Source organism: Salmo trutta, unplaced genomic scaffold, assembly GCF_901001165.1.
Source record: "Salmo trutta unplaced genomic scaffold, fSalTru1.1, whole genome shotgun sequence".
NCBI lineage: Eukaryota > Metazoa > Chordata > Actinopteri > Salmoniformes > Salmonidae > Salmo > Salmo trutta.
The window spans coordinates 2,240,671-2,312,759 of NW_021823043.1; the positions used below are offsets into that span (position 1 = coordinate 2,240,671).

Here is a 72,089-nt window from a genome sequence, read left to right on the forward strand (position 1 = left end):
CACCCCTCCACCCACCTCTACCACCTCTCATCCCATCACCCCTCCACCCACCTCTACCACCTCTCTCATCCCATCACCCCTCCACCCACCTCTACCACCTCTCATCCCATCTCCCCTCCACCCAACTCTACCACCTCTCTCATCCCATCACCCCTCCACCCACCTCTACCACCTCTCTCATCCCATCACCCCTCCACACACCTCTACCATCTCTCTCATCCCATCACCCCTCCACCCACCTCTACCACCTCTCTCATCCCATCACCCCTCCACCCACCTCTACCACCTCTCTCATCCCATCACCCCTCCACACACCTCTACCACCTCTCTCATCCCATCACCCCTCCACCCACCTCTACCATCTCTCTCATCCCATCACCCCTCCACTCACCTCTACCACCTCTCTCATCCCATCACCCCTCCACCCACCTCTACCATCTCTCTCATCCCATCACCCCTCCACCCACCTCTACCACCTCTCTCATCCCATCACCCCTCCACCCACCTCTACCACCTCTCTCATCCCATCACCCCTCCACTCACCTCTACCACCTCTCTCATCCCATCACCCCCTCCACCCACCTCTACCATCTCTCATCCCATCACCCCTCCACCCACCTCTACCACCTCTCTCATCCCATCACCCCTCCACTCACCTCTACCACCTCTCTCATCCCATCACCTCTCCACCCACCTCTACCACCTCTCTCATCCCATCACCCCTCCACACACCTCTACCACCTCTCATCCCATCACCCCTCCACACACCTCTACCACCTCTCTCATCCCATCACCCCTCCACTCACCTCTACCACCTCTCTCATCCCATCACCCCTCCACTCACCTCTACCACCTCTCTCATCCCATCTCCCCTCCACCCACCTCTACCACCTCTCTCATCCCATCACCCCTCCACCCACCTCTACCATCTCTCTCATCCCATCACCCCTTCACCCACCTCTACCACCTCTCTCATTCCATCACCCCTCCACCCACCTCTACCACCTCTCACATCCCATCACCCCTCCACTCACCTCTACCACCTCTCTCATCCCATCACCCCTCCACCCACCTCTACCACCTCTCATCCCATCACCCCTCCACCCACCTCTACCACCTCTCATCCCATCACCCCTCCACCCACCTCTACCACCTCTCATCCCATCACCCCTCCACCCACCTCTACCCTCTCTCTCATCCCACCACCCCTCCCCCCACCTCTACCACCTCTCTCATCCCATCACCCCTCCACCCACCTCTCTCACCTCTCTCATCCCATCACCCCTCCACCCACCTCTACCACCTCTCTCATCACATCACCCCTCCACCCACCTCTTCCACCTCTCATCCCATCACCCCTCCACACACCTCTACCACCTCTCTCATCCCATCACCCCTCCACTCACCTCTACCACCTCTCTCATCCCATCACCCCTCCACCCACCTCTACCACCTCTCTCATCCCATCACCCCTCCACCCACCTCTCTCACCTCTCTCATCCCATCACCCCTCCACCCACCTCTACCACCTCTCTCATCCCATCACCCCTCCACCCACCTCTACCACCTCTCTCATCCCATCACCCCTCCACTCACCTCTACCACCTCTCTCATCCCATCACCCCTCCACACACCTCTACCACCTCTCTCATCCCATCACCCCTCCACCCACCTCTACCACCTCTCTCATCCCATCACCCCTCCACCCACCTCTACCACCTCTCTCATCCCATCACCCCTCCACCCACCTCTACCACCTCTCATCCCATCTCCCCTCCACCCACCTCTACCACCTCTCTCATCCCATCACCCCTCCACCCACCTCTACCACCTCTCATCCCATCACCCCTCCACCCACCTCTACCACCTCTCTCATCCCATCACCCCTCCACCCACCTCTACCACCTCTCATCCCATCTCCCCTCCACCCAACTCTACCACCTCTCTCATCCCATCACCCCTCCACCCACCTCTACCACCTCTCTCATCCCATCACCCCTCCACACACCTCTACCATCTCTCTCATCCCATCACCCCTCCACCCACCTCTACCACCTCTCTCATCCCATCACCCCTCCACCCACCTCTACCACCTCTCTCATCCCATCACCCCTCCACACACCTCTACCACCTCTCTCATCCCATCACCCCTCCACCCACCTCTACCATCTCTCTCATCCCATCACCCCTCCACTCACCTCTACCACCTCTCTCATCCCATCACCCCTCCACCCACCTCTACCATCTCTCTCATCCCATCACCCCCCTCCACCCACCTCTACCACCTCTCTCATCCCATCACCCCTCCACCCACCTCTACCACCTCTCTCATCCCATCACCCCTCCACTCCCTCTACAACCTCTCTCATCCCATCACCCCTCCACCCACCTCTACCATCTCTCATCCATCCACCCCTCCACCCACCTCTACCACCTCTCTCATCCCATCACCCCTCCACTCACCTATACCACCTCTCTCATCCCATCACCCTCTCCACCCACCTCTACCACCTCTCTCATCCCATACCCCTCCACACACCTCTACCACCTCTCATATCCCATCACCCCCCACACACTCTACCACCTCTCTCATCCCATCACCCCTCCACCCACCTCTACCACCTCTCTCATCCATCACCCCTCCACCCACCTCTACCACCTCTCTCATCCCATCACCCCTCCACACACCTCTACCACCTCTCTCATCCCATCACCCCTCCACCCACCTCTACCACCTCTCTCATCCCATCACCCCTCCACACACCCGTACCACCTCTCTCATCCCATCACCCCGCCACACACCTCTACCACCTCCTCATCCCATCACCCCTCCACCCACCTCTACCACCTCTCTCATCCCATCACCCCCACACACCTCTACCACCTCTCATCATCCCATCACCCCTCCACCCACCTCTACCCTCTCTCTCATCCCACCACCCCTCCCCCCACCTCTACCACCTCTCTCTCATCCCATCACCCCCCCACCCACCTCTCTCACCTCTCTCATCCCATCACCCCTCCACCCACCTCTACCAACTCTCTCATCACATCACCCCCTCCACCCACCTCTTCCACCTCTCATCCCATCACCCCTCCACACACCTCTACCACCTCTCTCATCCCATCACCCTCCACTCACCTCTACCACCTCTCTCATCCCATCACCCCCCCCCCCCCTCTACCACCTCTCTCATCCCATCACCCCTCCACCCACCTCTACCACCTCTCTCATCCCATCACCCCTCCACCCACCTCTACCACCTCTCTCATCGCATCACCCCCCTCCACCCACCTCTACCACCTCTCTCATCCATCACCCCGCCACCCACCTCTACCACCTCATCCATCACCCCTCCACCCACCTCTACCACCTCTCTCATCCCATCACCCCTCCACCCACCTCTACCACCTCTCTCATCCCATCACCCCTCCACCCACCTCTACCACCTCTCTCATCCCATCACCCCTCCACACACCTCTACCACCTCTCTCATCGCATCACCCCCTCCACCCACCTCTACCACCTCTCTCATCCCATCACCCCTCCACCCACCTCTACCACCTTCTCTCATCCCATCACCCCTCCACCCACCTCTACCACCTCTCTCATCCCATCACCCCTCCACACACCTCTACCACCTCTCTCATCCCATCACCCCTCCACCCACCTCTACCACCTCTCATCCCATCACCCCTCCACCCACCTCTACCACCTCTCTCATCCCATCACCCCTCCACCCACCTCTACCACCTCTCTCATCCCATCACCCCTCCACTCACCTCTACCACCTCTCTCATCCCATCACCCCTCCACTCACCTCTACCACCTCTCTCATCCCATCACCCCTCCACTCACCTCTACCACCTCTCTCATCCCATCACCACTCCACCCACCTCTACCACCTCTCTCATCCCATCACCCCTCCACCCACCTCTACCACCTCTCTCATCCCATCACCCCTCCACTCACCTGTACCACCTCTCTCATCCCATCACCCCTCCACTCACCTCTACCACCTCTCTCATCCCATCACCCCTCCACTCACCTCTACCACCTCTCTCATCCCATCACCCCTCCACCCACCTCTACCATCTCTCTCATCCCATCACCCCTCCACCCACCTCTACCACCTCTCTCATCCCATCACCCCTCCACTCACCTCTACCACCTCTCTCATCCCATCACCCCTCCACCCACCTCTACCACCTCTCTCATCCCATCACCCCTCCACCCACCTCTACCACCTCTCTCATCCCATCACCCCTCCACTCACCTCTACCACCTCTCTCATCCCATCACCCCTCCACTCACCTCTACCACCTCTCTCATCCCATCACCCCTCCACCCACCTCTACCACCTCTCTCATCCCATCATCCCTCCACCCACCTCTACCACCTCTCTCATCCCATCACCCCTCCACCCACCTCTACCACCTCTCTCATCCCATCACCCCTCCACCCACCTCTACCACCTCTCTCATCCCATCACCCCTCCACCCACCTCTACCACCTCTCTCATCCCATCACCCCTCCACCCCACCTCTACCACCTCTCTCATCCCATCACCCCTCCACTCACCTCTACCACCTCTCTCATCCCATCACCCCTCCACTCACCTCTACCACCTCTCTCATCCCATCACCCCTCCACCCACCTCTACCACCTCTCTCATCCCATCACCCCTCCACCCACCTCTACCACCTCTCTCATCCCATCACCCCTCCACTCACCTCTACCACCTCTATCATCTCATCACCCCTCCATCCACCTCTACCACCTCTCATCCCATCACCCCTCCACTCACCTCTACCACCTCTCTCATCCCATCTCCCCTCCACCCACCTCTACCACCTCTCTCATCCCATCACCCCTCCACACACCTCTACCACCTCTCTCATCCCATCACCCCTCCACTCACCTCTACCACCCTCTCTCATCCCATCACCCCTCCACCCACCTCTACCACCTCTCTCATCCCATCACCCCTCCACCCACCTCTACCACCTCTCTCATCCCATCACCCCTCCCCCCAGCTCTACCACCTCTCTCATCCCATCACCCCTCCACCCACCTCTACCACCTCTCTCATCCCATCACCCCTCCACCCACCTCTACCATCTCTCTCATCCCATCACCCCTCCACCCACCTCTACCACCTCTCTCATCCCATCACCCCTCCACTCACCTCTACCACCTCTCTCATCCCATCACCCCGCCACTCACCTCTACCACCTCTCATCCCATCACCCCTCCACTCACCTCTACCACCTCTCTCATCCCATCACCCCTCCACCCACCTCTACCATCTCTCTCATCCCATCACCCCTCCACCCACCTCTACCACCTCTCTCATCCCATCACCCCTCCACTCACCTCTACCACCTCTCTCATCCCATCACCCCGCCACTCACCTCTACCACCTCTCATCCCATCACCCCTCCACTCACCTCTACCACCTCTCTCATCCCATCACCCCTCCACTCACCTCTACCACCTCTCTCATCCCATCACCCCTCCACCCAACTCTACCACCTCTCTCATCCCATCACCCCTCCACCCACCTCTACCACCTCTCTCATCCCATCACCCCTCCACTCACCTCTACCACCTCTCTCATCCCATCACCCCTCCACACACCTCTACCACCTCTCTCATCCCATCACCCCTCCACACACCTTCCACATATGTTACTGGACATCCTCTTTGTTCAATTAAAGGCCCTGCTGCTGTTGTTTTAGAAAATGGGTATCATGCTCTGTTTAAAAAAGTTAACCATTTGTTATTAATGCATCATTTAAAATGCATGGCACATGGCAGCACATTGAGACAATAAATGTCCAATATATATCAACATAACTGTTATTATTACAATGTAGCCAGAGAACATGTTTAAGATCTTTACAAATATAAACATTTTCCCGAAATTGTAGGCTACTGATCATGTAGGCTACTGCTCGTGTAGGTCTACAGTAGAATGCTGATGTGATTACTTTGTCGGTTTGCTTTGCAGGGACAGATACCGCCGCCGGTGCGCAATGCTGGCTTCCTCCCTGCCTCCTCCTCTTCCAATAGCGATCAGATATGCGCTTCCTCGTCCTTCCGACGACCACCGCCAGTCATAGGCTCTCCTCCAATAGAAAAGTTGAAACGCACGCGCTGCTCCTCGCGCTTGGTTGTGGGACAATGCGGTTTTGATCCAGGTGTTCATGCTATGCGGATAATTTGAAATACCGTTTCATTCTATTTCACAGGTAAGGCTGAAACGGCATGAGCATAATGCATGTAGAATAGGGACTGTAGATTTAGTCGGTTTTAGGGGATTGAGGGATTTTAAAACGGACCAGGACAGGGATAATTCTGCAATGCTTCGGAGTATGCTACCGCAATGCAGAACAGTCAGTTACCAGTGCTGGCCTTGTACTGCAGGTCCGTCCGTACTCATCATAGTCGAAGGGAGGTGCGTGTGAGGGTAATGTGCAGTCACTTTTCGACCTGTGAACGCCTTCATTTTTTCCGGGTTATTTACACATCTGCACTTTGCTACATTTAATAGGCTTCTGAAAAATGAATGTAGGCAAGTTACTCGTCTAAGTTGTTTGTGAAAGTGTCATTTTGGGAGGGTACCCTGCAGCTCAGCATTGAGGAGAGGCAAGGTGACATTGAAGGAGGATGCGTCAAGGGCTCATTGGGCAGGGCTGTCCTGTAACCCGTTATTTAACCAAACTCCTGCAGTATGTAATAATCATATATGTGACTGTCCTACGGTGGGCTGGCTTGGGCCGTACCTTCTAGGCTGTTCTTCATTGATGTAGCACAGCCTAATTAGAGGCAATGACAGTGAACACACCACTTAACTCTGGCCGTATTGGTTGTTGTCAATTCAGTTGCACATAAGCAGATGGGAAAACAAGCAGCAAACTGCCATGCACAATATTAGAACCACAGGTATTATAGGATGTTTATAGCTTTCATTTAATATTATTGGTGTTCGAGAAACAAAAATGTCATTATTGAAGATATTTTATATCGGGGGAAAGGACATTTTGGTGATTACTTTTCATGCGCTCCAGGCCTATATATTTCTCTGGATAATTCAGAAGTCAGAACACAAATCTGAAAAGAAATGAAGCAGACATATATTAAGGTCAGTATTATTACTGTGGTGTTTCTCTGCATTCAGCCAGGAAAAACAGACACCCACTCAGTCAGTGGGCCAGGCAGGCAGTTTAATACTAGGCTGACCTAAATACGGCTGTCCTGTTGATCAGATTACAGAATGACAGAGAAAACCAACTCTCAGGACTTGATCAGAGATAGTAGACGAGAGTAGAAGATGCTTACAGTCTTGTCTTCATCATATTCACTATGCCTCTGGATCCACTAGAACAATATCAGTGGTGCTCTGAGGAAGATTTACATTCCATTCTATTCCATTCTCTTCTATAGCATTCCATTCTATTCTATTCCATTCTATTCTATTCCATTCTATTCTATTCCATTCTATTCTATTCCATTCTATTCTATTCCATTCTCTTCTATAGCATTCTATTCTATTCTATTCTATTCTATTCCATTCTTTTCTATTCCAGTCTCTTCTATAGCATTCCATTCTATTCTATTCCATTCTATTCTATTCCATTCTATTCTATTCCATTCTATTCTATTCCATTCTATTCCATTCTATTCTATTCCATTCCATTCTATTCCATTCCATTCTATTCTATTCCATTCTATTCTATTCCATTCTATTCTATTCCATTCTATTCTATTCCATTCTATTCTATTCCATTCTATTCCATTCTATTCTATTCCATTCTCTTCTATAGCATTCTATTCTATTCTATTCCATTCTTTTCTATTCCAGTCTCTTCTATAGCATTCTATTCTATTCTATTCCATTCTTTTCTATTCCATTCCATTCTATTCTATTGCATTGCATTCCATTCCATTCTATTCTATTCTATTGCATTCCAATGTATTCTATTGCATTCTATTCTGTGTGGATTATAGAGGAGGGACTTCATGACACATTAGGTTAGGAAGATAATACAGCCTCCAAGCAGCCTCATAAATTGGACCTCTTACATTTGCAAAGTACAGTAGCTGTTGATAAGTGAGATTATGCAGTGGTCAAGTGCCAGGGCTGGGTCTGACGTACTGCTAGGCTACAGTACAAAAGCTGTTGTCTAAGTCTTTATGAATCACTGAGTCATTCCTAGAGCTCCTGCTAGCCTAACAGGCAGAACATGCTAATATTGTCAGCCAGCCAGAAGAGAGTGTGAGGAGGACTGCAGCAGCAGCAGGGTATCAGATGATATATGCTGGAAGCTGCTCAGCTGGAGAATCCTGAGTTATTCCTCATTTATACTGAAATGCACCCTCCTCTGTTAGTCATCACTCATCCCCTATTTCAGCTTCCAGGAATTGTGTACAGATCCTTGCGACATGGGGCCGTGCATTATCATGCTGAATCATGAGGAGATGGAGGCAGATGAATGGCACGGCAATGGGCCTCAGGATCTCATCACTATATCTCTGTGCATTGAAATCGCCATTGTGTTTGTTGTCCGTAGCTTATGCCTGCCCATACCATAACCCACCATGGGGCACTCAGTTCACAATGTTGACATCAGCAAACTGCTCACCCACACAACACATGGTCTGCAGTTATTTTTTTTTTATTTTTATTTTTTTGTCATTTAGCAGATGCTCTTATCCAGAGCGACTTTCAGTAGTGAATGCATACATTTCATACATTTTTTCCCCCGTACTGGTCCCCCGTGGGAATCAAACCCACAACCCTGGCGTTGCAAACACCATGCTCTACCAACTGAGCCACACGGGTTATGAGGATGGTTGGACGTACTGCCAAATTCTCTCAAATTAAGTTGAAGGCAGCTTATGGTAGAGAAATGAACATACAATTCTCTGGCAACAGCTCTGGTGGACATTCCTGCAGCCAGCATGCTAATTACATACTCCCTCAAAACTTGAGACATCTGTGGCATTGTGTTGTGTCACAAAACAGCACATTTTAGAGTGGCCTTTTATTGTCCCCAGGACAAGGTGCACCAATATAATGATCATGCTGTTTAATCAGCTTCTGGATATGCCACACCTGTCAGATGGATGGATTATCTTGGCAAAGGAGAAATGCTCACTAAGAGGGATGTAAACAAATTTGTGCAAAAAAATTGAGAGAATAAGCTTTTTGTGCATATGGAACATTTCGGGGATCTTTTATTTCAACTCATGGAACATGGAATCAACGCTTTACATGTTGTGTTTCTATTTTTGTTCAGTGTAGATAGTACCTCTCTCTTCTCTCACTGTGGGCTCAGACAGAGGGCGGATACAGGCACATCAGAAGGACGTGGTGGGCACTGTGTCTCCTGCTCTCTGCCTTCTCTCTGCCTCCTCTCAATTTTCATTTACATTTAAGGGGCTTTATTGACATGGGAAACATATGTTTACATTGCCAAAGCAAGTGAAATATATAATAAACAAAAGTGAAATAAACAATAAAAACATTTACATTAAACATTACACTCACAAAAGTTTCAAAAGAATAAAGACATTTCAAATGTCATATTATGTACAAATAGTTAAAGTGCAAAAGGGAAAAGAAATAAATATAAATATGGGTTGTATTTATAATGGTGTTTGTTCTTCACTGGTTGACCTTTTCTTGTGGCAACAGGTCACACATCTTGCTGCTGTGATGTCACACTGTGGTATTTCACCCAGTAGATATGGGAGTTTATCAAAATTTGTTTTGTTTTAATATTCTTTGTGGGTCTCTGTAATCTGAGGGAAATATGTGTCTCTAATATGGTCATACATTTGGCAGAAGGTTAGGAAGTGCAGCTCAGTTTCCACCTTATTTTGTGGGCAGTGTGCACATAGCCTGTCTTCTCTTGAGATCCAGGTCTGACTACGGTGGCCTTTCTCAATAGCAAGGCTATGCTCATTGAGTCTGTACATAGTCAAATCTTTCCTTAATTTTGGGTCAGTCACAGTGGTCAGGTATTCTGCCACTGTGTACTCTCTGTTTAGGGCCAAATAGCATTCTAGTTTGCTCTGTTTTTTTGGTAAATTCTTTCCAATGTGTCAAGTAATTATCTTTTTGTTTTCTCATGATTTGGTTGGGTCTAATTGTGTTGCTGTCCTGAGGCTCTGTGGGGTCTGTTTGTGTTTGTGAACAGAGCTCCAGGACCAGCTTGCTTAGGGGACTCTTCAAATTGTATTGGTCACATACACATGGTTAGCAGATGTTACTGTGTAGCAAAATGTGTAGTGTAGCAAAATGCTTGTGATTCTAGTTCCGAAAGTGCAGTAATATCTAACAATTAATCTAACAATTCCACAACAAATACCTGATACACACAAATCTAAGTAAAGGAATGGAATAGGAATATATAAATATATGGATGAGCAATGACAGAGCGGCATAGACTGAGCTACAGTAGATAGTATAGAATACAACTGGACCTTTTTTGGAACACCATTATTTTTGTCTTACTGAGATTTACTGTCAGGCCCCATGTCTGACAGAATGTGTGCAGAAGATCTAGGTGCTGCTGTAGGCCCTCCTTGGTTGGGAACAGAAGCACCTCCCTCTCTCTGTCTCTTAGGTCACAATCTGACTCTGAAGGGCTCTGGGACTGCATAGTGACTTTAGGACAGACAGGGTTCAGTATAGTAGCTGGACAGACAGGGTTCAGTATAGTAGCTGGACAGACAGGGTTCAGTATAGTAGCTGGGACAGACAGGGTTCAGTATAGTAGCTGGACAGACAGGGTGCAGTATAGTAGTTGGACAGACAAGGTTCAGTATAGTAGTTGGACAGACAGGGTGCAGTATAGTAGCTGGACAGACAGAGTTCAGTATAGTAGCTGAACAGACAGGGTGCAGTATAGTAGTTGGACAGACAGGGTTCAGTATAGTAATTGGACAGACAAGGTTCAGTATAGTAGCTGGACAGACAGGGTTCAGTAGAGTAGCTGAACAGACAGGGTTCAGTATAGTAGCTGGGACAGATAGGGTTCAGTAGAGTAGCTGAACAGACAGGGTTCAGTAGAGTAGCTGGGACAGACAGGGTTCAGTATAGTAGTTGGACAGACAGAGTTCAGTATAGTAGCTGGACAGACAGGGTTCAGTATAGTAGCTGAACAGACAGGGTTCAGTAGATTAGCTGAACAGACAGGGTTCAGTAGAGTAGCTGAACAGACAGGGTTCAGTATAGTAGCTGGGACAGATAGGGTTCAGTAGAGTAGCTGAACAGACAGGGTTCAGTAGAGTAGCTGGGACAGACAGGGTTCAGTAGAGTAGCTGAACAGACAGGGTTCAGTATAGTAGCTGAACAGACAGGGTTCAGTATAGTAGCTGGACAGACAGGGTTCAGTATAGTAGCTGGACAGACAGGGTTCAGTAGAGTAGCTGGGACAGACAGGGTTCAGTAGAGTAGCTGGACAGACAGCGTTCAGTATAGTAGCTGGGACAGACAGGGTTCAGTAGAGTAGCTGAACAGACAGGGTTCAGTATAGTAGCTGGACAGACAGGGTTCAGTATAGTAGCTGGACAGACAGGGTTCAGTATAGTAGCTGGACAGACAGGGTTCAGTATAGTAGCTGGACAGACAGGGTTCAGTATAGTAGCTGGGACAGACAGGATTCAGTATAGTAGCTGAACAAACAGGGTTCAGTAGAGTAGCTGGACAGACAGGGTTCAGTATAGTAGCTGAACAAACAGGGTTCAGTAGAGTAGCTGGACAGACAGGGTTCAGTATAGTAGCTGAACAGACAGGGTTCAGTATAGTAGCTGGGACAGACAGGGTTCAGTAGATTAGCTGAATAGACAGGGTTCAGTAGAGTAGCTGGACAGACAGCGTTCAGTATAGTAGCTGGGAAAGACAGGGTTCAGTGTAGTAGCTGGGACAGACAGGGTTCAGTATAATAGCTGAACAGACAGGGTTCAGTATAGTAGCTGGACAGACAGGGTTCAGTATAGTAGCTGGACAGACAGGGTTCAGTATAGTAGCTGGGTCAGACAGGGTTCAGTATAGTAGCTGAACAGACAGTAGAGTAGCTGGGACAGACAGGGTTCAGTATAGTAGCTGAACAGACAGGGTTCAGTAGAGTAGCTGGACAGACAGCGTTCAGTATAGTAGCTGGGACAGATAGGGTTCAGTATAGTAGCTGAACAGACAGGGTTCAGTATAGTAGCTGAACAGACAGGGTTCAGTAGAGTAGCTGAACAGACAGGGTTCAGTATAGTAGCTGGGACTGACAGGGTTCAGTAGAGTAGCTGGACAGACAGGGTTCAGTATAGTAGCTGGGACTGACAGGGTTCAGTAGAGTAGCTGAACAAACAGGGTTCAGTAGAGTAGCTGAACAGACAGGGTTCAGTATAGTAGCTGGGACAGACAAGGTTCAGTAGAGTAGCTGGACAGACAGGGTTCAGTATAGTAGCTGGGACAGACAGGGTTCAGTAGAGTAGCTGGACAGACAGGGTTCAGTATAGTAGCTGAACAGACAGGGTTCAGTATAGTAGCTGGACAGACAGGGTTCAGTATAGTAGCTGGGTCAGACAGGGTTCAGTATAGTAGCTGAACAGACAGTAGAGTAGCTGAACAGACAGGGTTCAGTAGAGTAGCTGGGACAGACAGGGTTCAGTATAGTAGCTGAACAGACAGGGTTCAGTAGAGTAGCTGGACAGACAGCGTTCAGTAGAGTAGCTGGGACAGACAGGGTTCAGTATAGTAGCTGAACAGACAGGGTTCAGTATAATAGCTGAACAGACAGGGTTCAGTATAATAGCTGAACAGATAGGGTTCAGTATAGTAGCTGAACAGACAGGGTTCAGTATAATAGCTGAACAGATAGGGTTCAGTATAGTAGATGAACAGACAGGGTTCAGTATAGTAGCTGGGACAGATAGGGTTCAGTATAGTAGCTGAACAGACAGGGTTCAGTATAGTAGCTGAACAGACAGGGTTCAGTATAATAGCTGAACAGATAGGGTTCAGTATAGTAGATGAACAGATAGGGTTCAGTATAGTAGCTGGGACAGACAGGGTTCAGTATAGTAGATGAACAGACAGGGTTCAGTATAGTAGCTGAACAGACAGGGTTCAGTATAGTAGCTGAACAGACAGGGTTCAGTATAATAGCTGAACAGACAGGATTCAGTATAGTAGCTGGGACAGACAGGGTTCAGTATAGTAGCTGGGACAGACAGGGTTCAGTATAGTAGCTGAACAGACAGGGTTCAGTATAGTAGCTGGGACAGACAGGGTTCCTCACTCTCTCACTCTCTCTTTCCCTCCCTCTCCTCTCTGTATTCAGAAGGTGTGTCTTGCTGCAGGATGACTCTCATATGCTGCTGCAGAACTGATGTGTGAGCATGTGTGACGCCAGACAGGACCCGTCTGAGCGCTGCAGTGTGTGTGAGTGTGTGTGTGTGTGTGTGTGTGTGTGTGTGTGTGTGTGTGTGTGTGTGTGTGTGTGTGTGTGTGTGTGTGTGTGTGTGTGAATGCATATATTAACGGAAAAAGCCCTTCACAGAGAAAATCCTGCATGACTACAGTATATCTGGAGAATATTGTTGACTCATGAGTGTTATAAATCATTTAAACATCCAAAGTGAATTGATATGGAGATTGCACATTGGGGGGTCTATCTAATAGAATCCTGTTTTATTTATACAGCTAAAAGCTGAATTGTGTATATACCAGAATATTCAACAATAAAACAAACCAAATGAATAGATGAATCCATAGATCTGTGGCTGCTGCCACACTGAGGGTACTGTCAAACTGATAGAGATAGTGGACGGGAGTGTATGAATAGAATCCATAGATCTGTGTGTGTGACATTGTGGTTGTTTTGGATATGAGGAAACACAATCAGCAATGATGAGCACAAGATCAAGCCATCTTGTTATCTGAGTGGCTATTTAATTGTATTAGATACAACTCAGGTTCAGGGTTATTTCATTCAGCAAAGAAGATAAACAATAATTGTATTTCCTCTCTAGCTGATGTCATTTCCTCTCTCCTCTCTAGCTGATGTCATTTCTCTCTCTCCTCTCTAGCTGATGTCATTTCCTCTCTCCTCTCTAACTGATGTCATTTCTCTCTCTCCTCTCTAACTGATGTCATTTCCTCTCTCCTCTCTAACTGATGTCATTTCCTCTCTCTCCTCTCTAACTGATGTCATTTCCTCTCTCTCCTCTCTAACTGATGTCATTTCTCTCTCTCCTCTCTAACTGATGTCATTTCCTCTCTCCTCTCTAACTGATGTAATTTCTCTCTCTCCTCTCTAACTGATGTCATTTCCTCTCTCTCCTCTCTAGCTGATGTCATTTCCTCTCTCCTCTCTAACTGATGTCATTTCTCTCTCTCCTCTCTAACTGTCATTTCTCTCTCTCCTCTCTAACTGATGTCATTTCCTCTCTCTCCTCTCTAGCTGATGTCATTTCTCTCTCTCCTCTCTAACTGATGTCATTTCCTCTCTCCTCTCTAGCTGATGTCATTTCTCTCTCTCTCCTCTCTAGCTGATGTAATTTCTCTCTCTCCTCTCTAACTGTCATTTCTCTCTCTCCTCTCTAACTGTCATTTCTCTCTCTCCTCTCTAGCTGATGTCATTTCTCTCTCTCCTCTCTAGCTGATGTCATTTCCTCTCTCCTCTCTAGCTGATGTAATTTCTCTCTCTCCTCTCTAGCTGATGTCATTTCCTCTCTCTCCTCTCTAGCTGATGTCATTTCCTCTCTCTCCTCTCTAGCTGATGTAATTTCTCTCTCTCCTCTCTAACTGATGTCATTTCTCTCTCTCCTCTCTAACTGATGTCATTTCCTCTCTCTCCTCTCTAACTGTCATTTCTCTCTCTCCTCTCTAGCTGATGTCATTTCTCTCTCTCCTCTCTAACTGATGTCATTTCCTCTCTCCTCTCTAGCTGATGTCATTTCCTCTCTCTCCTCTCTAACTGATGTCATTTCCTCTCTCCTCTCTAACTGATGTCATTTCTCTCTCTCCTCTCTAACTGTCATTTCTCTCTCTCCTCTCTAGCTGATGTCATTTCCTCTCTCTCCTCTCTAGCTGATGTCATTTCCTCTCTCTCCTCTCTAACTGATGTAATTTCTCTCTCTCCTCTCTAACTGATGTCATTTCTCTCTCTCCTCTCTAACTGATGTCATTTCCTCTCTCTCCTCTCTAGCTGATGTCATTTCTCTCTCTCCTCTCTAACTGTCATTTCCTCTCTCTCCTCTCTAGCTGATGTCATTTCCTCTCTCCTCTCTAACTGATGTCATTTCTCTCTCTCCTCTCTAGCTGATGTCATTTCCTCTCTCCTCTCTAACTGATGTCATTTCTCTCTCTCCTCTCTAACTGTCATTTCCTCTCTCTCCTCTCTAGCTGATGTCATTTCCTCTCTCCTCTCTAACTGATGTCATTTCTCTCTCTCCTCTCTAACTGTCATTTCTCTCTCTCCTCTCTAACTGATGTCATTTCCTCTCTCCTCTCTAACTGATGTCATTTCCTCTCTCTCCTCTCTAGCTGATGTCATTTCCTCTCTCTCCTCTCTAACTGATGTAATTTCTCTCTCTCCTCTCTAGCTGATGTCATTTCCTCTCTCTCCTCTCTAGCTGATGTCATTTCCTCTCTCTCCTCTCTAACTGATGTAATTTCTCTCTCTCCTCTCTAACTGATGTCATTTCCTCTCTCCTCTCTAACTGTCATTTCCTCTCTCTCCTCTCTAGCTGATGTCATTTCCTCTCTCTCCTCTCTAGCTGATGTCATTTCCTCTCTCTCCTCTCTAACTGATGTAATTTCTCTCTCTCCTCTCTAACTGATGTCATTTCTCTCTCTCCTCTCTAACTGATGTCATTTCCTCTCTCTCCTCTCTAGCTGATGTCATTTCTCTCTCTCCTCTCTAACTGATGTCATTTCTCTCTCTCCTCTCTAACTGTCATTTCCTCTCTCTCCTCTCTAGCTGATGTCATTTCCTCTCTCCTCTCTAGCTGATGTCATTTCTCTCTCTCCTCTCTAGCTGATGTCATTTCCTCTCTCTCCTCTCTAACTGATGTCATTTCCTCTCTCTCCTCTCTAGCTGATGTAATTTCTCTCTCTCCTCTCTAACTGATGTCATTTCTCTCTCTCCTCTCTAACTGATGTAATTTCTCTCTCTCCTCTCTAACTGATGTCATTTCTCTCTCTCCTCTCTAGCTGATGTCATTTCCTCTCTCCTCTCTAGCTGATGTAATTTCTCTCTCTCCTCTCTAGCTGATGTCATTTCCTCTCTCCTCTCTAGCTGATGTCATTTCCCTCTCTCCTCTCTAACTGATGTAATTTCTCTCTCTCCTCTCTAACTGATGTCATTTCCTCTCTCTCCTCTCTAGCTGATGTAATTTCTCTCTCTCCTCTCTAACTGATGTCATTTCCTCTCTCCTCTCTAACTGATGTCATTTCTCTCTCTCCTCTCTAACTGATGTCATTTCTCTCTCTCCTCTCTAACTGTCATTTCTCTCTCTCCTCTCTAGCTGATGTCATTTCTCTCTCTCCTCTCTAGCTGATGTCATTTCTCTCTCTCCTCTCTAGCTGATGTCATTTCCTCTCTCTCCTCTCTAACTGATGTCATTTCCTCTCTCCTCTCTAGCTGATGTCATTTCCTCTCTCCTCTCTAGCTGATGTCATTTCCTCTCTCTCCTCTCTAGCTGATGTAATTTCTCTCTCTCCTCTCTAGCTGATGTAATTTCTCTCTCTCCTCTCTAGCTGATGTCATTTCCTCTCTCCTCTCTAGCTGTCATTTCTCTCTCTCCTCTCTAACTGATGTCATTTCCTCTCTCCTCTCTAGCTGATGTCATTTCCCTCTCTCCTCTCTAGCTGATGTCATTTCCTCTCTCTCCTCTCTAGCTGATGTCATTTCCTCTCTCCTCTCTAGCTGTCATTTCTCTCTCTCCTCTCTAACTGATGTCATTTCCTCTCTCCTCTCTAGCTGATGTCATTTCCCTCTCTCCTCTCTAACTGATGTCATTTCCTCTCTCCTCTCTAGCTGATGTCATTTCTCTCTCTCCTCTCTAGCTGATGTCATTTCTCTCTCTCCTCTCTAACTGATGTCATTTCCTCTCTCTCCTCTCTAGCTGATGTCATTTCTCTCTCTCCTCTCTAGCTGATGTAATTTCTCTCCTCTCTAACTGATGTAATTTCTCTCTCTCCTCTCTAGCTGATGTAATTTCTCTCCTCTCTAACTGATGTAATTTCTCTCTCTCCTCTCTAGCTGATGTCATTTCCTCTCTCTCCTCTCTAGCTGATGTAATTTCTCTCTCTCCTCTCTAGCTGATGTCATTTCCTCTCTCCTCTCTAACTGATGTAATTTCTCTCTCTCCTCTCTAACTGATGTCATTTCCTCTCTCCTCTCTAACTGATGTCATTTCTCTCTCTCCTCTCTAGCTGATGTCATTTCCTCTCTCCTCTCTAACTGATGTAATTTCTCTCTCTCCTCTCTAGCTGTCATTTCTCTCTCTCCTCTCTAGCTGATGTCATTTCCTCTCTCCTCTCTAGCTGATGTAATTTCTCTCTCTCCTCTCTAGCTGATGTAATTTCTCTCTCTCCTCTCTAACTGATGTCATTTCCTCTCTCTCCTCTCCAGCTGATGTCATTTCCTCTCTCTCCTCTCTAACTGATGTCATTTCCTCTCTCTCCTCTCCAGCTGATGTCATTTCCTCTCTCTCCTCTCTAACTGATGTCATTTCTCTCTCTCCTCTCTAGCTGATGTCATTTCCTCTCTCTCCTCTCCAGCTGATGTCATTTCCTCTCTCTCCTCTCTAACTGATGTCATTTCTCTCTCTCCTCTCTAGCTGATGTAATTTCTCTCTCTCCTCTCTAACTGATGTAATTTCCTCTCTCCTCTCTAACTGATGTAATTTCTCTCTCCTCTCTAGCTGATGTCATTTCCTCTCTCCTCTCTAGCTGATGTCATTTCTCTCTCTCCTCTCTAACTGATGTAATTTCCTCTCTCTCCTCTCTAACTGATGTAATTTCTCTCTCTCCTCTCTAACTGATGTAATTTCTCTCTCTCCTCTCTAACTGATGTAATTCCTCTCTCTCCTCTCTAACTGATGTCATTTCTCTCTCTCCTCTCTAACTGATGTCATTTCTCTCTCTCCTCTCTAACTGATGTCATTTCCTCTCTCTCCTCTCTAGCTGATGTCATTTCCTCTCTCCTCTCTAACTGATGTCATTTCTCTCTCTCCTCTCTAACTGTCATTTCTCTCTCTCCTCTCTAACTGATGTCATTTCTCTCTCTCCTCTCTAACTGTCATTTCTCTCTCTCCTCTCTAACTGTCATTTCCCTCTCTCCTCTCTAGCTGATGTCATTTCCTCTCTCCTCTCTAACTGATGTCATTTCCTCTCTCCTCTCTAGCTGATGTCATTTCTCTCTCTCCTCTCTAGCTGATGTCATTTCCTCTCTCCTCTCTAGCTGATGTAATTTCTCTCTCTCCTCTCTAACTGTCATTTCTCTCTCTCCTCTCTAGCTGATGTCATTTCCTCTCTCCTCTCTAACTGATGTCATTTCTCTCTCTCCTCTCTAGCTGATGTCATTTCCTCTCTCCTCTCTAGCTGATGTAATTTCTCTCTCTCCTCTCTAGCTGATGTCATTTCTCTCTCTCCTCTCTAACTGATGTAATTTCTCTCTCTCCTCTCTAACTGTCATTTCTCTCTCTCCTCTCTAGCTGATGTCATTTCCTCTCTCCTCTCTAGCTGATGTAATTTCTCTCTCTCCTCTCTAGCTGATGTAATTTCTCTCTCTCCTCTCTAACTGTCATTTCTCTCTCTCCTCTCTAGCTGATGTGATTTCCTCTCTCTCCTCTCTAGCTGATGTCATTTCCTCTCTCCTCTCTAGCTGATGTCATTTCCTCTCTCTCCTCTCTAACTGATGTCATTTCCTCTCTCTCCTCTCTAGCTGATGTAATTTCTCTCTCTCCTCTCTAACTGATGTCATTTCCTCTCTCCTCTCTAACTGATGTCATTTCTCTCTCTCCTCTCTAACTGATGTAATTTCTCTCTCTCCTCTCTAGCTGATGTAATTTCTCTCTCTCCTCTCTAGCTGATGTCATTTCCTCTCTCTCCTCTCTAGCTGATGTCATTTCCTCTCTCTCCTCTCTAGCTGATGTAATTTCTCTCTCTCCTCTCTAGCTGATTTAATTTCTCTCTCTCCTCTCTAGCTGATGTCATTTCCTCTCTCTCCTCTCTAGCTGATGTCATTTCCTCTCTCCTCTCTAACTGATGTCATTTCTCTCTCTTCTCTCTAGCTGATGTCATTTCCTCTCTCTCCTCTCTAGCTGATGTAATTTCTCTCTCTCCTCTCTAGCTGATGTAATTTCTCTCTCTCCTCTCTAGCTGATGTCATTTCCTCTCTCTCCTCTCTAGCTGATGTCATTTCCTCTCTCTCCTCTCTAGCTGATGTAATTTCTCTCTCTCCTCTCTAGCTGATGTAATTTCTCTCTCTCCTCTCTAGCTGATGTCATTTCCTCTCTCTCCTCTCTAGCTGATGTCATTTCCTCTCTCCTCTCTAGCTGATGTCATTTCTCTCTCTTCTCTCTAGCTGATGTCATTTCCTCTCTCTCCTCTCTAGCTGATGTCATTTCCTCTCTCCTCTCTAACTGATGTCATTTCCTCTCTCTCCTCTCTAGCTGATGTAATTTCTCTCTCTCCTCTCTAGCTGATGTCATTTCCTCTCTCTCCTCTCTAGCTGATGTCATTTCCTCTCTCTCCTCTCTAGCTGATGTAATTTCTCTCTCTCCTCTCTAGCTGATGTAATTTCTCTCTCTCCTCTCTAACTGTCATTTCTCTCTCTCCTCTCTAGCTGATGTGATTTCCTCTCTCTCCTCTCTAGCTGATGTCATTTCCTCTCTCCTCTCTAGCTGATGTCATTTCCTCTCTCTCCTCTCTAACTGATGTCATTTCTCTCTCTCCTCTCTAGCTGATGTAATTTCTCTCTCTCCTCTCTAACTGTCATTTCTCTCTCTCCTCTCTAACTGATGTAATTTCTCTCTCTCCTCTCTAACTGATGTCATTTCCTCTCTCCTCTCTAGCTGATGTCATTTCTCTCTCTCCTCTCTAACTGATGTCATTTCTCTCTCTCCTCTCTAACTGATGTCATTTCCTCTCTCCTCTCTAACTGATGTCATTTCTCTCTCTCCTCTCTAGCTGATGTAATTTCTCTCTCTCCTCTCTAGCTGATGTCATTTCCTCTCTCTCCTCTCTAGCTGATGTCATTTCCTCTCTCTCCTCTCTAGCTGATGTAATTTCTCTCTCTCCTCTCTAGCTGATGTAATTTCTCTCTCTCCTCTCTAGCTGATGTCATTTCCTCTCTCTCCTCTCTAGCTGATGTCATTTCCTCTCTCCTCTCTAACTGATGTCATTTCTCTCTCTTCTCTCTAGCTGATGTCATTTCCTCTCTCTCCTCTCTAGCTGATGTAATTTCTCTCTCTCCTCTCTAGCTGATGTAATTTCTCTCTCTCCTCTCTAGCTGATGTCATTTCCTCTCTCTCCTCTCTAGCTGATGTCATTTCCTCTCTCTCCTCTCTAGCTGATGTAATTTCTCTCTCTCCTCTCTAGCTGATGTAATTTCTCTCTCTCCTCTCTAGCTGATGTCATTTCCCTCTCTCCTCTCTAGCTGATGTCATTTCCTCTCTCCTCTCTAGCTGATGTCATTTCTCTCTCTTCTCTCTAGCTGATGTCATTTCCTCTCTCTCCTCTCTAGCTGATGTCATTTCCTCTCTCCTCTCTAACTGATGTCATTTCCTCTCTCTCCTCTCTAGCTGATGTAATTTCTCTCTCTCCTCTCTAGCTGATGTCATTTCCTCTCTCTCCTCTCTAGCTGATGTCATTTCCTCTCTCTCCTCTCTAGCTGATGTAATTTCTCTCTCTCCTCTCTAGCTGATGTAATTTCTCTCTCTCCTCTCTAACTGTCATTTCTCTCTCTCCTCTCTAGCTGATGTGATTTCCTCTCTCTCCTCTCTAGCTGATGTCATTTCCTCTCTCCTCTCTAGCTGATGTCATTTCCTCTCTCTCCTCTCTAACTGATGTCATTTCTCTCTCTCCTCTCTAGCTGATGTAATTTCTCTCTCTCCTCTCTAACTGTCATTTCTCTCTCTCCTCTCTAACTGATGTAATTTCTCTCTCTCCTCTCTAACTGATGTCATTTCCTCTCTCCTCTCTAGCTGATGTCATTTCTCTCTCTCCTCTCTAACTGATGTAATTTCTCTCTCTCCTCTCTAACTGATGTCATTTCCTCTCTCCTCTCTAACTGATGTCATTTCTCTCTCTCCTCTCTAGCTGATGTAATTTCTCTCTCTCCTCTCTAGCTGATGTAATTTCTCTCTCTCCTCTCTAGCTGATGTCATTTCCTCTCTCTCCTCTCTAGCTGATGTCATTTCCTCTCTCTCCTCTCTAGCTGATGTAATTTCTCTCTCTCCTCTCTAGCTGATGTAATTTCTCTCTCTCCTCTCTAGCTGATGTCATTTCCTCTCTCTCCTCTCTAGCTGATGTCATTTCCTCTCTCCTCTCTAACTGATGTCATTTCCTCTCTCCTCTCTAGCTGATGTCATTTCTCTCTCTTCTCTCTAGCTGATGTCATTTCCTCTCTCTCCTCTCTAGCTGATGTCATTTCCTCTCTCCTCTCTAACTGATGTCATTTCCTCTCTCTCCTCTCTAGCTGATGTAATTTCTCTCTCTCCTCTCTAGCTGATGTCATTTCCTCTCTCTCCTCTCTAGCTGATGTCATTTCCTCTCTCTCCTCTCTAGCTGATGTAATTTCTCTCTCTCCTCTCTAGCTGATGTCATTTCCTCTCTCTCCTCTCTAGCTGATGTCATTTCCTCTCTCTCCTCTCTAGCTGATGTAATTTCTCTCTCTCCTCTCTAGCTGATGTGATTTCCTCTCTCTCCTCTCTAGCTGATGTCATTTCTCTCTCTCTTCTCTAGCTCATGTCCTGTCCGTTACAGACCTCTGTCGGTCTGTGTGTCAGTCAGTAGACAGTCATGGCTGTCACAGCCCTGGTCCTGCTCGTTCTCTCCTCCTCACTGTCACACACTGGTGAGTAGCTCTCAACAGACTGCTTCTGTCTTCTATACATGTCTTAGAATGAACTACATTACACATCATATGAGAAGGACTACTGTTAACCTGCTTGTTGGTCCTTTCTTTGGTGTGCTCCCCTTACCCTTTAATACTTAAGCTCATTTTACAAAGCAGCATCTGAGCTATCAAGCTCATTACCTTAGTAAAACTAAGTCCAAGTTGCTCTGTTCCACCTCATGTGTGACTGGAACATTGTGATACAGTTTAATTCATGTTGCTCTGTTCCTCCTCATGTGTGACTGGAACATTGTGATACAGTTTAATCCATGTTGCTCTGTTCCTCCTCATGTGTGACTGGAACATTGTGATACAGTTTAATCCATGTTGCACTGTTCCACCTCATGTGTGTTTGGAATGTTCTGATACAGTTTAAGCCATGTTCTAGCCATGAGAAACTAAACAAAGTGCCCTTTTTTTCTCCCGTCATTTTGCAGTGGCAGTCTTGTTTGGTGAGCCCAGGATCTTTGGAGGTAAGCGGAGTCTGGTTTTGATTCTCATGACCATTTCCTCTGTAAAAGCTTGTAATGCACTGACGTACAGCATTAACTCCTAAACGCTGAATCGCAGTAAAATGGGTCTGGCTTTATGTGTGTTTATCGACCATTCAGTCATTAAGTTATATTGACATAATGTTGCTGTAACGTTGTTGTAACGTCACTGTGATGTTGTGTCCTGTCAGATGATGCTACTGGCTACGGTCCAATATTTGAAGAGGAGCCTCTGGACATCGTCTACACAAAGGAGTCACCTGACAGACATATCTCCATGAACTGTAGAGCACGGGCCAACCCTGCACCCACATACAGGTAACCCCACACACACACACACACACGCATGCACGCACACACACCCAAATCAACCCGTACAATACATTAAGGTAACACACATTACGTCACATATCATTGGAAAACCAAAGTTAACAGGAATTTAAACAACATTTTAAAGATCTACTGCCATGTAGTCACAGACATTCACAAGGTGTTTTGAATGGTTTTGATTGGTTCTAGAGTCGTACAACTTTCAGAGGACATGGAGAGGAATGACTCATTCCAATTTATACAAAAAACAGCAATTTCTGGGTAAAAAGGGAGATCCATTTTCCCCCCCAGATGGAGGCGTGATAACTGGGAGATCAAGCTGATGGAGCTGCCTAATGAACACTACAGTCTGGTGGGAGGGAACCTCATCATAAACAACCCTGAAGAGAAGAAACATGCAGGGATCTACGTCTGTGTTGCCAAGAACATGTACGGCACCGTCATCAGCAAGGAGGCCAAGGTCAAGTTTGGATGTGAGTATTGTCGCGAGCCATGACCAAATTTCATGTTGAGAGAGACTAGTACTGGATGTGAGTGAAACTGGTTGACTCTGGTCAACAGCTTCTATTTCTCTCTCACAGTAGATGTGCTTATTCACATCCCCATGGTTTCTGAAACTGAATTGACTAACAAACACAGGAAGTATTATGTCGTGTGTGTAGTCCCTAAGTCATGGTTTCTGTCTGTGGTATACAGCTGTGTTGTCTGTGGACACCTGGAATCAAAACTATATGCTAGAGTTAAACTGACCATTGCGTTATCTTTCTGTCTCCAGACCTGGAGGAGTTCCCAGATGAAGAGAGGGACCCTGTGACCGTGAAGGAGGGCCAGGGGGCCGTGCTGCTCTGTGTTCCTCCCAAGCGATGGCCAGGTTAGTGCCTCAGACTTACTAGAATACACATGATGGCCATGTTAGTGCCTCAGACTTACTAGAATACACATGATGGCCAAGTTAGTGCCTCAGACTTACTAGAATACACATGATGGCCAAGTTAGTACCTCAGACTTACTGAATACACATGATGGCCAAGTTAGTGCCTCAGACTTACTAGAATACACATGATGGCCAAGTTAGTACCTCAGACTTACTAGAATACACATGATGGCCAAGTTAGTGCCTCAGACTTACTAGAATACACATGATGGCCAAGTTAGTGCCTCAGACTTACTAGAATACACATGATGGCCAAGTTAGTGCCTCAGACTTACTAGAATACACATGATGGCCAAGTTAGTGCCTCAGACTTACTGAATACACATGATGGCCAAGTTAGTGCCTCAGACTTACTAGAATACACATGATGGCCAAGTTTGTACCTCAGACTTACTAGAATACACATGATGGCCAAGTTAGTACCTCAGACTTACTAGAATACACATGATGGCCATGTTAGTGCCTCAGACTTACTAGAATACACATGATGGCCAAGTTAGTGCCTCAGACTTACTGAATACACATGATGGCCAAGTTAGTACCTCAGACTTACTAGAATACACATGATGGCCAAGTTAGTACCTCAGACTTACTAGAATACACATGATGGCCAAGTTAGTGCCTCAGACTTACTAGAATACACATGATGGCCAAGTTAGTGCCTCAGACTTACTGAATACACATGATGGCCAAGTTAGTGCCTCAGACTTACTAGAATACACATGATGGCCAAGTTAGTGCCTCAGACTTACTAGAATACACATGATGGCCAAGTTAGTGCCTCAGACTTACTAGAATACACATGATGGCCAAGTTAGTGCCTCAGACTTACTGAATACACATGATGGCCAGGTTAGTGCCTCAGACTTACTAGAATACACATGATGGCCAAGTTAGTACCTCAGACTTACTAGAATACACATGATGGCCAAGTTAGTGCCTCAGACTTACTAGAATACACATGATGGCCAAGTTAGTAGCTCAGACTTACTAGAATACACATGATGGCCAAGTTATTGCCTCAGACTTACTAGAATACACATGATGGCCAAGTTAGTACCTCAGACTTACTGAATACACATGATGGCCAAGTTAGTGCCTCAGACTTACTAGAATACACATGATGGCCAAGTTAGTGCCTCAGACTTACTAGAATACACATGATGGCCAAGTTAGTGCCTCAGACTTACTAGAATACACATGATGGCCAAGTTAGTACCTCAGACTTACTAGAATACACATGATGGCCAAGTTTGTACCTCAGACTTACTAGAATACACATGATGGCCAAGTTAGTGCCTCAGACTTACTGGAATACAGATGATCACTCAAACTAACAGTCACACTTGTCTTTTCCTACTAGCTCTGACTCTGCTGATTGCTACTTTATTGAAGAAAAATGTACTTACTAGGACTGTGATATGTGGTTGACCCACCTAGCTATCTTAAAGGCCCAGTGCATTCAAAAACATGATTTTCCTGTGTTTTATACGTTTCCACACTATGAGGTTGGAATAATACTGTGAAATGTTCTGCCAATAACAGCAAATTTTCAGTTTTCACCTCCCCACTCAGACCACTCCCAGACAGTCCTAGAAAAAGTATTGCTTGAGAAATTGCTTTTTGCAAAAAAATATTTTAATTGAAAACAATCACAGTAAGGTACTTAATTGTTATCCAGAAATGATTTGATAGTGAGATAAAAATGGCTACATTGGACCTTTAAGATCAATGCACTATCTTCAAGTGGCTCTGGATAATAGCATCTGTTAAAGGACTCAAATTTAAAGGTAAACATTCTGACTTGTAATCTATTCAGTGCCGAATCATAGAACTTCATGAAGAAAGAGCTGTTCAGAACACCGTTGTTCACAGTACCTCAGAGTTACACAGTACACAAAAATAAACAAATTGATTGGTTGATTGATTGACATCTGAGTTTGATATTCATCCCTGCAACTGTAGGAAAATCTTGTCAGACCATTGAAAGAAATCCAATACTGTATGGTTGTGAATGACGTGTTTGAAGAAAGAGCTGTTCAGAACACCGTTGTTCACAGTACCTCAGAATTACACAGTACACAAACTAAACCCCCATAGAGACTCAGAGGTGATTCCGGTGAAACCGACCAACACATTCTTACTATTTGTGTTTTTTGTTCTTCCCATGTATCCCAGCTGAGGTGACGTTCCGTTGGATATACAACGAGTTTCCGGTCTTCCTCCACCCGGATAAGCGTCGCTTCGTCTCTCAGAGCACCGGGAATCTGTACATCTCTAAGGTGGAGGCGTCAGACGCAGGAAACTACTCCTGCTATGTGTTCAACCCACAGATTGGCAAGGGAGTCTACTCCAAGTTTATCCCTCTTATATCTACAGAAGAGAGTGAGTAGCCTATAGCTGTGATACCGATATAGTGCACTAGTTTATAGCTGTGTTACCTATATAGTGCTTTATAGCTGTGTTACCTATATAGTACACTAGTTTATAGCTGTGTTACCTACAGTATATAGTACTAGTTTATAGCTGTGTTACCTACAGTATATAGTACACTAGTTTATAGCTGTGTTACCTACAGTATATATGCTAGTTTATAGCTGTGTTACCTATATAGTAGACTAGTTTATAGCTGTGTTACCTACAGTATATAGTACACTAGTTTATAGCTATGTTACCTATATAGTACACTAGTTTATAGCTGTGTTACCTATATAGTACACTCGTTTACAGCTGTGTTACCTAGAGTATATAGTACACTAGTTTATAGCTATGTTACCTATATAGTTCACTAGTTTACAGCTGTGTTACCTACAGTATATAGTAAACTCGTTTATAGCTGTGTTACCTATATTGTACACTAGTTTATAGCTGTGTTACCTACAGTATATAGTACACTCGTTTATAGCTGTGTTACCTATACAGTGTACTAGTTTATAGCTGTGTTAGCTACAGTATATAGTACACTAGTTTATAGCTGTGTTACCTACAGTATATAGTACGCTAGTTTATAGCTGTGTTACCTATACAGTGTACTAGTTTAAAGCTGTGTTACCTATATTGTACACTAGTTTATAGCTGTGTTACCTACAGTATATAGTACACTTGTTTATAGCTGTGTTACCTATATAATGCACTACTTTTGACCATTGTCTTTGCTTTGTCTTCAGCTCCGGGTAGATGTTATGCCTAGGCTCAGATCTAGGATCAGTGTAAACCCTCCCCAAAATCTAAGATGTTTCTTTAGATGGAAAGACACAAAACTGACCTTAGATCAGTGTCTAGGTAGAAGTGCATCCTAACCACAGATCTGGGATCATGTTACACTGCGAAATCTATCCCTAGACATTAGGCTGGAAAAAAACACAAAAACTGACCATAGATCAATGTCTTTTGGGCAACTCCATAGTGTTGACCTATGACCCTTTCATCCCTTCAGCCCCAGAGAAGAGGTACAAGGCCGACCTCGTAGTGAAGTTCCCTGACACCACAGCTATGCTCAACTACAACGTCACACTGGAGTGCTTCGCTCTGGGAAAGTGAGTCAGAATATGGAAATGACAGATATTTAGCTACTGATGAAACAAAAACCAAGACTTTGGGGACTTTTGTTCACTTGTCAAACTGTAACTAGAGAAGATGGCATCCATTTGCTTATACATATTTTGTGAAACAGTTATGTATGCCTTATAAAGGGCTTATGGAGGATTCATTAAGCCTTCATAAGACACAAGGCCTGCCATTTGGGACATAACCGTGCTTAGATAGTTCCTTCTTCTCTTGTTGTCATTGCATCCAGTCCGGCCCCTCATATCGTCTGGAGGAAGATAGGTGCTACCGACCTGCCTGCTAGCGCTCAGGTCAGCATGTCTGGAGCGCTGCTCCACCTCTACAACGTCCAGTATGAAGACTCAGCAGGGTACGAGTGTGAGGCCATCAACCAGAAATGGCAGGACTGGCATCAGGCATGGCTCTATGTAGAGGGTAAGATACCAAACTCCATCTCTACAATAACAGATCTGATATACAGTACATAGCACTGGCTTATAGCACTTTACATTACAATGTTAGTACCACTAACACTAAGATATGATTTACTGTAAACCACAACATATACATGCTTTCATTGTAGTATGTATGTGTTTCAACATTTAAATGATGTTTTAATTGACAGCTGCTCCTGAGTGGGCTGTGACCATCAACAACACCCAGAAGGACATAGGGTCAGAACACACCATGTCCTGTGTAGCTAACGGGAAGCCTGTCCCATACATCCGATGGCTCAAGGATGGATACTCGGTAAAGATGCCTGTCCTCTCCCTGCTGGCTGTCATTCTTTAACCTCTCTGGGGTATGTGGGACGTGACCGTCCCACCTGCGGGACACACTATTCAACAGCCAGTGAAATAGCAGGGCGCCAAATTCAAAACAACAAAAATCTCATAATTCAAATTTCTCAAACATACAACTATTATATCCCATTTTAAAGATACACTCCTCCTTAATCCAACCACATTGTCCGATTTCAAAAAGGCTTTACGGCGAAAGCATAGCATTAGATTATGTTAGCACATCACCTTGACAAGAAAAACCACACAGCCATTTTCCAAGCAAGGAGAGGTGTCACAAAAAACAGAAATACAGCTAAAATTAAGCACTAACCTTTGATGATCTTCATCAGATGGCACTCATAGGACTTCATGTTACACAATACATTTATGTTTTGCTCGATAAAGTTCATATTTATATCCAAAAACCCCATTTTACATTGGCCCGTAATGTTCAGAAATGTTTTTCCTCCAAAAACTTCCGGTGAATGAGCACATCAATTTATAGAAATACTCATCATAAACGTTGATAAAATATTAAACTGTTATTCAAAGAATTATAGATAAATATCTCCTTAATGCAACCGCTGTGACAGATTTCATGAAAGCTTCACAGGGAAAGCACACTTTGCAATAATCTGAGTACAGCGCTCAGAAAACCACATCAGGCAATACAGATACCCGCCATTTTGGAGTCATCTAAAATCATAAATAGCATTATAAATATTCACTTACCTTTGATGATCTTCATCAGAATGCACTCCCAGGCATCCCAGGTCTACAATAAATGTTGTTTTGTTCAATAAAGTCCATCATTTATGTCCAAATACCTCCTTTTTGTTAGCGCGTTCAGTAAGCTACCTCAAATGTAGGAAGTGCGACGAAAATTTCACGACGAAAAGTAAAAAAAAGTAATATTTACATTCGTAGAAACATGTCAAACGATGTATAGCATCAATCTTTAGGGCCTTTTTAACATAAATCTTCAATAATATTCCAACCGGACGATTCCAGTGTCTTCAAAAATGTAATGGAACACAGCTACCTCTCAAGTCAATGCGCGCCACTGAACTCATGTCATTCTCTCAGTCATCTGACTCTTGTTCTCTCTCTGTTCACTGTAGAAGCCTGAAACAACGTTCTAAAGACTGTTGACATTAGGAAGTGCAAAATGAACCCTAAGTCACTACAACCCTCAGATTTCCAACTTCCTGGTTGGATTTTTCTCAGGTTTTTGCCTGCCATATGTGTTCTGTTATACTCACAGACATCATTCAAACAGTTTTAGAAACTTCAGAGTGTTTTCCATCCAAATCCACTAATAATATGCATATCCTACCTTCTGAGCCTGAGTAGCAGGCAGTTTAATTGGGGCACACCTTTCATCCGGATGTCAAAATACTGCCCCCTACCCTAGAGAAGTTAAAGGGATACTTCATGTTGGACAGATGATCACAACATTCTTAAAGGGATACATGTATCTACTTCCCCACAGTCAGATGAACTTGTGGATACCATTTGTATGTCTCTGTGTCCAGTATGAAGGAAGTTAGAGGTAGTTTTGCGAGCCAATGCTAACTAGCGTTAGCGCAATGACTGGATGTCTATGGGTCTCTGCTGGCATGCTTTTGTGGTAGGTGTTTTAATTAACACCTACCACAATTAATTTACATCTGTTGTGTAGATCCACTGTATAAGGATAGTGAAATAAGATGGACTTGATCTCAATTCAATAGGAAAGATTGGCACCATCTTATCTAGTACTAATTCAATAGGAAAGATTGGCACCATCTTATCTAGTACTAATTCAATAGGAAAGATGGGCACCATCTTATCTAGTACTAATTCAATAGGAAAGATGGGCACCATCTTATCTAGTACTAATTCAATAGGAAAGATGGGCACCATCTTATCTAGTACTAATTCAATAGGAAAGATGGGCACCATCTTATCTAGTACTAATTCAATAGGAAAGATGGGCACCATCTTATCTAGTACTAATTCAATAGGAAAGATTGGCACCATCTTATCTAGTACTAATTCAATAGGAAAGATGGGCACCATCTTATCTAGTACTAATTCAATAGGAAAGATGGGCACCATCTTATCTAGTACTAATTCAATAGGAAAGATTGGCACCATCTTATCTAGTACTAATTCTTTCCCAGTATGGTAAAGGTGAGCTGAAGTTCTCCAGTCTGACGTTTGAAGACTCTGGGATGTACCAGTGTATCGCTGAGAACTACTGGGGTATCATCTACGCCAGCGCTGAGCTACGTGTCATTGGTGAGTGTATAACACAAACTACCTGTGATTGGTTAGTCCGTAACACAAACTACCTGTGATTGGTTAGTCCGTAACACAAACTACGTGTGATTGGTTAGTCCGTAACACAAACTACGTGTGATTGGTTAGTCCGTAACACAAACTACGTGTGATTGGTTAGTCCGTAACACAAATTACGTGTGATTGGTTAGTCCGTAACACAAACTACATGTGATTGGTTAGTCTGTGCCCTGAACTGCACCTGATTGGTTCGTCTTTGAAAACCAATATGTATCATTAACGAGCACACCACTACCGTGTTTCTCGTTTTGATTCTGGGAATATAAAAAACGACATAGTCATCAACTATAGCAACTACAAAGTTGTCAGTTATACACACAGTCTTCATTGATAGATAATTACACCCAACCACTTCCCTACCCCATCCCAGCTTGTGCCCCGACGTTTGAGTTGAACCCAGTGAAGAAGTATCTTCTAGGAGCTAACAACGGCCGTGTGGTCATAGAGTGTAAACCCAGAGCTGCCCCCAGACCCAGGTTCACCTGGACCAAGGGAAAAGAAGTGCTCTTCAACAACTCACGGTAAATAAGGACATCTTTGTGGGATTTTTTTTTTTTTTACGTAAATGCACTACAAATACAAATGGTTGGTTGGTTGGTTGGTTGATTGATTGAGTGATTTATTGATTGGTTGGTTGATTGATTGATTGATTTGTTGGTTGGTTGGTTGGTTGTTTGATTGGTTGGTTGATTGATTGATTGAGTGATTGGTTGGTTGATTGATTGATTTGTTGGTTGGTTGGTTGGTTGGTTGGTGAGTGATTGATTGATTGATTGATTTGTTGGTTGGTTGGTTGATTAATTGGTTGATTGATTGATTGATTGATTTGTTGGTTGGTTGGTTGGTTGGTTGGTTGGTTGGTGATTGATTGATTTGTTGGTTGGTTGGTTGATTGATTGATTGGTTGGTTGACATCTGAGTTTGTTATTCATCCCGGCAACTGTAGGAGAATCTTGTCAAACCTTTGAAAGAAATCCAATACTGTATGGTTGTGAATGACGTGTTTCCTTCCCTCCATAGTATCTCCATAATGTTTGATGGGAGTCTGGAGATCCTGAACGCCACCAGGAATGATGAGGGGGTGTACACCTGCTTAGCTGAGAATGACAGAGGGAAGGCCAACAGCACGGGGACTCTCACCATCACAGGTATAACTCTCCATACAGCTTTACACGGCTGTCTAAAATGTGCCCTAATATTGATCTACCTTGAATGTTCATGTGTAGTTATTGGGTACGTTGGGGACAGTCAACCATATGTTTTTTGATCCCATTCTGATTCTGTATTGACATGAGTACTGTCCTTTAAAGCTGGGTCTGTGTACAGCCAGCATAATGTTGCATAGTGTGAATCAACAGTCTTCTCCTCTGTGTGTGTGTGTGTGTGTGTGTTTGTGTGTATGTGTGTGTGACACAGAGGCGACACAGATCACAGTAGCCCCAGAGAACACTCAGGTGATGGTAGGAGAGGAGGTGCATCTGCAGTGCCAGGCCTCCTTTGACCCCAGTCTGGACATCACCTTCATCTGGTCTCTGGATTTCAGGGTCATCAACTTCTACCTAGAGTGGAAGCACTATGAACGCATCATGGTAGGAGAGATAGCACACACCAGCAGGGTTGGGGGTCAATCCCATATCAATTCAATATATTCAGGAAGTACACTGAAATTCCAATTCTCTCACCTGTTTCTCAGGTGATGTGCCAATGTGTGAAGTGTTTAACCCTGTCTCTCTGTCCATCCAGGATCGTGAGGACAGTGGAGAGCTGAAGATAATGAATGTCCAGTTAAGACACGAGGGACGCTACACCTGTACAGCCCAGACTGTCGTGGACAACGTCACCGCGTCAGCGGACCTCAAGGTCAAAGGTCTTCCTGCTCCTCCCGGTGGGGTGAGGGTTGAGGAGATCAGGGACACCTCGGTGAAGTTGGTGTGGAACCAAGGGGCCGACCATGGCAGCCCCATCCTTGGGTACACCATCCAGACCAGGGACTTCTACGCACTGACTGAAGTGGACTGGAAGGACGCATCTACCTGTAAGTACAGGAGTATACCACCGGAGGGCGGAATTACTCTACCGCTGACAGCAACAACATGAAAACAGTAGCCTTTAATGCTGAACATACTTCTCTCTCTCTCTCTCTCTCTCTCTCTCTCTCTCTCTCTCTCTCTCTCTCTCTCTCTCTCTCTTTATCTTTCCTGTGCCTCCCTTTCTCTCTATCCCTCATTTTCTTCCCCCTCTCGCTCTCTGTCTTTCTCTCTCTCTCTTTCTCTCTCTCTCTATCTCTCTCTCAGCCCCTACGCCCCTGAGTGGCAGGTCAGTGATGGCTGATGTTGTGGACCTGTACCCCTGGATGGAGTATGAGTTCAGGGTCTATGCTACTAATGGGTTTGGAGACGGGGAGGCCAGCATCCCTTCAATGAAGATCAAAACCTGGGACGCAGGTAGGGACCAGCCTGGGGCACTAACATGTTGTTGTTACAAAGAAATGTGTGCGTTTGTGTATGAGTGTCTAATAACACCTGTTGGAAACCCACTCCACTGTGTCTCTCAGTGCCTGTGGTGGCCCCGACCAACGTTGGAGGCTACGGGGGTAAAGATGGAGAGTTGGTCATCACATGGACAGTAGGTGTCTGAGTTTCTCTGTTCTCTCTGACATATTTCAAACCTTCTAGCCATGTTCTGATCCAGTGTTCTTCAGTCCTGGTTGTGCAGAACTACACGGTCCGCAGGCTTTTGCTGCAGTTAGTAACCCACCTGATCCAAATAATCAATATTTTTTTATTTGTTTTAGTACAACTCTTGTTTTAGTTTCTGTTCTGATGTGCAATGTGCTTTTTGTCTAAATACACTCACCTGTATTTTGCCATAATGTTTCATACAAAATCTATGGTATCTACCTAAAGTTTGTAATGTGGTTTTTCTTTGAGCAGCTTTTAATCAAAATGTTGGTCAGTTTGGTATGTTGTGGGTCTTGATGATTAGGTAAATAACAAGGATGTGATCTTCCTCTGTCATCTTCCATCCATAGCCCGTACAGCCGCAGTACTTCTACGGTAAGAAGTTTGGCTACGTTGTGGCCTTCAAGCCTCATGATGATGTTGACTGGTGGTATGAGACCATATCAGACCCAGAGACACGACGCTACGTCCATCGAGACGCCTCTTTCAGGGTCAAGTCGAACGACTTCCAGGTCAGGGAGTTCCAGGTGAAGGTGAAGACGTTTAACTCCAAAGGAGATGGACCCTACAGCCTGTCGACCACTGTCTACTACCCACGAGATGGTGAGGGTCGTACTAACCCCTAACCCCTAACCCAACGAGATGGTGAGGGTCGTACTAACCCCTAACCCCTAACCCCACGAGATGGTGAGGGTCGTACTAACCCCTAACCCCACGAGATGGTGAGGGTCGTACTAACCCCTAACCCCTAACCCCACGAGATGGTGAGGGTCGTACTAACCCCTAACCCCTAACCCCACGAGATGGTGAGGGTCGTACTAACCCCTAACCCCTAACCCCACGAGATGGTGAGGGTCATATTAGCCCCTAACCCCACGAGATGGTGAGGGTCATACTAACCCCTAACCCCACGAGATGGTGAGGGTCGTACTAACCCCTAACCCCTAACCCCACGAGATGGTGAGGGTCGTACTAACCCCTAACCCCACGAGATGGTGAGGGTCATACTAACCCCTAACCCCTAACCCCACGAGATGGTGAGGGTCGTACTAACCCCTAACCCCTAACCCCACGAGATGGTGAGGGTCGTACTAACCCATAACCCCTAACCCCACAAGATGGTGAGGGTCGTACTAACCCCTAACCCCTAACCCCACGAGATGGTGAGGGTCATACTAACCCCTAACCCCACAAGATGGTGAGGGTTGTACTAACCCCTAACCCCACGAGATGGTGAGGGTCGTACTAACCCCTAACCCCACAAGATGGTGAGGGTCATATTAACCCCTAACCCCATGAGATGGTGAGGGTCGTACTAACCCCTAACCCCACGAGATGGTGAGGGTCGTACTAACCCCTAACCCCTAACCCCACGAGATGGTTAGGGTCGTACTAACCCCTAACCCCACGAGATGGTGAGGGTCGTACTAACCCCTAACCCCACGAGATGGTGAGGGTCATACTAACCCCTAACCCCTAACCCCACGAGATGGTGAGGGTTGTACTAACCCCTAACCCCTAACCCCTAACCCCACGAGATGGTGAGGGTCATATTAACCCCTAACCCCATGAGATGGTGAGGGTCATATTAACCCCTAACCCCTAACCCCACGAGATGGTGAGGGTCATATTAACCCCTAACCCCACGAGATGGTGAGGGTCATACTAACCCCTAACCCCTAACCCCACGAGATGGTGAGGGTCGTACTAACCCCTAACCCCACGAGATGGTGAGGGTCGTACTAACCCCTAACCCCTAACCCCACGAGATGGTGAGGGTCGTACTAACCCCTAACCCCTAACCCCACGAGATGGTGAGGGTCGTACTAACCCCTAACCCCTAACCCCACGAGATGGTGAGGGTCATATTAGCCCCTAACCCCACGAGATGGTGAGGGTCATACTAACCCCTAACCCCACGAGATGGTGAGGGTCGTACTAACCCCTAACCCCTAACCCCACGAGATGGTGAGGGTCGTACTAACCCCTAACCCCACGAGATGGTGAGGGTCATACTAACCCCTAACCCCTAACCCCACGAGATGGTGAGGGTCGTACTAACCCCTAACCCCTAACCCCACGAGATGGTGAGGGTCGTACTAACCCATAACCCCTAACCCCACAAGATGGTTAGGGTCGTACTAACCCCTAACCCCTAACCCCACGAGATGGTGAGGGTCATACTAACCCCTAACCCCACAAGATGGTGAGGGTTGTACTAACCCCTAACCCCACGAGATGGTGAGGGTCGTACTAACCCCTAACCCCACAAGATGGTGAGGGTCATATTAACCCCTAACCCCATGAGATGGTGAGGGTCGTACTAACCCCTAACCCCACGAGATGGTGAGGGTCGTACTAACCCCTAACCCCTAACCCCACGAGATGGTTAGGGTCGTACTAACCCCTAACCCCACGAGATGGTGAGGGTCGTACTAACCCCTAACCCCACGAGATGGTGAGGGTCATACTAACCCCTAACCCCTAACCCCACGAGATGGTGAGGGTTGTACTAACCCCTAACCCCTAACCCCTAACCCCACGAGATGGTGAGGGTCATATTAACCCCTAACCCCATGAGATGGTGAGGGTCATATTAACCCCTAACCCCTAACCCCACGAGATGGTGAGGGTCATATTAACCCCTAACCCCACGAGATGGTGAGGGTCATACTAACCCCTAACCCCTAACCCCACGAGATGGTGAGGGTTGTACTAACCCCTAACCCCTAACCCCTAACCCCTAACCCCACGAGATGGTGAGGGTCATACTAACCCCTAACCCCATGAGATGGTGAGGGTCATATTAACCCCTAACCCCATGAGATGGTGAGGGTCATATTAGCCCCTAACCCCACAAGACAGTGAGGGTCATACTAACCCCTAACCCCATGAGATGGTGAGGGTCATATTAACCCCTAACCCCATGAGATGGTGAGGGTCATATTAACCCCTAACCCCACGAGATGGTGAGGGTCATATTAACCCCTAACCCCATGAGATGGTGAGGGTCATATTAACCCCTAACCCCATGAGATGGTGAGGGTCATATTAACCCCTAACCCCACGAGATGGTGAGGGTCATATTAACCCCTAACCCCACGAGATGGTGAGATTCATACTAACCCCTAACCCCACGAGATGGTGAGGGTCATACTAACCCCTAACCCCACGAGATGGTGAGGGTCATACTAACCCCTAACCCCACGAGATGGTGAGGATCATACTAACCCCTAACCCCACAAGATGGTGGGGGTCATACTAACCCCTAACCCCACGAGATGGTGAGGGTCATACTAACCCCTAACCCCTAACCCCACGAGATGGTGAGGGTCATATTAGCCCCTAACCCCACGAGATGGTGAGGGTCATATTAACCCCTAACCCCACGAGATGGTGAGGGTCATATTAACCCCTAACCCCACGAGATGGTGAGGGTCATATTAACCCCTAACCCCATGAGATGGTGAGGGTCATATTAACCCCTAACCCCACGAGATGGTGAGGGTCATACTAACCCCTAACCCCACGAGATGGTGAGGGTCATACTAACCTCTAACCCCACGAGATGGTGAGGGTCATATTAACCCCTAACCCCATGAGATGGTGAGGGTCATATTAGCCCCTAACCCCACGAGATGGTGAGGGTCATATTAGCCCCTAACCCCACGAGAAGGTGAGGGTCATATTAACCCCTAACCCCACGAGATGGTGAGGGTCATATTAGCCCCTAACCCCACGAGAAGGTGAGGGTCATATTAACCCCTAACCCCACGAGATGGTGAGGGTCATATTAACCCCTAACCCCACGAGATGGTGAGGGTCATATTAACCCCTAACCCCATGAGATGGTGAGGGTCATATTAACCCCTAACCCCATGAGATGGTGAGGGTCATATTAACCCCTAACCCCACGAGATGGTGAGGGTCATATTAACCCCTAACCCCACGAGATGGTGAGGGTCATATTAACCCCTAACCCCACGAGATGGTGAGGGTCATACTAACCCCTAACCCCACGAGATGGTGAGGGTCATATTAACCCCTAACCCCACGAGATGGTGAGGGTCATATTAACCCCTAACCCCACGAGATGGTGAGGGTCATATTAACCCCTAACCCCATGAGATGGTGAGGGTTGTACTAACCCCTAACCCCTAACCCCACGAGATGGTGAGGGTCATATTAACCCCTAACCCCTAACCCCACGAGATGGTGAGGGTCATATTAACCCCTAACCCCTAACCCCACGAGATGGTGAGGGTCATATTAACCCCTAACCCCTAACCCCACGAGATGGTGAGGGTCATATTAACCCCTAATCCCACGAGATGGTGAGGGTCATATTAACCCCTAACCCCACGAGATGGTGAGGGTCATATTAACCCCTAACCCCATGAGATGGTGAGGGTCATACTAACCCCTAACCCCATGAGATGGTGAGGGTCATATTAGCCCCTAACCCCACGAGAAGGTGAGGGTCATATTAACCCTGCACTGAATTCCGTAATCCCTTCATCCCTTGGTGTGATTTTTAATTGTGTACTATATTATTTACTTATTTCATTATTTATCTATTAATTTATTGATCCAGTTTGCATGTTTTATTATTTTTAAATTCAACTTGTTCACTCTCAGCAACCATTCTTCCTGTTGTTGAACCGTCGTGGGTGACCCCTCTGAGCTCTCGGCCTTTCATGTTCTCTCACCCTCTCCAGATCGGACTGACGTACAACATAGAAACAGGGCAGAAAGTTGCGATAGGCCCTTGCAACCCAAGGTTTCATACCAGCATAAACAGAAACTCTCTTAAACCTAAACACAACCCTAGCCTCAACCCTAAACCTAACCCTCAACCCTAACCCTAGCCTCAACCCTAAACCTAACCCTCAACCCTAAACCAAACCCTAGCCTCAACCCTAAACCTAACCCTCAACCCTAAACCAAACCCTAGTCTCAACCCTAAACCTAACCCTCAACCCTAACCCTAGCCTCAACCCTAAACCTAACCCTCAACCCTAAACCTAACCCTAGCCTCAACCCTAACCTTAGCCTTAACCCTAACCCTAGCCTTAACCCTAACCCTAGCCTCAACCCTAACCTTAGCCTTAACCCTAACCCTAGCCTCAACCCTAACCCTAGCCTCAACCCTAACCCTAGCCTCAAACCTAACCCTAAACCTAACCCTCAACCCTATACCTAACCCTCAACCCTATACCTAACCCTAGCCTCAACCCTACACCTAACCCTAGCCTCAACCCCAACCCTAGACTCAACCTAACCCTAAACCTAACCCTAACCCTAGCCTCAACCCTAACCCTATCCTCAACCCTAACCCTAGCCTCAAACCTAACCCTAAATCTAACCCTAGCCTCAACCCTAACCCTAGACTCAAACCTAAACCTAATCCTAGCCTCAACCCTAAACCTAACCCTAAACCTAACCCTAAACCTAACCCTAGACTCAACCCTAACCCTAGCCTCAAACCTAACCCTAAACCTAACCCTAGCCTCAACCCTAACCCTAGCCTCAACCCTAACCCTAGACTCAAACCTAACCCTAACCCTCAACCCTAACCCTAGCCTCAACCCTAACCCTATCCTCAACCCTAACCCTAGTCTCAAACCTAACCCTAAATCTAACCCTAGTCTCAACCCTAACCCTAGCCTCAAATCTAACCCTAAACCTAATCCTAGCCTCAACCCTAAACCTAACCCTCAACCCTAAACCTAACCCTAGACTCAACCCTAACCCTAGCCTCAAACCTAACCCTAAACCTAACCCTAAACCTAACCCTAACCCTAGCCTCAACCCTAACCCTAGCCTCAAACCTAACCCTAAATCTAACCCTAGCCTCAACCCTAACCCTAGCCTCAAACCTAACCCTAAACCTAACCCTACTCTCAACCCTAAACATCACCGGTCTGGAGATGAAAGCCTCCTGGACCATAGGCCAGAGAAGAGCAACTGAATCCAGGTGGATAGCAACACTTAAGCTCCACTTGGTATGAATGGTAAAGAGTAGGATAAAGCATTGACAGTGGGAGTTAGTGAGGGCCTAATTTAGAGAGCAGGAGGGACCACCGATACGAGGAGGAAGTTCAATAAAAAAGAATGTATTTATTTCATCTGGTTTTGACTTTTTTATATTTAAGTTTATTATATCAAGCACTTTAATTTATCACTTATCTTTGGAGCACTTAAACCTAACCCTAGCCTCAACCCTAACCATGGTAAACATGTTCTTTAACCTCTTCTACATGATAGGCAGCCTTTACAAGTTTCTCTCAATCTTATCTACCCCAATCCTCTCTCTCTCTCTCTCTCTCTCTCTCTGTCTCTCTCTCTCTCTCTCTCTCTTTCTCTCTCTCTTTCTCTCTCTCTCTCTCTCTCTCTCTCTCTCTCTCTTTTACTAGTCCCCTCTGAGTCTCCTACAGATGTATACTCCAGGCCTGTCTCGTCCCATGAAGCTCTGGTCTGGTGGATACCAGTCATGGACACTGGTACCGGCCTTCAGCAGTACATAGATGGATACCAGGTCTGTAGCTCTGTAAATCTCCTTCAGCAGTACATAGATGGATACCAGGTCTGTAGCTCTGTAAATCTCCTGGATGTCTAGCGATGTCCATGATTTATGGGGAAGGACACATTTTCCTGGTCAGATTACGAATGATGGTCTGGTTAAGTGATCAGGAAAAACACATCTCACTGGGCACAGACGTCAGTTCAATATCTAGTTTTGTTTTACATTTGGTTGAGTTGTCAACTAACGTGAATTCAATGTGAAATCAACAACAACAAAAGTATCATGTCATTGGATTTATGTTTAAAGTTGGGTGAGAAAAATACGAAATCCCTTGATGATATACAATCAGTTGTTTTGCCCAGTGGGATGGCCCTTCTCATGAGACTATAACAAATAAAATACCTTGTGTTCAACTGTGGCTTCCTTGCCAGCCTGACGTGAAAGAAGTATAGGTCTCTGTGTGAGGAACTGGTGAACATTTTGATTGGATCACCAGTTTTGGTTCAAATTGATTGACACCTGCTCTGACCAATCCTGGCTTTCTGACCAGGTGAAGTACTGGAGGAAGTATGACGATACAGAGCCGGGAGCCAATCGTATCTTTGTGCCCGCCTCCATGAACCAGACCAGGCTGGAGAACATGCTGCCAGACTCCCACTACCTCATCGAGGTCAGAGCCTACAACGGAGCCGGTGTCGGCCCTCCCAGCGAACACTGCGAGATGTTCACCAAGAGAGCACGTAAGACCAGATGCCAAAACCACACTGACATTCCATTTACAGTACATGTCTATTGTAGGTGATCCCATTGAGATTAATATTCTATTCTATTCTTTGCAGCTCCAAGTGTGGCTCCCCAAATGTGGCGTTACATCAGCTACTCTGGCAAGTGGCTGTACGTGTGGTGGCACCACATCCCCTACGACTGGTTTGGCAATGAGTCCTTCCCACTATATTATAAGGTATTTAAAGGCATTTTACTTTGTTTCATTTGAATCTTGCAGCAACTGGTGTGATCCAGTTTGAGCCTGTGGAAATAAGTGTCCTCAGAAGACAAGAAATCCTCTCTTTTCCTCTCCTCTCCTCCCCTCCCCTCCCCTCTTCTCCTCTCCTCTCCTCTTCTCTACTCTACAGGTGATGTTCAGGAAGACGGGCTACATCACAGGGCCGATCTACATGACGGGCTGGCACTTCATTGACTTCCCCATGCCCCAGGTAGGGGACTACGAGCTGGAGGTCAGAGGTCGCTATGAGGGTGGAGACGGCCCCATCAGGAAGATCAGGCTTCAGGGTAAGTAAGGGATAGATGGGTCTACTGGTTTGTGTCTGGTTGGGGAATTGAAGGACCGTGTCAATTTGTGGGTGAGTCTCAAATGTATTTTCCTCGATTCATCATTTATTAGATTCCTCTCTCCTCACCTTCTTCTCAAAACGTCAGAGGGAAGGGAGGAGAGCATCAGAGGAAAAGATCTGAGGAGGAAAATACTTTTGAGTGTGTTTGATGTCCAGACAGTGTCTTACCCAGTATGCCTCTTACTGTGTCCCCTCCCCTCCTCCAGGTAAGGCGTCTTTCCTGAGACCCACTCTCAGTCTGGCCACCATGCTACTGCTGGCCCTGTGCATCGTGGGATTGGGGATATAGAGACCCAGGACATGTCTGGGTGGACTGTGGGAGGCTTGACAGAATCAACTCTCACATCAACTTCCTATATCTCCTTATGGACTTCCAATCTTTCCTCAACCTCTTACTGTCTGTCTGTCTTCTCACAACAAAACAGAGCACCGTGCCACCATTCAGAAATGACCTGCCTAACTGTAGAATCTACGAAGGTTACTGTACTGTAAGACATCCAAGAAATCCTTTCTGATTTATTTATTGAACAGGTACTGAAGGAATTGAACGGGTACAAAAGAGGAATAGATTTTCAATATGCCTTATGATGAATCATATTGTACAATCTTCCCAACATATTCTAGACTGAAATGTATAAGACAATGACTGACTGTAATCAACACTATACTGTATGACGTTTGTAATGAGTAAACTGTAAAGGAATGATCAGAGTAAGATTGTATGTAGCTCAGACACCAACTACACAGCCCCTTCCTTGACTCACCCAGCTGTTTGGATATTTAGTTTCCACACGTTTGCCATTTCAAGACGACACTAGAGTAGAAGTGTGTTTCTGTTTGATTGGTATGTTGGAGAATCCTTTTCATTTTTCTGTAATGGTGCTGCTGTGAAAATAGATATTTAGTTTGTGTTCCTTTTCTGTTTATCTCTTCAGATTCGTACACACACTCGGCTCACATGGATATCGCTATAACCCACTCTGCAGAGATCGCTAGCTTTGAATGCTATTCTTTCTTACACTGTCCTATACCACAGCGTTAATTAGCTTGGTATTCATAATGAATTGTGTCTTCTAGATGCGTAAGCTAAAGCCATATTGCTTCGACAATGCCCTGGTATTTAGGCTTGTCCCGATTCTTGCACTGACGATGGCAGAATGTTTTAACAGAACGGCAACAAGAAATCCGGGTTGAAGAATATTGATGTGCTGCTGTTTATTTTATTATAGTATTTGTTTTCCCTTGCTATGTATACGAGGATCATGCTGTAAACTCATTAAATAGAAGACACATCAACGCTCCACGATTGTCAGTATCATGTGAGCGTCACTAAATCTGGAGAGGTTTATTTGTTGTATTACTTTCATGATGCCGACAGGGGGCAGCATTTCTTCATTTTACTTTACAGGTTACAGCCACTCATCTATGAAGACCTACTGCCAATCAATGTGAAAGGTGCGTCAGTACCTCTCGAGTGGACCTTTAACAGTCCTTACAGAGCAGTACCTGTGGAGTGGACCTTTAGCAGTCCTTACAGAGCAGTACCTGTGGAGTGGACCTTTAGCAGTCCTTATAGAGCAGTACCTGTGGAGTGGACCTTTAAGAGTCCTTACAGAGCAGTACCTGTGGAGTGGACCTTTAGCAGTCCTTACAGAGCAGTACCTGTGGAGTGGACCTTTAACAGTCCTTACAGAGCAGTACCTGTGGAGTGGACCTTTAACAGTCCTTATAGAGCAGTACCTGTCGAGTGGACCTTTAACAGTCCTTATAGAGCAGTACCTGTGGAGTGGACCTTTAACAGTCCTTATAGAGCAGTACCTGTGGAGTGGACCTTTAACAGTCCTTATAGAGCAGTACCTGTGGAGTGGACCTTTAGCAGTCCTTACAGAGCAGTACCTGTGGAGTGGACCTTTAACAGTCCTTATAGAGCAGTACCTGTGGAGTGGACCTTTAACAGTCCTTACAGAGCAGTACCTGTGGAGTGGACCTTTAGCAGTCCTTATAGAGCAGTACCTGTCGAGTGGACCTTTAGCAGTCCTTACAGAGCAGTACCTGTGGAGTGGACCTTTAGCAGTCCTTACAGAGCAGTACCTGTCGAGTGGACCTTTAACAGTCCTTACAGAGCAGTACCTGTGGAGTGGACCTTTAACAGTCCTTATAGAGCAGTACCTGTGGAGTGGACCTTTAACAGTCCTTATAGAGCAGTACCTGTGGAGTGGACCTTTAACAGTCCTTATAGAGCAGTACCTGTGGAGTGGACCTTTAGCAGTCCTTACAGAGCAGTACCTGTGGAGTGGACCTTTAGCAGTCCTTATAGAGCAGTACCTGTGGAGTGGACCTTTAACAGTCCTTATAGAGCAGTACCTGTGGAGTGGACCTTTAACAGTCCTTATAGAGCAGTACCTGTGGAGTGGACCTTTAACAGTCCTTACAGAGCAGTACCTGTGGAGTGGACCTTTAGCAGTCCTTATAGAGCAGTACCTGTGGAGTGGACCTTTAACAGTCCTTATAGAGCAGTACCTGTGGAGTGGACCTTTAACAGTCCTTATAGAGCAGTACCTGTGGAGTGGACCTTTAGCAGTCCTTACAGAGCAGTACATGTGGAGTGGACCTTTAACAGTCCTTATAGAGCAGTACCTGTGGAGTGGACCTTTAACAGTCCTTATAGAGCAGTACCTGTGGAGTGGACCTTTAACAGTCCTTACAGAGCAGTACCTGTGGAGTGGACCTTTAGCAGTCCTTATAGAGCAGTACCTGTGGAGTGGACCTTTAACAGTCCTTATAGAGCAGTACCTGTGGAGTGGACCTTTAACAGTCCTTACAGAGCAGTACCTGTGGAGTGGACCTTTAGCAGTCCTTATAGAGCAGTACCTGTGGAGTGGACCTTTAGCAGTCCTTACAGAGCAGTACCTGTGGAGTGGACCTTTAACAGTCCTTACAGAGCAGTACCTGTGGAGTGGACCTTTATCAGTCCTTACAGAGCAGTACCTGTGGAGTGGACCTTTAGCAGTCCTTACAGAGCAGTACCTGTGGAGTGGACCTTTAACAGTCCTTACAGAGCAGTACCTGTGGAGTGGACCTTTAACAGTCCTTACAGAGCAGTACCTGTGGAGTGGATCAATCTTACTCTGACTGCTGAGGTAGAGACCTGATTAATATGGTTCTGTTGTTGAGGATAATAACTTGTTCCTCTGAGGTAGAGACCTGATTAATATCGTTCTGTTGTTGAGGACAATAACTTGTTCCTCTGAGGTAGAGACCTGATTAATATGGTTCTGTTGTTGAGGACAATAACTTGTTCATCTGAGGTAGAGACCTGATTAATATGGTTCTGTTGTTGAGGACAATAACTTGTTCCTCTGAGGTAGAGACCTGATTAATATGGTTCTGTTGTTGAGGACAATAACTTGTTCCTCTGAGGTAGAGACCTGATTAATATGGTTCTCTTGTTGAGGACAATAACTTGTTCATCTGAGGTAGAGACCTGATTAATATGGTTCTGTTGTTGAGGATAATAACTTGTTCCTCTGAGGTAGAGACCTGATTAATATGGTTCTGTTGTTGAGGACAATAACTTGTTCCTCTGAGGTAGAGACCTGATTAATATGGTTCTGTTGTTGAGGACAATAACTTGTTCCTCTGAGGTAGAGACCTGATTAATATGGTTCTGTTGTTGAGGAAAATAACTTGTTCCTCTGAGGTAGAGACCTGATTAATATGGTTCTGTTGTTGAGGACAATAACTTGTTCCTCTGAGGTAGAGACCTGATTAATATGGTTCTGTTGTTGAGGACAATAACTTGTTCCTCTGAGGTAGAGACCTGATTAATATGGTTCTGTTGTTGAGGATAATAACTTGTTCCTCTGAGGTAGAGACCTGATTAATATGGTTCTGTTGTTGAGGATAATAACTTGTTCCTCTGAGGTAGAGACCTGATTAATATGGTTCTGTTGTTGAGGACAACTTGTTCCTCTCTCTGAGGTAGAGGCCTGATTAATATGGTTCTGTTGTTGAGGACAATAACTTGTTCCTCTGAGGTAGAGACCTGATTAATATGGTTCTGTTGTTGAGGACAATAACTTGTTCCTCTCTCTGAGGTAGAGACCTGATTAATATGGTTCTGTTGTTGAGGACAATAACTTGTTCCTCTGAGGTAGAGACCTGATTAATATGGTTCTGTTGTTGAGGACAATAACTTGTTCCACTGAGGTAGAGACCTGATTAATATGGTTCTGTTGTTGAGGACAATAACTTGTTCCTCTGAGGTAGAGACCTGATTAATATGGTTCTGTTGTTGAGGACAATAACTTGTTCCTCTCTCTGAGGTAGAGACCTGATTAATATGGTTCTGTTGTTGAGGACAATAACTTGTTCCTCTGAGGTAGAGACCTGATTAATATGGTTCTGTTGTTGAGGACAATAACTTGTTCCACTGAGGTAGAGACCTGATTAATATGGTTCTGTTGTTGAGGACAATAACTTGTTCCTCTGAGGTAGAGACCTGATTAATATGGTTCTGTTGTCTAGTTCAATCACTTGAGGTGGCGACCCGTCGCCTGCTGCTCATCTCTCCTTTCTTCTGACGGAGGTAGAGAGAAAGAGAGAGCGAGGTTGTTACCGTGGTGAAATCAGCAGATGAGTAGAACAGGGAGCCCACAGATTACTGATGAGTCTGTGTGTCTGTGTGTCTGTGTGTCTGTGTGTGTCTGTCTTGCGTACAGTATGTGTGTGCACATGTATCTGTGGCCTTTTCTCTCTCTCTTCTACCTCCATTATCATCGTGTTTCCCCTCTACATTCTCCCCTTAAACAAATTACAGGTATGGAGCAAAGTAGAAATCAATGTGGCCATTATGTGTAAACAATGTTACGGTAGACAGAGGTGATGCTCTTACTGCTGGAGGCTCATTGGACCTATGATGAAGCACAGAGAATAGTCTATTCTACCTACATTTACATGAGAGAGAGAGAGAGAGAGAGAGAGAGAGAGAGAGAGAGAGAGAGAGGAGAGAGAGAGAGAGAGAGAGAGAGAGAGAGAGAGAGAGAGAGAGAGAGAGAGAGAGAGAGAGAGAGAGAGAAAGAGAGGTACAGTCAGGGGAAGCCTATAGCCTATGTAACAGGTTATGGTGGGCCCATCAGGGATATGTAACAGGTTATGGTGGGCCCGTCAGTGATATGCAACAGGTTATGGAGGCCCGTCAGGGATATGTAACAGAATGTGGTGGGCCCGTCAGTGATATGCAACAGGTTATAGAGGCCCGTCAGGGATATGTAACAGGTTATGGTGGGCCCATCAGGGATATGTAACAGGTTATGATGGGCCCGTCAGTGATATGCAACAGGTTATGGTGGGCCCTTTAGTGATATGTAACAGGTTATGGTGGGCCCGTCAGGGATATGTAACAGGTTATGGGGCCCGTCAGGGATATGTAACAGGTTATGGTGGGCCCGTCAGTGATATGTAACAGGTTATGGGGGCCCGTCAGGGATATGTAACAGGTTATGGTGGGCCCGTCAGGGATATGTAACAGGTTATGGTGGGCCCGTCAGGGATATGTAACAGGTTATGGTGGGCCCGTCAGGGATATGAAACAGGTTATGGGGGGCCCTTTAGTGATATGTAACAGGTTATGGTGGGCCCGTCAGGGATATGTAACAGGTTATGATGTGCCCGTCAGTGATATGTAACAGGTTATGGTGGGCCCGTCAGTGGTATGTAACAGGTTATGGTGGGCCCGTCAGGGATATGCAACAGGTTATGGTGGGCCCGTCAGTGATATGTAACAGGTTATGGTGGGCCCGTCAGTGATATGTAACAGGTTATGGGGGCCCGTCAGGGATATGTCAGGTTATGGTGGGCCCTTTAGTGATATGTAACAGGTTATGGTGGGCCCTTTAGTGATATGTAACAGGTTATGGTGGGCCCGTCAGGGATATGTAACAGGTTATGGGGGGCCCGTCAGTGATTTGTAACAGGTTATGGGGCCCGTCAGGGATATGTCAGGTTATGGTGGGCCCATCAGGGATATGCAACAGGTTATGGGGGGCCCTTCAGTGATATGTAAAACATTTTGGGGGGCCTGTCAGAGTTATGTTACAGGGCTTTTCCAGGATTACGGAATTATGACCATACATAGATACCACAGGAAGTTGGTGGCTCCGTGATTAGGGAGGACGGGCTCATGGTAATGGCTGGAGAGAGTGAGTGGAATGTTATCAAATACAGTACCAGTCAAATGTTTGGACACACCTACTCATTCAAGGGTTTTTCTTTATTTTTACAATTTTCTACATTGTAGAGTAATTGTGAAGACATCAAAACTATAAAATAACACATATGGAATCATGTAGTAACCAAAAAAGTGTCAAAGTAGCCACCCTTTGCCTTGATGACAGCTTGCACACTCTTGCCATTCTCTCAACCAGCTTCATGAAGTAGTCACCTGGAATGCATTTCAATTAACAGTTGTACCTTGTTAATTCGTGGAATTTATTTCCTTCTTAATGCATTTGAGCCAATCAGTTGTGTTGTGACAAGGTAGAGGTGGTATACAGACGATAGCCCTATTTGGTAAAAGACCAAGTCCATATTATGGAAAGAACAGCTCAAATAAGCAAAGAGAAATGACAGTTCATCATTACATTAAGACATTAAGTCAATCCGGGTTTCTTCAAGTGCAGTTTCAAAAACCATCAAGCGCTCTCATGAGGACCACCACAGGAAAGGAAGACCCAGAGTTACCTCTGCTGCAGAGGATAGGTTCATTAGATAACAGCCTCAGAAATTGCAACATCAACTGTTCAGAGGAGACTGCGTCAATTAGGTCTTTATGGTCAAATTGCTGCAAAGAAACCACTACTAAAGGATACCAATAATAAGAAGAGACCGTCTTTGTGAGACGCAGAGTAGGTGAACGGATGATCTCCACATGTGTGGTTCCCACCGTGAAGCATGGAGGAGGTGTGATGGTGTTTTGCTGGTGACACCGTCAGTTATTTATTTAGAATTCAAGGCACACTTAACCAGCATTCTGCAGCAATACGCCATCCCATCTGGTTTGCACTTAGTGGGACTATCATTTTTTTTCAACAGGACAATCACCCAACACGCCTCCAGGCTGTGTAAGGGCTATTTGACCAAGAAGGAGAGTGATGGAGTGTTGCATCAGATGACATTTACATTTACATTTAAGTCATTTAGCAGACGCTCTTATCCAGAGCGACTTACAAATTGGTGCATTCACCTTATGGTATCCAGTGGAACAACCACTTTACAATAGTGCATCTAAATCTTTTTAGGGGGGGGTTAGAAGGATTACTTTATCCTATCCCAGGTATTCCTTAAAGAGGTGGGGTTTCAGGTGTCTCCGGAAGGTGGTGATTGACTCCGCTGTCCTGGCGTCGTGAGGGAGCTTGTTCCACCATAGGGGTGCCAGAGCAGCGAACAGTTTTGACTGGGCTGAGCGGGAACTGTGCTTCCTCAGAGGTAGGGGGGCCAGCAGCCAGAGGTGGATGAGCGCAGTGCCCTCGTTTGGGTGTAGGGACTGATCAGAGCCTGAAGGTACGGAGGTGCCGTTCCCCTCACGGCTCCGTAGGCAAGCACCATGGTCTTGTAGCGGATGCGAGCTTCAACTGGAAGCCAGTGGAGAGAGCGGAGGAGCGGGGTGACATGAGAGAACTTGGGAAGGTTGAACACCAGACGGGCTGCGGCGTTCTGGATGAGTTGGATGACCTGGCCTCCACAATCACCCGACCTCAACCCAATTGAGAACTCCGTCAAGACTGTTTGAAAAGCATTCCAGGTGAAGCTGGTTAAGAGAATGCCAAGAGTGTGCAAAGCTGTCATCAAGGCAAAGGGTGGCTACTTTGAAGAACATAAAATCTAAAATATATTTAGATTTGTTTAACACATGATTCCATATGTGTTATTTCATAGTTTTGATGTCTTCACTATTATTCTACAATGTAGAACATTGTAAAAATAAAGAAAAACCCTTAAATGAGTGTGTGTGTCCAATCTTTTGACTGGTACTGTACATCAAACATATGGTTTGATGCCATTCCATTTACTCCATTCCAGTCATTATTGTGAGCCATCCTCCCCTTAGCAACCATTACTGATAGATACTAGTTATTGTGGGAGTCAGGCTGACCCTTTCCAATTCTAAACAGATAGGATAGAAAATGAGCCATCCTCTCATCAACAATCACGTTGATAAACAGAATAGACTTCCTTCATTTGTCTTTTGATGAAGCACTCTGAACAATGGTGTTTTTGTTTTCTGTGGTTGTTATGATTATAATGAGGAGCCTCGGAGACCTGATGAAGACCAATAGAAGGGCCTTCAAACATGCTCTGTCAATAGACCACTTCAGAGCATAAACAGATTGCAGCGTGTGGAATATCAGTTTCCCTTTCGCATGATTGTAATCAGGACCAGTGCTCTACAGAAACCAATATAGTTAAATCTGTAATCAGTCTCGGATGTATTCCACTGAAATCTAAATTCTGCCCTTTGAGAATGAAGAAGGAAGGCTACTTCCATGTAGGCATATTTAATATTGGGCAAATAATCAGCATGGTATTTAATGTTTTTGACACTGAGATGGTATGTATATGGAATGCTATTCATTTAGCTATTTGATATTCAGTTTGCCATGTTTCCAGATCAGAAGCTGTCATAATTTGATCCGATGCCGTGGGTGAAGAGAGATTGAAGTCACGGAGCTCAAAGCAGCCAGCCTACAGGGTGATTTCATACCTCTCTCATTACATTTAAAAAACCTCTCTTCTCCTTTTTTTGCCTCTAAATGTATCCTACATATCCTATGTAATACCCACATCTATATCCATATATCATTAATGCATTTTGTATTTGCGCACAACAAGGTGCTGTAAATTTGAATAGAAAACACATTTTCCATAATTTAGCAGCATCATTACAGCAGAAAAGGGGGATGCTATGAATAATATAGGGCTCTCAGCATCGGATAGGGAAGAGGCCGCAATAAAATAGTCCAACTCCATCCGCTATGGGTCAAAAGCAGGACATACTGTATGTAAAGCGCCATGTATTAGCCTAGCGCTAAGCCATACATCACATGCTTTTGGCAGGGACCCCGGGCAAGGTAGCCATCTCGCTAACGCTACTTCACCTAGGCCCGTGGAGTCCTGTGATGTAATGTAGCCTAGTGTCTACTCTAAATCTAAGAGGGCCGTACAGAGTGGACTAGATCGGACACCCTCTAATCTAAATCTCCTGGGCCAATGTGATATGTCAGAGGCTATAGAGTATTAGCTGCAGCTAGCACTGTTAGTGAGGGAACCCGCTGTTCCAAATAGCACCCTATTCCTTATTTAGTGCACTACTTTTGACATAGGGAATGGGGTCCCATTTGGGACGCAGCCCTGGTGTCAGACCAGGAAGTAATTGCCACTTCTATAGATACTTTATAGCCCTGTTTACTCTGTGAGGAATGGCTTTTTTAAGAAGTCCCCTCTGCTAGAAGGTGGTTCATATACTGGCACTTTGTCAAACTGATGGTCGTCTATAGGAGTAGTCATTCAATGCTAATGACTAAGAGAAACACAACCTTGGGTCAGGACAGGGACACAGTGAGTAGAGCAAAGGAAACAATTATTCTTATTTTCCAATTATATATCCTTCTATATAAGCCTGGCCCCAGATCTGTTTGTGCTGAATAATAACCATAGGAGTTAGCTGTATCCTTCTATATAACCCTGGCCCCAGATCTGTTTGTGCTGAATAATAACCATAGGAGTTAGCTGTATCCTTCTATATTAGCCTGGCCCCAGATCTGTTTGTGCTGAATAACAACCATAGGAGTTAGCTGTATCCTTCTATATAAGCCTGGCCCCAGATCTGTTTGTGCTGAATAACAACCATAGGAGTTAGCTGTATCCTTCTATATAAGCCTGGCCCCAGATCTGTTTGTGCTGAATAATAACCATAGGAGTTAGCTGTATCCTTCTATATTAGCCTGGCCCCAGATCTGTTTGTGCTGAATAACAACCATAGGAGGTGTCTGTACACCACAAGCAGATGTGGGACCAAGCTAGCCTTCTATGGATTGCATTGTAGAATAATTCTATGCTTAGCATGTTCCAGCTGGAATTTAAACGATTCCCATTCCCATCAGTTGTTGTGAATGTTTGAAATGACTACTGGGGTAAAGCAGTCTGTTCCTGCCTTTGTGACCATGATACCTCCTTATAAGCCTCTCTTGTTGCCTGTCAGCATTCTGCCAGATATTTCTACTCTGTCTGCAAAGGGACCCCCCAGACTGATTTGGCAATCGCACCAAACCGAATCCTTTCCCCTTCTCCTCCCCTAAATAACTAACCAGGGCTCTGGCTAGCAAAGCAACGACAGGAAGCAACCAAATCCTCTTTGAGTCCAATTAGAGATTAACACCAAAGTCTCGTCTTCGTGTAGAGAATGTTTCATTCAAATCCCATGACAACTGTGGTTCATGAAATCAGGTTTTTGGTGTGTCAACTTTGAAATCGTCCAAAAATATCCTGCCTGAAATATAAATGTATTCTAAGCAGGAAAGTGTCCCTAAAAGGAGTTCTGTGAATCCATCCAGAAGGCAGTGCAATCAGCAGCAGAGTGTAGTGGGTGTAGTGTTGTAGTAGTAGTGTGTTTTCTGTCTACAGAGAAATGATCCATACCACCCCTGACAGATAGAAATACTGTCATTTCCACTGTGATTGGTTGAAGCACTGTGGATAAGCACTTCCTTTGTCAGGACTACAACTACACTTTCCACCATCTCATACGTGATGAACCTGTCTGTGATTCTACACTGTCTACCATCTCATATGTGATGTACCTGTCTGTGATTCTACACTGTCTACCATCTCATATGTGATGTACCTGTCTGTGATTCTACACTGTCTACCATCTCATATGTGATGTACCTGTCTGTGATTCTACACTGTCTACCATCTCATATGTGATAAACCTGTCTCTGATGGTTGAAGTGTGCACACTGAGTAGCCTATGTTTCCAATGATCAGAAGCAGCATTGGCAGTCCCTTGTGGTCTCCCATGTAAGAATCAAACTCCCATGTAAGAAGAGAGAGTGAAGGGAGAGTTCCCTGTCAGTGGTTCCCATCGTTCTCCATGTGTAGCGCTCAGCCTTGGAGTATAGTAGAGCAGAGTAAACTATCTCATTAAGGGCTAGCCTGACAACCTCTCACCTAGCAGTAGTGAACAGCAGAGTAAACTATCTCATTAAGGGCTAGCCTGACAACCTCTCACCTAGCAGTAGTGTACAGCAGAGTAAACTATCTCATTAAGGGCTAGCCTGACAACCTCTCACCTAGCAGTAGTGAACAGCAGATTAAACTATCTCATTAAGGGCTAGCCTGACAACCTCTCACCTAGCAGGAGTGTACAGCAGAGTAAACTATCTCATTAAGGGCTAGCCTGACAACCTCTCACCTAGCAGGAGTGTACAGCAGAGTAAACTATCTCATTAAGGGCTAGCCTGACAACCTCTCACCTAGCAGTAGTGTACAGCAGAGTAAACTATCTCATTAAGGGCTAGCCTGACAACCTCTCACCTAGCAGGAGTGTACAGCAGAGTAAACTATCTCATTAAGGGCTAGCCTGACAACCTCTCACCTAGCAGGAGTGTACAGCAGAGTAAACTATCTCATTAAGGGCTAGCCTGACAACCTCTCACCTAGCAGGAGTGTACAGCAGCAGGCTGACAGATTGGCTGCCACGCTGATAAAAGGAGAATTCGACGCCATCGCAGCCTTGCCTGAAAACACAACGCATCACTCAGGACCCGGACCCTGGAGGGGCTGTCATCTTATCTCTCCATATCTCTCCTCCCCCTCTCTCTCTCTCTCTCTCTCTCTCTCTCTCTCTCTCTCTCTCTCTCTCTCTCTCTCTCTCTCTCTCTCTCTCTCTCTCTCTCTCTCTCTCCTCTCTCTCTCTCTCTCTCTCTCTCTCTCTCTCTCTCTCTCTCTCTCCTCCCCTGTCCCGTTCTGTTTCTTTCTTTATCTCTCTCTTCTTTCCTCCCCTCTCTCTCCCATTCTGTTTCTTAATTAATATCTCTCTTGTCTCTCACGGTCTCTCCCTCTCACTCACCTAATGAATGACAGAAAGCTAGGACACTGTCAGGAGGACTTCTGAAGGAGAATGCTGGGTAGAGTTTATAATAACCCCGTCAGAGGAGGAGGTACATCACAGTAGTAGACTACCAACTGTGATGAAAATATCACCTCTGGAAGTTTCCATTATTCTGAAAGGTGTTTTGTCTTCATTGGGCTCATTGGTGTGAAATGGAAGCCCAGGATGATGTCTCGGTCTCTCTCTGTGCAGGTTGGTGTTTTGAAGGGAGGTTTGTTTTGGGAAGCTGTCGTGTTTTCTTGTCATGTGAAACCCTGCCACACCCCTCCTCCCATCGCCTCTCAAGCTGCCTGCCTCTCGGGCTCAATAGAATGAAGATATCAGGTTCTGTCCCAGTCAAACTCCAGCTGAGACAAATGGCTTGTTTAAAAGAGTCATTAGCAACATTACTTCATATAGCCTGAGTACTGAATTACACCTCTCTTCCCCCATCTATTGGTCCACTGCAACAAAGCCTACTGCTGCCTCGGTCCGCACCCACACACCTACCTACCCAACACCTGTGAGAAGGCGAGGCGCATGTTATCGGGTTACACATAGAGCGTGATGGATTGGGGATGGGAACACCTCGCGTGGAGAAGAGTTAAAGCGTTATCGCCTAATTGAGACGGATGCATTTTTAATGACTAGCGTTGGCTCGTAGTGAGAGAGGCATCGAAATATGCGAAGTCGGTGAAAAATGCTGATGATGAGCCAGCCAATGGCTGTATGTTGTTCCAAGAGTTTACCGTTTTTTTCTGCACTCATTATACTGGTTCACGACCTGAGAGATTGTGTTGCGTTTGATTGATGCCGTCTGACATTCCATTTTCAGAGGTAAAGCACTTTTAAAAGAATAGAAGATTCTGCTGATGCAATAGTCATATACAAAACAAGGATGCATGTCTCGTCCCAAAGAGGCAAGCACTGTAGGAATTGTAGAATGACTTCAAAGTGAATTGCATCAGACTGACACAAAGCTCCTCTGCCCTACATATAACCTAGTGCCTTTTCACAATCCTGTTTCTGCGTCATTTGAAAGAGAACCTCTATTAATATTCAAGCAACTTCTCAGTTATAATATTATTTGAGGAGGCGTTGTTACCACGTAATTTCAACCCAAAGAATCTATGTGGGGACATTGAATCAACGTTGAAAACTGATTGAATTTGCAAAACAGTCATCAACTAAAGGCATTTTCACCAACTTTTACATCCAATGGCATGGTGACATGTTTTGTTCAGCTTCCACAATCTTCTTCTTATCATTTTATTTCAACCAATCACCAGTCATTTGTGTCAGCGATGTACATGTTGAGTGCCCTTCTCTATAAGCATGCTGAAAGTCTGTTATCAATTTGTTTAGAGAGAAACAGAATTGTATTTTATCAAACACCATTTTTTCAACAGTTTGCTAAGAGCTGGCATAAAGCTGATTGGTCTGCTGTTAGAACCTGTAAAGGCTGCTTTACCTCTCTTTGGTAGCGGAATGACTTTCACTTCCCTCCAGGCCTGAGGACAAACACCTTCCTCTAGACTCAGATTAAAGATATGACAGATAGGAGTGACTATAGAGTCAGCTAACATCCTCAGAGCCTTCCATCGAAGTTGTCAATGCCAGGATGTTTGCCATTATTGATTGATAACAATATTTTTTTCCAACTGTCCCACACTAACTTTACAAAATTCAAACTTACAATGCTTTTCTTTGATTATTAGTTTTTTTTATTCATGAATACGCAGTGGCAACCCATCATGTTTTGAGCCCTACATTTTGCATTAAAAAACAATGATATATATGTATATACACAATCCAAAAATGTGCTTTTCTTTCAAAAACAAGTGACTGAACCAGATTACAGGCACTGGTTATAGTGAGAAGCTTCCTCTTGAGCAGATAGCTTGATGGAAACCAGTCAATATTCAGGTCCCCAAGAAAGTAGACCTCTCTGTTTACATCACATACACTATCAAGCGTTTCACACATATTATTTAAATACCGACTGTTAACACTTGGTGGCCTATAGCAACACCCCAAAAGAATAGGCTTTAGATGAGGCAGGTGAACCTGCAGCCACATTAATTCAATAACATTTGACATGAGCTCTTTTCTAAGCATTACTGGGATATGGCTCTGAATTTATATAGCAACACCGCCCCCTGTCACGCCTGTACCCGCTCCCCCTCCCTGGCGCTCGAGGGCACCAGGCTACCCTTCTTTACACGCACCTGTCAACATCATTACGCGCAGCAGCGCTCATTGGACTCACCTGGACTCCTTCACGTTGTTGATTACCCCCTGTATATCTGTCTGTTCCTCGGTGGTGTTCCCTGTGTCCTCATTAATTGTTGTTATGTGTTCCCGTCCAAACGCTGTTCCTGTTCTGTTTCATGTCCGTCAGCTATTAAACCTTCCCTCCCTGTACCTGCTTCTCATCTTCTGTGTCGATCCTTCCACCCCCATAAGCATTCCTGTCTCTTCTATAGATGTTATATCCTTGTATTGCTACTGCTGTATTATCAAAGGAATTATCTAAGTGAGTCTCAGAAATGGCTAATATATTCATGTTATCTGATGTTAGCAAGTTATTGATTTCATGAACCTTATTTCTAAAGCTCCACATATTAATATGGGCTAATTTCAGCCCTTTCCTGGGTAGCTTCTCAGAGATAGACATAATATGGAAAAGAACAAACAAAGCAAGAGAAAAAAACATTAGCAGCCCATTAATCAGTTGCTGTGTGTACAGTAAGTGTGTGTGTGTGTTGCAGGGTTGAAGCTACGAACACATAGGCTTGGCTCTCCCATCCCTTCCAGGCTTTTGGGAGGGAAGGTGGACAATGAGCCTTTCATAGGGAATGTAAGTAACTTCCCCACTCGCTCTGGCAGCTTTCATGGCCGGGATAAGTTATTTTATCTTCTAGCTCACATCTTTAGGATAGTCCTCGTTGAGGAAGATGTACGTTCCCCTCAAGTTCTTGACTAATGTCCTCTCTCAATGATTTACAGATTGTTGTCACCTTGCCGTTTTCCTGTTTAAACTCATCGGGCTGACCTTGGGAGAACTGCAAACTGTTCTCCAGGTCCTGGACCTCTCTGGTCAGGTCTATTATTTTATTAGTTGACTACACCAGTATTTGGACAAAACACTTGAAGAAATGTATTTGTTTGTTGTAATAACTGCTTGTAAAACTATTTCTGTTTGTTTAAAAGATCCTTCATCTGTGATAGAGAGACACCACTGTCTTCAACGGTACTCCCACCGGCTTTGGTCTTTGTCATTGTAGCAACGAAGGCTACACTGTTACTCCCTGCAATTTCAGACAGGGCAGGTCGCATGGAAGATGGGAACAGCAACAAACAGTAGGGGTCTAGACAGCCACAAGCCCGGGACAGTGAATACAACAACCAGAGACAGAACAGGAGAATGATCCCACAACACTTGATTTTTCAGCTATTTCTGTGGGTTGACTGGGTTCAGAAAGGGTTTATTTCTCAGCTATCTCTGTGGGTTGACTGGGTTCAGAAAGGGTTTATTTCTCAGCTATCTCTGTGGGTTGACTGGGTTCAGAAAGGGTTTATTTCTCAGCTATCTCTGTGGGTTGACTGGTTTCAGAAAGGGTTTATTTCTCAGCTATCTCTGTGGGTTGACTGGTTTCAGAAAGGGGTTATTCTCAGCTATCTCTGTGGGTTGACTGGTTTCAGAAAGGGTTTATTTCTCAGCTATCTCTGTGGGTTGACTGGTTTCAGAAAGGGGTTATTCTCAGCTATCTCTGTGGGTTGACTGGGTTCAGAAAGGGTTTATTTCTCAGCTATCTCTGTGGGTTGACTGGGTTCAGAAAGGGTTTATTTCTCAGCTATCTCTGTGGGTTGACTGGTTTCAGAAAGGGGTTATTCTCAGCTATCTCTGTGGGTTGACTGGTTTCAGAAAGGGTTTATTTTTCAGCTATCTCTGTGGGTTGACTGGTTTCAGAAAGGGTTTATTTCTCAGCTATCTCTGTGGGTTGACTGGGTTCAGAAAGGGGTTATTTCTCAGCTATCTCTGTGGGTTGACTGGGTTCAGAAAGGGTTTATTTCTCAGCTATCTCTGTGGGTTGACTGGGTTCAGAAAGGGTTTATTTCTCAGCTATCTCTGTGGGTTGACTGGGTTCAGAAAGGGTTTATTTCTCAGCTATCTCTGTGGGTTGACTGGGTTCAGAAAGGGTTTATTTCTCAGCTATCTCTGTGGGTTGACTGGGTTCAGAAAGGGTTTATTTCTCAGCTATCTCTGTGGGTTGACTGGTTTCAGAAAGGGTTTATTTCTCAGCTATCTCTGTGGGTTGACTGGTTTCAGAAAGTGGTTATTCTCAGCTATCTCTGTGGGTTGACTGGGTTCAGAAAGGGGTTATTCTCAGCTATCTCTGTGGGTTGACTGGGTTCAGAAAGGGTTTATTTCTCAGCTATCTCTGTGGGTTGACTGGGTTCAGAAAGGGTTTATTTCTCAGCTATCTCTGTGGGTTGACTGGTTTCAGAAAGGGTTTATTTCTCAGCTATCTCTGTGGGTTGACTGGGTTCAGAAAGGGTTTATTTCTCAGCTATCTCTGTGGGTTGACTGGGTTCAGAAAGGGTTTATTTCTCAGCTATCTCTGTGGGTTGACTGGGTTCAGAAAGGGGTTATTCTCAGCTATCTCTGTGGGTTGACTGGGTTCAGAAAGGGTTGATTTTGAAGTGACAGGTCAAAAAACAGATCCTAGAGATGAGTTTTAACTGTGTACTGCCAGGGCTCACCCAGTAATTTGGCACCTGGGGAAAACTATCTAGATATCAAAGAGAAGATGTCTTAGCGTTGCCGGGGTTTGGTAATGAGATGCAGACAGTTCTCCCCTGTTGCCATCTATCACCGGAGAAAATCTCAAGAGACTAACTTTACTTTTAGTTTTCCTCCTATGCAGACTGTGTGTGTGTGTGTGTGTGTGTGTGTGTGTGTGTGTGTGTGTGTGTGTGTGTGTGTGTGTGTGTGTGTGTGTGTGTGTGTGTGTGTGTGTGTGTGTGTGTGTGTGTGTGTGTGTGTGTAAAACACCTCTCTATGCTTCTACTACATGACTAGTAGAGCTAGGTCAAGGCCAATGTGGAACACAGCTGTTAGACTGCTGCTTGTTTACGCTCAGACATTATTCTGTTTTAACCATCATCTAATATGTACTATATTTCCTTAATGATTATAGTGATCATGGCATGATGAGTGTTGTGGTTAAAGAACATATTTTGCTGAAGGAAATGGGAAATAAAGGTCAACCTCAATGTAGTACTTACCCAAACGGCAAAATCTTCAAATAGTTATGATAATACGCCATGTTTTAATGTATAACCATGTATAGAAACACAGTGCTGTGTGGGTAATATACCATGTTGTAATGTATAACCATGTATAGAAACACAGTGCTGTTTGGGTAATATACCATACCATGTTGTAATGTATAACCATGTATAGAAACACAGTGCTGTGTGGGTAATATACCGTGTTGTATTGTATAACCATGTATAGAAACACAGTGCTGTTTGGGTAATATACCATGTTGTAATGTATAACCATGTATAGAAACACAGTGCTGTTTGGGTAATATACCATGTTGTAATGTATAACCATGTATAGAAACACAGTGCTGTGTGGGTAATATACCATGTTGTATTGTTTAACCATGTATAGAAACACAGTGCTGTGTGGGTAATATACCATGTTATAATGTATAACCATGTATAGAAACACAGTGCTGTGTGGGTAATATACCATGTTGTAATGTATAACCATGTATAGAAACACAGTGCTGTGTGGGTAATATACCATGTTGTAATGTATAACCATGTATAGAAACACAGTGCTGTGTGGGTAATATACCATGTTGTAATGTATAACCATGTTTAGAAACACAGTGCTGTGTGGGTAATATACCATGTTATAATGTATAACCATGTATAGAAACACAGTGCTGTGTGGGTAATATACCATGTTATAATGTATAACCATGTATAGAAACACAGTGCTGTGTGGGTAATATACCATGTTATAATGTATAACCATGTATAGAAACACAGTGCTGTGTGGGTAATATACCATGTTATAATGTATAACCATGTATAGAAACACAGTGCTGTGTGGGTAATATACCATGTTATAATGTATAACCATGTATAGAAACACAGTGCTGTTTGGGTAATATACCATACCATGTTGTAATGTATAACCATGTATAGAAACACAGTGCTGTTTGGGTAATATACCATGTTGTAATGTATAACCATGTATAGAAACACAGTGCTGTGTGGGTAATATACCATGTTGTAATGTATAACCATGTATAGAAACACAGTGCTGTGTGGGTAATATACCATGTTGTAATGTATAACCATGTATAGAAACACAGTGCTGTGTGGGTAATATACCATGTTGTGCATGGATGTTAAATCAGGGAGGGGATTGGCCCTGCAGACTGTAAGTAATTGTATCTGTCTCTGTCTCTATGTGTAGGAGGAAATGTTCCTGTGATCCATAATGCTTAATTTTAGATCTAGACGAGAGAGAGAGAGAGAGAGAGAGAGAGAGAGAGAGAGAGAGAGGGAGAGAGAGAGAGAGAGAGAGAGAGAGAGAGCTTAGATCAGATTCCATCTTATCATACTGTATAGCTATAGTGAAATCATCTTTATCACTATGTGACATTTTGGCATCACTTAAAAGAAAGAGAGCGAGAGAGAAAGATGGAGAGAAAGATGGAGAGAAAGATGGAGAGAACGAATGAGCGAGAGAAGGAGAGGGGGAGAGAGAGGAAAGAAATGAGAGAGAGAGACAGAAAGCAAGAGTAAACCGTTCAATATTAATCTGATCTTTGTGTTATTATTCCTGAAGAGTCATCTGAACTGGAGACTGATACAGGATGCTGAGGTGAATGTATGCAGAGGACAGTGGAAGGTGATTAGACATGATCTTTTCACACTGCTGAACCAAGCCAAGCCAAGTATTTTTTTTAAACCTTTATTTAACTAGGCAAGTCAGTTAAGAACAAGTTCTTATTTACAATGACGGCCTCCTAGAGGACAGTGTGTTAACTGCCTTGTTCAGGGGCAGAACAACAGATTTTTACCTTGTCAGCACGGGGATTCGATCCAGCAACCTTTCAGTTACTGGCCCAACCCTCTATCCACTAGGTTACCTGCCGTCCCGAGTAAAGCCAAGCCGAGTAAAGCCAAGCAGAGTAAAGCCAAGCCGAGTAAAGCCAAGCCGAGTAAAGCCAAGCCGAGTAAAGCCAAGCCGAGTAAAGCCAAGCCGAGTAAAGCCAAGCCGAGTAAAGCCAAGCCGAGTAAAGCCAAGCCGAGTAAAGCCAAGCCGGGTAAAGCCAAGCCGGGTAAAGCCAAGCCGGGTAAAGCCAAGCCGAGTAAAGCCAAGCCGAGTAAAGCCAAGCCGAGTAAAGCCAAGCCGAGTAAAGCCAAGCTGAGTAAAATTATGCTGTGCTGGCCTGTTTATTCATCCATTATTGCAGCTGGAATCTTTCTGGAAATTACAATGTGAAAGAAAAGTATCCAAACCAGCAAATGAGTTTGGGTGTGTCAATCTGCATGCAGATATTGATAGTAGTCTCTATCATTGGGTGTGTCAATCTGCATGCAGATATTGATAGTAGTCTCTATCATTGGGTGTGTCAATCTGCATGCAGATATTGATAGTAGTCTCTATCATTGGGTGTGTCAATCTGCATGCAGATATTAATAGTAGTCTCTATCATTGGGTGTGTCAATCTGCGTGCAGATATTGATAGTAGTCTATCATTGGGTGTGTCAATCTGCATGCAGATATTAATAGTAGTCTCTATCATTGGGTGTGTCAATCTGCATGCAGATATTGATAGTAGTCTCTGTCGTTGGTTTGTGGGGATGGGTTGGAGATAGTCCACATATTGGTCAGACAAAATAGGCCAATGAGCAGCTGTCCCACTCAGTACAGGCTGTGTGATCCTACAGCCTGGTTAGTCTGTGCTGGATGACATTGTGATGCGGTGGTGGAGCGGTAGCCCCACTCAGTACAGGCTGTGTGATCCTACAGCCTGGTTAGTCTGTGCTGGATGACATTGTGATGCGGTGGTGGAGCGGTAGCCCCACTCAGTACAGGCTGTGTGATCCTACAGCCTGGTTAGTCTGTGCTGGATGACATTGTGATGCGGGGATGGAGCGGTAGCTCCACTCAGTACAGGCTGTGTGATCCTACAGCCTGGTTAGTCTGTGCTGGATGACATTGTGATGCGGTGGTGGAGCGGTAGCTCCACTCAGTACAGGCTGTGTGATCCTACAGCCTGGTTAGTCTGTGCTGGATGACATTGTGATGCGGTGGTGGAGCGGTAGCGCCACTCAGTACAGGCTGTGTGATCCTACAGCCTGGTTAGTCTGTGCTGGATGACATTGTGATGCGGTGGTGGAGCGGTAGCCCCACTCAGTACAGGCTGTGTGATCCTACAGCCTGGTTAGTCTGTGCTGGATGACATTGTGATGCGGTGGTGGAGCGGTAGCCCCACTCAGTACAGGCTGTGTGATCCTACAGCCTGGTTAGTCTGTGCTGGATGACATTGTGATGCGGGGATGGAGCGGTAGCCCCACTCAGTACAGGCTGTGTGATCCTACAGCCTGGTTAGTCTGTGCTGGATGACATTGTGATGCGGTGGTGGAGCGGTAGCTCCACTCAGTACAGGCTGTGTGATCCTACAGCCTGGTTAGTCTGTGCTGGATGACATTGTGATGCGGTGATGGAGCGGTAGCCCCACTCAGTACAGGCTGTGTGATCCTACAGCCTGGTTAGTCTGTGCTGGATGACATTGTGATGCGGTGGTGGAGCGGTAGCCCCACTCAGTACAGGCTGTGTGATCCTACAGCCTAGTTAGTCTGTGCTGGATGACATTGTGATGTGGTGGTGGAGCGGTAGCCCCACTCAGTACAGGCTGTGTGATCCTACAGCCTGGTTAGTCTGTGCTGGATGACATTGTGATGCGGTGGTGGAGCGGTACCCCCTCATTCCTATTGTTCCTGAACATTACACAAACTAGCTCAGCCAGATCCCCCAGCCTAGTCCCCTGTCACTGGGCAGTGGTGTGAAAGCAGGTTAGTTAGCGCTGCTAATTGCCTCTATTTGATAGTGAGCGTGGTTCTGTCAGAAAAAACTGAATGAACTGAATAGAAATACACGTGTAATGGAACATTAAATCCACAAGCTTTCACTCTGTTGGTCAAATTCCTCCCGTCATTCTCTGTCTCGGTAGAGGAACGTCTAAAGACTACAGGCTGAATGAACTAGCAAGGCAAGCTCCACTACTGAGCTAAAACACAAATACCTCTATGCATTCCTTTGACCTTTAATGTTTCTACTTTCTCCCATGTTGGGAGGCATTACAGTAGGGCACGAAGGTTATCACCTCTGTGTGTGGGAACGTCCGGAGGAGGTCAAGGGGTCTGTGTCATGGTAGTAGGGTCAGACAGCGATGCATTACACTGCCCTCTAACTCTACTGGACCCTGTAGGACAGTAGGGGGTCTATCTGATACATTAGAGGTTGCTTTCATAGATCAGATTCCATCTTATCATATTGCTATAGTGAAATCATCTTTATCACTATGTGACATTTAGTCCCTTCCCATAATTCCCTTGAGCAGGAAGCAGAAATCCAGAAATGCAGATGGTGTGTATAGGGGTATTATCTTATAACCTTTGACACCTGGGTGACCCTGAACACATGGCTGTTAGCTGACCCCTGCTGGATGAAATGTCTTTAGAGAGGAGAGGGAATCTGTTTCAGGGAGTACCAACATCTGGTGGGTTCTTACTCAGCATGTTGTCCTCTGAATGAGGATTGGTCAAGGAGCGCTCGCTGAATGACTGGTATTTATTAGGATCCCCATTAGTTCTGCCAAGGCTACTCTTCCTCGGGTCCAAACGCATAAAGACACTTACATTACATATACAACAAAAGATAAAACAGTACATCATATAACATTATTACACCACTACATATCTACAATACAAAATGTATAATACAGCAATATTACAATGTGCGTGTGTGTAGAGTGTGTGTGTCTGTACCTTTGTGTGTGTCTCTTCACAGTCCCCGTTGTTCCATAAGGTGCATTTTTACCTGTTTTTGAAATTTGATTCTACTGCTTGCATCAGTTCCCTAATGTGGAATAGAGTTCCATGTAGTCATGGCTCTATGTAGTACTGTGTGCCTCCCATAGTCTGTTCTGGACTTGGTGCATCCTTCTTGACTAGAGAAGCTGTCAATACTTGTTAAAGCTAGTTAAGAGGGAGGAACAGGTTATTATGTAAGTGTTGTCTCACACTAGCTAGTTAAGAGGGTGGAACAGGTTATTATGTAAGTGTTGTCTCACACTAGCTAGTTAAGAGGGTGGAACAGGTTATTATGTAAGTGTTGTCTCACACTAGCTAGTTAAGAGGGTGGAACAGGTTATTATGTAAATGTTGTCTCACACTAGCTAGTTAAGAGAGAGGAACAGGTTATTATGTAAATGTTGTCTCACACTAGCTAGTTAAGACAGAGGAACAGGTTATTATGTAAATGTTGTCTCACACTAGCTAGTTAAGAGAGAGGAACAGGTTATTATGTAAATGTTGTCTCACACTAGCTAGTTAAGAGAGAGAAACAGGATTACTATGTAAGTGTTGTCTTACACTAGCTAGTTGAGAGAGGAACAGGTTATTATATAAGTGTTAAGATAGAGGAACAGGTTATTATGTAAGTGTTGTCTCACACTAGCTAGTTAAGAGGGAGAAACAGATTATTGTGTAAATGTTGTCTCACACTTGTTAGTTAAGATGGAGGAACACGTTTTTATGTAAGTGTTGTCTCACACTTGTTAGTTAAGAGGGAGGAACAGGTTATTATGTAAGTGTTGTCTTACACTAGCTAGGTAAGAGAGAGGAACAGGTTATTATGTAAGTGTTGTCTCACACTAGTTAATTTAGAGGGAGTGTTAAAGGAATTTTATATCTTTGATGATAATAATCAATAATCAATTCACCTTGACTAATGCCCAAGGTTTGTAAGACAATGGGTTAAAATAATTAGGCAAGGACTCAGCTTTCTGCAAAAGGTTTCTGTAGCTTTATTCATGAGAACGTTCTGAGGTCAGGATAACAAAACAGTCATTATATAGTTCTTGCTTTCTTACTCACATGCATTTACACACAAACTGTTGGTGACCTGCATCCCCCATAGACTTCTCACACTGTTTATCACTATTCCGAGCTCGCCTGTTCCTTTCCCTCAAGGTTAGAAATGCTTTGAAGCTTTCACTCCCTGGACCATCTGTCTCCTGGTGTCCCTCCTAATTGCATACACACATTTCTTTCCCTATCCCGTGGTTCCTGGACTTTCCAGAACTAATCAAACTAATCGATCCCTACATTGATCATTACATTGATTATTCATTAACCATGCTGTATGACTAATAATTCATCATGGTCTATTGATTCATTTACCTTTAATAGATAATTCTCTTATCAGGGAGGAACAGTTTTTTTTGTAAGTGTTGTCTTACACTAGCTAGTTATTTTTATGCTATTTTTCTCGTAAAATAGCGATAATATTCCAACCGGGCGACGTTGTATTCATTCAAAGACTGAAAGAACAAAATGGAGTAGTCTCGTGGATGCGCATCTCCAGTGTCACTGTCCCCAGGCAGGCAAGTAACAAACAGAGCTGCTGTACTTAGCCCAGAGACTGCAGACCTCTCATTCCACTTTCTGGTGCCTTCTGAGAGCCAATGGAAGCCTTAGAAAATGTCACGTTAGAGCACAGATGCTGTATTTCCGATAGAGAGGCTACAGAAGGACAATAAATTGTCAGACAGGGCACTTCCTGTATGGAATCTTCTCAGGTTTTGGCCTGCCATATGAGTTCTGTTATACTCACAGACACCATTCAAACAGTTTTAGAAACTTTAGAGTGTTTTCTATCCAAATCTACTAATTATATGCATATTCTCGTTTCTGGGCAGGAGTAGTAACCAGATTAAATCGGGTACGTTTTTTATCCGGCCGTGAAAATACTGCCCCCTATCCAAAACAGGTTAAGAGGGAGGAACAGGTTATTATGTAAGTGTTGTCTCACACTAGCTAGTTAAGAGGGAGGAACAGGTTATTATGTAAGTGTTGTCTCACACTAGCTAGTTAAGAGGGTGGAACAGGTTATTATGTAAGTGTTGTCTCACGCTAGTTAGTTAAGAGGGTGGAACAGGTAATTATGTAAGTGTTGTCTCACACTAGCTAGTTAAGAGGGAGGAACAGGTTATTATGTAAGTGTTGTCTCACACTAGCTTGTTAAGAGGGAGGAACAGGTAATTATGTAAGTGTTGTCTCACACTAGTTAGTTCAGAGGGAGGAACAGGTAATTATGTAAGTGTTGTCTCACACTAGCTAGTTAAGAGGGAGGAACAGGTTATTATGTAAGTGTTGTCTCACACTAGCTAGTTAAGAGGGAGGAACAGGTAATTATGTAAGTGTTGTCTCACACTAGTTAGTTAAGAGGGAGGAACAGGTAATTATGTAAATGTTGTCTCACACTAGCTAGTTAAGAGGGAGGAACAGGTTATTATGTAAGTGTTGTCTCACACTGTCTAGTTGATTTCCAAATGTTCTGTCATCGTCTGAGACATATTATTTAGCACTACAACATACTTTATGGTTGCAATTTAGTTCCGGACTACCAAGTTACCGGCTTCATTTTGTTGAGTAAGCTTGTTAGATTTGATTTGGCAGATAGTTAATCAATCTGGTTTCGTTACTTATTGGTGTAAATCCTGTCTGTTTCTTAGCCTCTGATCCTTTGGATCCCCTAAAGACTGATTTAAAAAAAAAAAAATGTTTACTTTTTTTATTTCACCTTTATTTAACCAGGTAGGCCAGTTGAGTACAAGTGCTCATTTACAACTGCGACCTGGCCAAGATAAAGCAAAGCGGCGCGACACAAACAACAGTTACACACGGAATAAACAAACGTACAGTCAATAACACAATAGACATTTGTGTGCAAATGAAGTAAGATTAGGGAGGTAAGGCAATTTAGACTGGTTTAGACTAAATACTGGTTTAGATTAATGACTGATTTAGACTAGTTTAGACTAAAGACTGGTTTAGACTGGTTTAGATTAAGACTGGTTTAGACTGGTTTAGATTAAAGAATAGTTTAGACTAAAGATTGGTTTGGACTAAAGACTGGTTTAGATTAAAGACTGGTTTAGACTGGTTTAGATTAAAGGCGGGTTTAGACTAAAGACTGGTTTAGACTAAAGACTGGTTTAGTCTAAAGACTGATTTAGACTAAAGATTGGTTTAAACTGGTTTAGACTAAAGACTGGTTTAAACTGGTTTAGACCAAAGACTGGTTTAGACCAAAGACTGGTTTAGACTAACTGACCTGGAAGAATGAATTGGAAAGCTATAAAATCTTTAAAGAATTAAGATGGAAAACACAGGATGGATTACTCAGTTCTGATCACAGCTCTCAGGGTTTTTTAGAGTCCGGGTCTCCTTGAATGATTAAATGAATTGGGGAATTATGTTGTAGATATAAGAGTCTTACAACATCTGGCCTCAATGTCTAATACATATTAATTTAGATAAATATTTATTTGTTGATGTTTGGGTGGCACTTTATTCGTCTGATGTGTTGACCAAGGACATGAGTTTGATTGGTCTATAGAAAGGCACATTCATATTCCATTTGATTTATTTATTTTTATACAAGGAGCATTTTGGGTGAGCTACTAATCACAGTGTGCAGTGCTTTGTTTGTGAAGGAGTTTGAGGTCACTGTGGTCTGCTGCTTCATTAAACATGATCATTCCCTCTGTATAATGACATTCTTTGTGGAGATTCATTTGTCTTCTCCAAATATAGAACATTGTGTTCAGGTTAATTGTTTACACCCCTCTTTGGGTACTTTATAACACCCCTCTTTGGGTACTTTATAACACCCCTCTTTGGGTACAGATTGAAAAGGAGGACAGCATCATTTGAAGACCCTCACCAGACAATAGTATCAGTGTGTGTTAGAGAGAGAGAGAGATAGCGAGAGAGGAGAGAGAGAGATAGCAAGAGAGGAGAGAGACAGAGAGAGAGAGAGAGAGAGAGGAGTAAAGAGAAGGAGAGAGAGAAGAGAGAGAGGAGAGAGAGAAAGAGAGAGAGAGGAGATTGCGAGAGAGAAGAGAGAGATAGGAGAGAGAGAGAGAGAGATAGGAGATTGCGAGAGAGAAGAGAGAGATAGGAGATTGCGAGAGAGGAGAGAGAGAGATAGCGAGAGAGGAGAGAGACAGAGAGAGAGAGAGTGAGGAGTACAGAGAAGGAGAGAGAGAAGAGAGAGAGAAGGAGAGAAAGAGAGAGAGTGAGAGAGAGAGAGAGAGAGAGAGAGAGAGAGAGAGAGAGAGAGAGAGAGAGAGAGAGATAGGAGATTGCGAGAGAGAAGAGAGAGATAGGAGATTGCGAGAGAGAAGAGAGTGATAGGAGAGAGAGAGAGTGAGAGAGAGATAGAAGGAGTTAGCGAGAGAGGAGAGAGACAGAGAGAGAGAGAGAGAGAGAGGAGTAAAGAGAGGGAGAGAGAGAGAGAGTCTGTGTGTTGGTGTGTGTGTTCAGCCTAAAGGTTTTATCTGCCTCCACTGCCAGCTAGCCAGGTCGTCAACCTGATGTGTGTATGGTTGTGTGAAATTGTACTGTGTCCATCAACATTGATATCAATTAGATAAACTGGTAAGGCAGACTGGCCTTCATAGCATAGTATTGATTTGATTAGGGAATCTACTAACAAGAACGTTGACCACATCCAAGCAATGCATGGATGTGTGTGTGTGTGTGTGTGTGTGTGTGCATGTGTGTGTTGTTGTCAGTGTGGGGCGGAATCCAATTTCAGCTAATTTGAGTCAGTAATTTACATTTATTTTGCCACTACAATTCAACTCTACATAATTTATCTGGGTCATTAACAAGATAAATGGACATTCTTTGTATGCGTCCCAAATAGCACCCTATTCCCGACATGGTGCACTACGTTTGACCAGGGCCCATAGGGAATAGGTTGCAATTTGGGATTCAGCATTTGTATCCAACTAAAACTAGCCACTTTGATAAGAAAAGCGTTTTACAACTTCTTGGAAAATGTATAAATTCATAAATGTAGTGTGAATCGTTAACGCAGAGATAACGCATGGAAGTAATCTACCCTTTAATTGATGTAAAGGCAGTATAGTTTATTGGCTTTTTCATTCGACACAGTTTCCCCTCAGGACATATAAGCGGCGGTATGGTACTGAGCTTGTCTGATGACCACAGTTGGATTCTGTAGTCTGTGAATGGGATTAAACATTTATTCATGAGGCTGGATAGTTGTGGATGGCTTCACTGTTACACAGTAATAAGGGTACGGTATTGTTCCCTGTTACACAGTAATAAGGGTACGGTATTGTTCCCTGTTACACAGTAATAAGGGTACGGTATTGTTCTCTGTTACACAGTAATAAGGGTACGGTATTGTTCACTGTTACACAGTAATAAGGGTACGGTATTGTTCCCTGTTACACAGTAATAAGGGTACGGTATTGTTCCCTGTTTCACAGTAATAAGGGTACGGTATTGTTCTCTGTTACACAGTAATAAGGGTGCGGTATTGTTCCCTGTTACACAGTAATAAGGGTACGGTATTGTTCCCTGTTACACAGTAATAAGGGTACGGTATTGTTCACTGTTACACAGTAATAAGGGTACGGTATTGTTCCCTGTTACACAGTAATAAGGGTACGTTATTGTTCCCTGTTACACAGTAATAAGGGTACTGTATTGTGTGAAGGTGTGTTTCTGTTTCCCAGGATACAAACCAACCCTTAATATCCACTGTAAGGTACAATGAGGAATTACCACCTAAAAGGATGTAAGGGCTTTGTCACTGAGGTGGTACCCTAAAATGGAACATTTGCACAATCATTATATTCAACATATTTCCCAGCATGCTCTACTGCAGGTAGATAAAAAAAATAGTTTTTAATATCTGTGTTTTGCATGTACATTGATGCATTGATCAATCTTATGCCACACAAAAATACTGTGTGAGCGGGCAACTTAGTTTTTTATGCCATATGATACAGTCAATCCCCATGAGCTGGTTGTACAGGGATGGCGTTGTCCACAACCTACACACACACACACACACACACACACACACACACACACACACACACACACACACACACACACACACACACACACACACACACACACACACACACACACAGAAAAGGTACTACTGAAGGGGGCAGTGTGAGTAGAGTTAGGGTTGGTGGAGTGGAGAGGTGGGGGTGTTTGACGTAGAGCCAGGAACTCCACTTCTGCACTGTTTAATTGATGGATGTGCTCGGTACAAGACACTGATGTACTCACTCTCAGCCCTTTCCCCATCGACCACCTCCAGCCTCACTGGTGTGAAATAGTCAATTACTGCTGGGTCTATTGGCCGTAACAGGCCAATGAGCAAATGGCTGCTTTGGGACTCTGATGGGACTCTGTGACTATGAGGTGATGGGACAGGTGTGTGTGTGTGTGTGTGTGTGTGTGTGTGTGTGTGTGTGTGTGTGTGTGTGTGTGTGTGTGTGTGTGTGTGTGTGTGTGTGTGTGTGTGTGTCTGTGTGTGTGTGTGTGTGTGTGTGTGTGTGTGTGTGTGTGTGTGTGTGTGTGTGTGTGTGTGTGTGTGTGTGTGTGTGTGCGTGCGTGCGTGCGTGCGTGTGTGTAGGTGATGACAGGACAAGGGGACCCCATGTGTTTGTTCATTATGGATCTTTACCACCAACATCTGTTCCTCGGCTGGTTGGATCACAGAAGAGAAGAAGCATTACTATGGTCTGATCACTGTAATCAGAGGAGAGGGATTACTATGGTCTGATCACTGTAATCAGAGGAGAGGGATTACTATGGTCTGATCACTGTAATCAGAGAAGAGGGATTACTATGGTCTGATCACTGTAATCAGAGGAGAGGGATTACTATGGTCTGATCACTGTAATCAGAGGAGAGGGATTACTATGGTCTGATCACTGTAATCAGAGAAGAGGGATTACTATGGTCTGATCACTGTAATCAGAGGAGAGGGATTACTATGGTCTGATCACTGTAATCAGAGGAGAGGGATTACTATGGTCTGATCACTGTAATCAGAGGAGAGGGATTACTATGGTCTGATCACTGTAATCAGAGAAGAGGGATTACTATGGTCTGATCACTGTAATCAGAGAAGAGGGATTACTATGGTCTCATCACTGTAATCAGAGGAGAGGGATTACTATGGTCTGATCACTGTAATCAGAGAAGAGGGATTACTATGGTCTGATCACTGTAATCAGAGAAGAGGGATTACTATGGTCTGATCACTGTAATCAGAGAAGAGGGATTACTATGGTCTGATCACTGTAATCAGAGAAGAGGGATTACTATGGTCTCATCACTGTAATCAGAGGAGAGGGATTACTATGGTCTGATCACTGTAATCAGAGGAGAGGGATTACTATGGTCTGATCACTGTAATCAGAGAAGAGGGATTACTATGGTCTCATCACTGTAATCAGAGGAGAGGGATTACTATGGTCTGATCACTGTAATCAGAGAAGAGGGATTACTATGGTCTCATCACTGTAATCAGAGGAGAGGGATTACTATGGTCTGATCACTGTAATCAGAGGAGAGGGATTACTATGGTCTCATCACTGTAATCAGAGAAGAGGGATTACTATGGTCTGATCACTGTAATCAGAGAAGAGGGATTACTATGGTCTCATCACTGTAATCAGAGGAGATGGATTACTATGGTCTGATCACTGTAATCAGAGGAGAGGGATTACTATGGTCTGATCACTGTAATCAGAGGAGAGGGATTACTATGGTCTGATCACTGTAATCAGAGGAGAGGGATTACTATGGTCTGATCACTGTAATCAGATGAGAGGGATTACTATGGTCTGATCACTGTAATCAGAGGAGAGGGATTACTATGGTCTGATCACTGTAATCAGAGGAGAGGGATTACTATGGTCTGATCACTGTAATCAGAGAAGAGGGATTACTATGGTCTGATCACTGTAATCAGAGGAGAGGGGTTACTATGGTCTGATCACTGTAATCAGAGGAGAGGGATTACTATGGTCTGATCACTGTAATCAGAGAAGAGGGATTACTATGGTCTGATCACTGTAATCAGAGGAGAGGGATTACTATGGTCTGATCACTGTAATCAGAGGAGAGGGATTACTATGGTCTGATCACTGTAATCAGAGAAGAGGGATTACTATGGTCTGATCACTGTAATCAGAAAAGAGGAATTACTATGGTCTGATCACTGTAATCAGAGAAGAGGGATTAATATGGTCTGATCACTGTAATCAGAGAAGAGGGATTACTATTGTCTGATCACTGTAATCAGAGGAGAGGGATTACTATGGTCTGATCACTGTAATCAGAGAAGAGGGATTACTATGGTCTGATCACTGTAATCAGAGAAGAAGGATTACTATGGTCTGATCACTGTAATCAGAGAAGAGGGATTACTATGGTCTCATCACTGTAATCAGAGGAGAGGGATTACTATGGTCTGATCACTGTAATCAGAGAAGAGGGATTACTATGGTCTGATCACTGTAATCAGATGAGAGGGATTACTATGGTCTGATCACTGTAATCAGAGAAGAGGGATTACTATGGTCTGATCACTGTAATCAGAGAAGAGGGATTACTATGGTCTGATCACTGTAATCAGAG

The 72,089-nt window shown here is 44.8% G+C and overlaps 1 protein-coding gene across 2 annotated transcripts; it reads left to right on the forward strand.

Moving 5' to 3' along the window:
* Window positions 1-6,076: 6,076 nt before the first annotated feature.
* On the forward strand, window positions 6,077-42,459 carry LOC115188397 (contactin-1). Of its 2 annotated transcripts, none has more exons than XM_029747208.1 (23): window positions 6,077-6,255; window positions 21,958-22,098; window positions 22,578-22,613; window positions 22,823-22,949; window positions 23,253-23,434; window positions 23,737-23,832; window positions 26,074-26,280; window positions 27,332-27,431; window positions 27,692-27,876; window positions 28,067-28,191; window positions 30,389-30,506; window positions 30,937-31,087; window positions 31,587-31,714; window positions 31,983-32,155; window positions 32,310-32,601; window positions 32,861-33,010; window positions 33,121-33,191; window positions 33,598-33,850; window positions 39,664-39,785; window positions 40,324-40,513; window positions 40,613-40,734; window positions 40,907-41,063; window positions 41,332-42,459. In XM_029747208.1, exons 2-23 carry the CDS (start codon window positions 22,044-22,046, stop codon window positions 41,412-41,414), a joined length of 3,123 nt encoding a protein of 1,040 aa, XP_029603068.1. In that variant the 5' UTR covers window positions 6,077-6,255; window positions 21,958-22,043; the 3' UTR covers window positions 41,415-42,459. The 2 variants fall into 2 exon arrangements, with proteins under 2 accessions (XP_029603068.1, XP_029603067.1); XM_029747207.1 differs by having other exon boundaries at window positions 21,987-22,098.
* The last annotated feature ends 29,630 nt before the right edge of the window (window positions 42,460-72,089 follow it).

What these genes read in the sequence shown, in the direction of transcription:
- LOC115188397 (XM_029747208.1), top strand. Translation starts at nt 22,044, where the DNA reads ATGGCTGTCACAGCCCTGGTCCTGCTCGTTCTCTCCTCCTCACTGTCA. An exon ending in GAGTGCTTCGCTCTGGGAAA is followed by an intron (nt 27,432 to 27,691) that starts GTGAGTCAGAAT and finishes CATTGCATCCAG; the next exon opens with TCCGGCCCCTCATATCGTCT. An exon ending in AGCACTATGAACGCATCATG is followed by an intron (nt 32,156 to 32,309) that starts GTAGGAGAGATA and finishes CTGTCCATCCAG; the next exon opens with GATCGTGAGGACAGTGGAGA.